Source organism: Dendropsophus ebraccatus, chromosome 8 (genome assembly GCF_027789765.1).
Source record: "Dendropsophus ebraccatus isolate aDenEbr1 chromosome 8, aDenEbr1.pat, whole genome shotgun sequence".
Taxonomy (NCBI): domain Eukaryota; kingdom Metazoa; phylum Chordata; class Amphibia; order Anura; family Hylidae; genus Dendropsophus; species Dendropsophus ebraccatus.
Genome location: NC_091461.1, coordinates 6440437 through 6512525, shown reverse-complemented (window position 1 = coordinate 6512525; position 72089 = coordinate 6440437). Strand labels below are relative to the sequence as shown.

The window sequence follows — 72089 nt, the reverse complement described above, 5'->3', positions numbered from 1 at the left end:
AATGTCTATCCTCCTGATCCTTCACACAGGACTGGACCCCGCGGAGCCGTACTTCCAGGGCACCCCTCCTGAGGTCAGACTGGATCCCTCCGATGCTCTTCTCGTTGATGCCATTCACACAGATACATTGCCAACTATACTTAAACTAGGTAAGAGAACAACACAGTGACTCCACCAGCAGAATAGTGAGCACAGCTCTGGAGTATAAGGGGTCACTATTAGTAGTGAGGTACCGCAAGGATCAGTTTTGGTGTGTAACTGTTACTATTAGGATACCACAGGAGGCAGTATTTAACTGTTCTTATGGTCACATGACCTTCAGAGGAGTGGTTTCATAACCAATCATAGAGCCAGCCCACAGAGAGCCGACTGGTGGGTGTGTCCTGACACTATTTGCTTGTATCTCCATGGGCTCAGTGATCTGTCATTGGTGGAGGGGCTTTTATCATCATCATGTTTGTTTATGTGTCACTAAAGGAACATCCCACAGGTTCCTTTCCTTTACGACACCACCACCTACACACACTAGCAGACGACCGGTGTAGAGAGTGAGCCCAGCTCTTCCTAAACAGTAATTACAATGTTCATTGTACTCAGGTACCGGAGGATACGGGATAAGTCAGACGGTCGGTCATCTGGATTTCTTTCCAAATGGAGGGAAAAAAATGCCGGGATGTAAGAAGAGTCAGGTCATCAGTCATGTGAAACCTGATGACATCATACCAAGTAATTATAGAAATCAATATATTGTCTATAGATGATGTAAGATGACATGGAGGATGGGGGGCAACATGGAGGATAAGGGGGGGGGGGGGATGGAGACCATCAGATGGGAGGACATGGGATAATATAAAGGATGTTTGGTGATGAGGAGGATTTGGCATGATATTGAGGACGTGGGATTGTATGAAGAACGTTGGGTCATATGGAGGATGTGGGATAACATGGAGGACATGGGGTGACAGGGGGCCGGGACTAACATGAAGGATTTAGGGTGACATACTGATAAGTAGTATATAGGAGGACATGGAAGATATAGTATAAAATGTAGATCAGGGGATGATATGGTGGACATGGGATGACATGGAGGACATGGGATAATATGGAAGACATGGGATGATATGGAGATCATGGGATGATATGGAGGACATGGGATGATATGGAGGACATGGGATGATATGGAGGACATGGGATGATATGGTGGACATGGGATGATATGGAGGACATGGGATGATATGGTGGATATGGAATGATATGGAGGACATGGGATGATATGGAGGACATGGGATGATATGGAGGACATGGGATGATATGGAGGACATGGGATAATATGGAAGACATGGGATGATATGGAGATCATGGGATGATATGGAGGACATGGGATGATATGGAGGACATGGGATGATATGGAGGACATGGGATGATATGGTGGACATGGGATGATATGGAGGACATGGGATATGGTGGATATGGAATGATATGGAGGACATGGGATGATATGGAGGACATGGGATGATATGGTGGACATGGGATGATATGGAGGACATGGGATGATATGGTGGATATGGGATGATATGGAGGACATGGGATTATATGGAGGACATGGGATGATATGGTGGACATGGGATGATATGGAGGACATGGGATGATATGGCGGACATGGGATAATATGGAAGACATGGAATGATATGGTGGATATGGGAGGATATGGTGGACATGGGATGATATGGAGGACATGAGATGATATGGTGGATATGAGATGAGAAAGAACTTGGAAAGTGGAGGACATCTGATGATATGGAGGACATGGAACATGGAAGTATGTGGGATGATATAGAGTTTCCTACATGGATAACATCTGCAGTATACAGTATGTACAAATCATTTTATCTTTTTCTTAGCAATCGATGACTTAGCCGCCTGCAATCACTTGCGGAGCTACATGTATTACACTGAGAGTATCCTCACCCCCGATGGCTTCATTGGATTCCCGAGCTCTTCCTATGAGGCCTTTACAGCAGTAAGTTAGAGAATATGTACGGCCCATATCATTCCCCATCAGATATAACACAGAGCGCCCACTGGGGTGGTGGAGCTGGATTACTACAGATGATATAATGATGGTGGGTTACCTCTTGTATACAGTAAATGTCTTCTTTTCCTCAGGGTGTGGGGTTCCCGTGTCCCAATGGCGGCTGCCCAAGGATGGGACACTACGCTGATAAATACAAAGGAATCACCCCCAAAGGGCAGATATTTTACCTAAACACGGGAGATCAGAAAACATTTTCTCGTAAGATATTTTGTGGTTTTTACTTGAAATATGATATACGGCTCTTTCCTTCCCATTGTTGACATCTTGTTGTCTAGGTTACCAACCACCACTCTGCTCTTAAAGCAGTGGTCAGGCTGTTCAGCTCACTCAGCAGTGAACAGGACTCCGCCCGGATTAACCCCCTAATGTATCTGCTGACAACGTTTTCCAACACTGATGACTCTGTGATTCCTGTTTGTCTCTTAGGCTGGAGATACAAGGTGACCGTCCGGGTTGCTGGGAGCATCGTTATTTGGGGAAACCTTGCTGTGTCTATACAGGGATCTAATGGAACCATCCCGGACTACACCGTATACAGGTACATAATCACTGCACCGTACGACCAACACCACCGCACCCAACTATCCTGACCAGAGGGGTCTTACTGTGATGGGCAGAATGTGGTGGTCATGCTCTATTACTACCTGGACTCTCACAGGGCCCCCGGCCAATCATAATATTCTGTATGTATCAATACGTAACATAAGGGGGGTTATGCTCCAGGGTCCTGATCCATCTCTATAAAGGCCCCCATATTGTTTACATCCCAGTATGGGGGGGCTATGTCTCATCTCCAGTGATATATTAACCCCTTATTTTCTCCCACAGCGGTCTCATTACATCAGACAGAAAGTACTCAGCTTTTATAGACGCAAAGGTCAATATGGGATCCATCTCTAGGGTGACATTCATCTGGCGCAGTAAGACGTTCAATGTTTTGCAGAAGAAACTGGGTGCCTCCACCGTGACCGTACAGTTCGGGAAGGACGGCGCAGTGTAAGTGTGGGGGGCTATATACACATTGTGGAGCTGACCAGTCACCCTGGATCCCCCCTCACACACCATGAGTTAGGCCATAGTCAGAGGTCCCCGGCTTACCCCTTGCCTCCCGACAGAGAACACAGAAACGCGAGGCGGTATCATACATGTTTCTGTGTACGGGGAGGACGGGAGAGATAACCGACAGCTCATCCATCAATCTTAAGTATCACTCCTGGCACCATGACTAGAGAGATGACATCTCCAATTATACATACACCATATACAGCCAAGGGTTGTCCCCTGACGCTCAATATACTCATATACTGAAGGATCCTGGTAGCAATATACATTACCCAAAATTAAAAGCTGCCAAGAGACCACCACCGATTAAGGAGTTAGCCTCAACGTGTTTCCCCAAATAATGGGGGTTCATCAGGGGACTAACCCTGGACAATATATAGAATAATTCTCAGGTGATATATTATTATGGTGCTGTATAGAACAGAATTCTGAGGCCTGAAATAAGAACCTGTCTAAAAGTGACATGTCAGGCGCTGTACTGTGCTGGTTGCCTGGTGTTTCACTGCTGCAGCTTGTCCGGTCTATGGCGGCTGTACTTTGCACCAGGTCTGTGATCAGGCGGCTCCGCAGCTTCTACCACACACATCACCTCTCTGTTCTCTCTCTACAGGAGATCATTCTGCGACAAAGCGACCGTGTCGGACAGAACTCGCCAGGTCCTCAGCCCCTGCTCCTCTCCACTGCGCGTATAATGATACTTAGATGCAGCAGAGCTGAGTTAGTCACTGGACATAACCTATAGCGATATCTGATGTGTTACATAGGACTGCAGGTGACAAAATGCTGATGCTATTAGATCCGGGATAAGGAGACACCTGGTACCGTTCATATGTCCAGCTGTGCTTCCCGGAGGAGGCAAAATGCTGCTCTGGAATTAAGTGCGCTTTATAAATAAATAATAATAATAATATAATAATAATAATAATAATAATTAATAATAATAATTCTCTGGTACAAGGAGTCACAGAGGCTTTTCCAAGCTATCAAACAGTTGCTTGATTGACACCTGGAAGCGGAGTCCCAAGCAGGCTCAGGTATAGGAGGGGGAGGGAGGAGGTGTTACAGCAGGATCAGGGATGGGAGGAGGAGGAGGGAGGAGGTGTTACAGAAGGATCAGGGATGGGAGGGGGAGGGAGGAGATGTTACAGCAGGATCAGTGATGGGAGGGGGAGAGAGGCGGTGTTATAGCAGGATCAGGGACGGGAGGGGGAGAGAGGAGGTGTTACAGCAGGATCAGGGATGAGAGGGGGAGGGAGGAGATGTTACAGCAGGATCAGGGATGGGAGGAGGAGGTGTTACAGCAGGATCAGCTATAGGGGGGGGGAGGTGTTACAGAGGATCAAGGATGGGAGGGAGGAGGTGTTACAGAAGGATCAGGGATGGGAGGGGGAGGAAGGAGGTGTTACAGCAGGATCAGCTATAGGGGGGGGAGGTGTTACAGAGGATCAAGGATGGGAGGGAGGAGGTGTTACAGAAGGATCAGGGATGGGAGGGGGAGGGAGGAGGTGTTACAGTAGGATCAGGGATGGGAGGGGGAGGGAGGAGGTGTTACAGTAGGATCAGGGATGGGAGGGGGAGGCAGGAGGTGTTACAGAAGGATCAGGGATGGGAGGGGGAGGGAGGAGGTGTTACAGTAGGATCAGGGATGGGAGGGGGAGGAGGTATTACAGCTTGCTGCAGGTCAGGAGCTTGGGAAAGCCTCTGACTCTTCTTACTATATAATAAAAGCATGTTCCTATGTTCTGGAAGCACAGACTGATATATGACAGGTACCATGTGTCTCCTTGTCCTTGCAGTATCTAACACTGTCAGTGGGTCGGAACTTCAATTGAAATAAAGGGATTCCATTTAAGTATATAAAATGTCTTCTATTTTCAGGGGAAAGGGTGGGATTGGAAAAAAGCAATTTTGCAATGTTTTTCTTTTTGCCTATATGTGATTGTTTGTTTTTTACCCTTAATAAAATTAATTTTTATAAAAATTTCAAATATTAGTTTCATAATTGTATTAATTTCTTATATTTAGTTACCAAAGCAGCATTGTTGGCTGCCAGTATTATTCTCCATCCAGCAGTCAGTAGCAACATGTACGGGGATTACTGCCAGGGACTGACTCCTCTACCGGGTGTGCGGCATGTACGGGGATTACTGCCAGGGACTGACTCCTCTAGCGGCTGTGCGGCATGTACGGGGATTACTGCCAAGGACTGACTCCTCTAGCGGCTGTGCGGCATGTACGGGGATTACTGCCAGGAACTGACTCCTCTAGCGGCTGTGCGGCATGTACGGGGATTACTGCCAGGGGCTGACTCACACATTATAACCCAATACTAACCCCCCCCCCCCGCCCCCCGCCCCAATGCTGTTCCCAATAAACACTGCCTGCCTCTCCTCCCTGCTGGCCCCAATAAACATAATGTTTGGTCCCTTGCTGCACAGAGGATGTCAGGAGAGGAGGGGGCTGATCTTATAGGGGAGGTCACAGCAGCACAGAGGATGTCAGGAGAGGAGGGGGCTGATCTTATAGGGGAGGTCACAGCAGCACAGAGGATGTCAGGAGAGGAGGGTGCTGATCTTATAGGGGAAGTCACAGCAGCACAGAGGATGTCAGGAGAGGAGGGTGCTAATCTTATAGGAGAGGTCCGAGCAGCATAGAGGATGTCAGGAGGGGAGGGTGCTGATCTTATAGGGGAGGTCACAGCAGCACAGAGGATGTCAGGAGAGGAGGGTGCTGATCTTATAGGGGAGGTCACAGCAGCACAGAGGATGTCAGGAAAGGAGGGTGCTGATCTATAGGAGAGGTCCGAGCAGCACAGAGGATGTCAGGAGAGGAGGGCGCTGATCTAATAGGGAAGGGTCACAGCAGCACAGAGGATGTCAGGAGAGGAGGGTGCTAATCCTATAGGAGATGGTCCCCCTCTTCCCCCCTTATAGATGGTCCCCCTCTTCCCCCCTTATAGATGGTCACCCTCTTCCCCCCTTATAGATGGTCCCCCTCTTCCCTCCTTATAGATGGTCCCCCTCTTCCCCCCTTATAGATGGTCCCCCTCTTCCCCCCTTATAGATGGTCCCCCTCTTCCCCCCCTTATAGATGGTCCCCCTCTCCCCCCCTTATAGATGGTCCCCCTCTTCCCTCCTTATAGATGGTCCCCTTCTTCCCTCTTCCCCCCCTTATAGATGGTCCCCCTCTTCCCTCCATATAGCTGGTCCCCCTCTTCCCCCCTTATAGATGGTCCCCCTCTTCCCCCCTTATAGATGGTCCCCCCTCTTCCCTCACTTATAGATGGTCCCCCTTCCCCCTCCCCTTATAGCTGGTCCCCCTTCCCCTCCGCTTATAGCTGGTCCCCCCTCTATAGCTGGTCCCCACTCTTCCCCCCCCCCTTATAGCTGGTCCCCCTCTTCCCCCCTTATAGCTGGCCCCCTCTCCCCCCCTTATAGCTGGTCCCCCTTCCCCCCCTTATAGCTGGTCCCCCTCTCCCCCCCCCCTTATAGCTGGCCCCCTCTTCCCACCTTATAGATGGTCCCCCTCTTCCCCCCCTTATAGATGGTCCCCCCTCTTCCCCCCCTTATAGATGGCCCCCCTCTTCCCCCCCTTATAGATGGTCCCCCCTCTTCCCCCCTTATAGATGGTCCCCCTCTTCCCCCCTTATAGATGGTCCCCCCTCTTCCCCCCATTATAGATGGTGCCCCTCTCCCCCCCTTATAGCTGGTCCCCCCTCTTCCCCCCTTATAGCTGGTCCCCCCTCTTCCCCCCCCTTATAGCTGGTCCCCCCTCTTTCCCCCCTTATAGCTGGTCCCCCCTCTTCCCCCCCTTATAGCTGGTCCCCCCTCTTCCCCCCCCCCTTATAGCTGGTCCCCCCTCTTCCCCCCCCCTTATAGCTGGTCTCCCCTCTTCCCCCTACTTATAGATGGTCCCCCTTTCCCCTCCCCTTATAGCTGGTCCCCCTTCCCCTCCCCTTATAGTCGCCCTTCCCCTCCCCTTATAGTCGCCCTTCCCCCCTCCCCTTATAGCTGGTCCCCCCTCTCCCCCCCCCTATAGCTGGTCCCCACTCTTCCCCCCCCCTCCCCCCCCTTATAGATGATCCCCCATCCCCGCTATAGATGGTCCCCCCTCTGCCCCTCTCCCCCCCCCATAGATGGTCCCCCTCTTACCAGCAGATAACTAAAAAAAAAACAACAAAAACTCACCTGCCGTCCGTTCCCCCGTCTAACCTCTCTCCTTCTGCAGCCTCTGGCTGATGTGCGGCTGCCGGGGTTGTCCCGTCCTGTCCCCGGCAGCGCACGCATCAGAGAGCTCACCGTGCGCCGGAAGTCACAGCCAAAGGCGCACGGGGAGCTCTCTGATGCGCGCGCTGCCAGGGATAGGACGGGACACCCCCGGCAGCCGTGCATCAGCCGGGGGACAGTACAGTGGCGGATTATAATGTGGGCGGCGTGGCGTGGGCCCCCCCGGAGCCTCGGGCCCTGGGCGGCCGCCCAAACCACCCATATTATAATCTGCCACTGCAGGGACGGACTCCTCTAGTGGCTGTGCGGCATGTACGGGGATTACTGCCAGGGACGGACTCCTCTAGTGGCTGTGTGACATGTGCGGGGATTACTGCCAGGAACAGACTCCTCTGTCTCTCCTCTCGGCGGTAGCAGTAGTGTCCCAGCTGTTCCTTTAACTAACAAAGCAGCACGGGCAGTAGCAGCGGGAGCCCCTCCCTCCCTGTCATTCCCTTTTCTTTTTGGGAATACATTAATGCATCACCTTGTAACATAACATTATAAAATAAACGTGTCGTTTTTTAGCTCCCATTAGAGCAGTTCTCTGCTGCTGCTGCCACCAACTTTTGTAGTGTTTCTGCAGAGCTGTCTAAGTCCTAAGCATTGTGTATAACATGTGATGTTGTCTGGGTCGGTAACCTAGACGACAACGAGGTGTCAACATTGCTCAAGGAAAGAGCAGCCTATCAGGAGACGGTGACAAGTTCGGTAAATTAATGTATTTGCAACAATATATAACTTGATGAGTCCTACGTATAAGTATATTAGTTGAGACGGGAATACCCCCTTCAAGTCACCATTTGGGGTATTTTTGTCCTTCCTATTGGCTATAAAGAGGGCTCACCAAGTGACATAGCATCCACTACTGCCAGACCGTACACCACAAGGAGGCTTGGCCTGATTCAACATGACTTACACCCGCTTGCAAGCACCAGGCGCAGGGCCGGCCGGCTTTACGGGCTGGGCTTTATATAAGACTGGCGTACGAGTCTGCCAGTCCTGATAAATGTCCCTCGAGGTGTTATACAAAATGGGAAGCAGAATTTGGTGTCAAACAAATGAGCAGACACAGGACACGTCAGCAGATATAGGACACGTGACCAGGGCCGTCTTACCCATTGGGCATGGTAGGCGGCTGCCCGGGGGCCCTTGCGTCCCAGGGGGCCCCTGCCCGCTGTGACAGCGGGCAGAGGCCCCCTAGGACGCAAGGGTCCCCGGGCACTTTCTTGCTTGCGGTTGCAAGAGGAAATCCGGCCCCGGCTGATGTTTTCGCTCCCCGGGGGATTCTCCGGGAGCGCACGCATCAGGAACCTCAGTGCGCTTCGCTGGGGCTTCCTGTACCGGAAGTCCCGGCCTGGGCGCACACTGAGCTTCCGGATGTGTGCGCTCCCGAAGAATCCCCCGGGGAGCGACGCATCAGCCGGGGGCAGAAGAAGAGAGGAAGCAGCAACGGGGGAGCGCTGGTAGGTGAGTTGGGTGTTTGTTTTTCTTTATCTGCTGTGCAGGGGGCCATCTATAAGGGGGGAATACGGGGGAGCCATCTATAAGGGGGGATACAGGGGGAGCCATCTATAAGGGGGGAATACGGGGGAGCCATCTATAGGGGGGAATATGGGGGAGCCATCTATACGGGGGGGGGATAGAGGGGGGAGCCATCTATAAGAGGGGAATATGGGGGAGCCATCTATACGGGGGGGGATAGAGGGGGGAGCCATCTATAAGGGGGGAATACAGGGGAGCCATCTATAGGGGGGGGGGGTACAGGGGGGAGCCATCTATAGGGGGGGATACAGGGGGGAGCCATCTATAGGGGGGATACAGGGGGGAGCCATCTATACGAGGGGGGAGATACAGGGGGAGCCATCTATAGGGGGGGATACAGGGGGGAGCCATCTATACGAGAGGGGGGGGATACAGGGGGGAGCCATCTATAGGGGGGGATACAGGGGGGAGCCATCTATACGAGGGGGGGGGATACAGGGGGGAGCCATCTATAAGGGGGGATACAGGTGGGAGCCATCTATATGAGGGGGGGGGGATACAGGGGGGAGCCATCTATACGAGGGGGGTACAGGGGGGAGCCATCTATAGGGGGGGATACAGGGGGGAGCCATCTATACGAGGGGGGGGATACAGGGGGGAGCCATCTATAAGGGGGGAATACGGGGGAGCCATCTATACGGGGGGGGGGATACAGGGGGGAGCCATCTATAAGTGGGTAATACAGGGGGGAGCCATCTATAAGGGGGTAATACAGGGGGAGCCATCTATAAGGGGGTAATACAGGGGGGAGCCATCTATAAGGGGGTAATACAGGGGGAGCCATCTATAAGGGGGTAATACAGGGGGAGCCATCTTTACGGGGGGGATACAGGGGGAGCCATCTATAAGGGGGGGATACAGGGGGGAGCCATCTATAAGGGGGGGATACAGGGGGAGCCATCTATAAGGGGGTAATACAGGGGGAGCCATCTATAAGGGGGTAATACAGGGGGGAGCCATCTATAAGGGGGTAATACAGGGGGAGCCATCTATAAGGGGGTAATACAGGGGGAGCCATCTATAAGGGGGTAATACAGGGGGGAGCCATCTATAAGGGGGTAATACAGTGGGAGATATCTATAAGGGGCCAATACAGATGTGCAGTGTGTAGAGAGATGAGGATGGTGACAGAGTGTGGAGCCTAATATGTCTGTCTGGCAGATTCTGTGGATTCGTGGCTCGGAGAAGTTCTCATAACGGCACAGGGCAAATGGAAAAGAAGATGAAAAGGGAAGAACTCTGATCAGAGAAGACGTCCCCTGTGAGTCACTTGATGTATCTGCACTGTAATGTATATGGTGTACAGAACCTGTGTGGAGCTGGGTACCTCTATATGACTGGATGAGGTGATAGTGATCTGTGTACAGTGGATTAGTCAGTAGCAGCGGTGGTAATATTTGTTGCTTGTTATCTGGCATATATATAGAGAAGGGCAAAACAACATGTCTCATATAGTCAGAGGAGCAACAACATGACTATTATATTATATATGAACCATGTTGTTTCCCTGTATTCTGTATACAGGGAAACAACATGGTTCATATATAATATAATAGTCATGTTGTTGCCCCTCTGTATATATGAGACATGTTGTTTTGCCCTTCTCTATATATAAGCCATGTTGTTTCCCTGTATATTGTATTATACAGTATACATACAGGGAGACAACATGGTTCCCATATATAATAGTCATGTTGTTGCCCCTCTGTATATATGAGACATGTTGCACTGGTGTGACAATAAACCCTGCAGATTGCTGTTGGAAGTGCTGTCTCCATTGCATTTTTTGGATACTTTGAAGCCAACCTGGTCTGGTTTGGTGAGGCGGCACGCACGGTTATTTTTTGTTTTTGCGCTGCTGAAAGACTGTGTTGTGAATTAAAGTTTATGTTAACAATAATTTGTATTTTTTATTGTACGTACTTGTACTGGCTAGGGGCAGGGTTGCAAAGATAGGGGGTTTTGATGGCGGCGGCCGAGGGGGGTGGGGCCCAATTCGCACCTCTGCCCAGGGGCCCATACTGCTGTTAAGACGGCCCTGGACACGTCAGCAGATATAGGACACGTCAGCAGATATAGGACACGTCAGCAGATATAGGACACATGAGCAGATATAGGACACGTTTTGGGACTGTAGGAAAATTAAAAAAAAGTCTTGCTCTCTTCTCTTGCTCTCTTCTCTCGCTCCCTTCTTTCGCGCTCTTCTCTCGCTCTCTTCTCTCGCGCTCTTCTCTCGCTCCCTTCTTTCGCGCTCTTCTCTCGCTCTCTTCTCTCGCTCCCTTCTTTCGCGCTCTTCTCTCGCGCTCTTCTCTCGCTCTCTTCTCTCACTCTCTTCCTGATGGTGTTTGGGATTGTTTTCTCAGAAGTTCCTGGAAATGATTTCGGAGAGCTCTTGTAAGGATCTTCTTTCCCTCCTCCAGTTGTTTAGCAGCTTTTATCCAGGTATTTACTACTTCCAGTAACGTCTCATCCTGTGTCCATTCCTGGTCTCTCTTCTCTGCATCTCATCACACCAGGGGGTCCAGGACGCCCTGAGGAGACAATCTTTTTGAGCCTGCTTATGTCTTTCAGGGTCCCATGCTTCTTCGAGTGAGTCTATCACACCCCATCATGCAGAGAGATTCTTCCTAATGTATCCTGTAACCCAGCCGCAAACAATCCACTTACATAGAATAGTCCTTCTACAGTGGGACTTGGCATGACGAGGTCCGGGAGGTCTGACATGTTGCCTATCCAAACATTTTGCCTCTTTGTAATTATCTTTCTGATTGGACTGAAATAAAATTTGTTACCATAATAAAACTTCACTTTAATCACAAATCTGGTGAGTGCCGGGGTCTTCCTATTCTGTCTACCGGGGATGAGGAACCTATTTATCACTGAGCACCTTTCCCCCACATTTTTCCCCGAAAGAGATCCTCAAGAAACTCAGCCCATCAAAAAGTGCCCAGGACCTCCAATACCGGAAGGAAGGAGAGACAGATGAGAGATAGACGTATGAAAAATACTCACAGGTGGATTTTCTGCCCCCTGTTCCTGAGGCAAAGGAATACTCAGGGGTCATTCACACGTCTGTAGAATTCCATCTGTAAACGCTCAGTGTTCTGCGGACTGGACCTGGGAGCTCCCAGCATCATGATTGATTATGTCATCGGGAGCTCCGATACTGCTTGAAAGTTTGCGCTACTGTACTGACACAGCCTTGCAGTTGTGTCAGTACACTAGCGCAAAGACAGGGAGTGATATATACAACCCCTATATGGCATGATAAACATTTAGGCCTACAGAAACCGAAGAGCCAACTGAAATCAGGGAAGTGTCCGATATTGCTGAGCACCTGGAAGAGGTTGAAAGAGGAGTATGGGATACCAGATAGATACCGGCGAGAACACAAAGTCTTAAAGCATTCAGGGATTACTAAAGATGATTCCAATAACCAACCCAATAGAGGTAGTAAGGCAAAGAAACACACAGAAAAAAGAATGATCAGTCATCTATTGTATACTGAGGGCGCTTCCCAAGATGATGTTCTAGGAGCTGTAAGAAATGGGAAGCAGAATTTGGTGTCATAGAGAAGGGTGGTCGGGAAGAGATTCACGGTAATATGAATCAAGTCTCCAGACCTAACGACTAAATAACACAATTTACCATTGTGTTACAGATTAGATTAGTCCCCAAAATACATAAAAATAAAAAAGTGCAAAATCTAGGAAGGTGGAAATCTAGGAAAGTAGCTGCAGACATAGTACAATGTGTTCAGAGACCAAGGAAACAAAAAGTATTGGTCAAATATTTTTAAATCCCATTGATTATTGGGACAATTCTCCCTGATACGACCTTTCTCACCACATACAATCTCATGCTACCTCTGGATCCACTCTCTTCTCTCGCTCTCTTCTCTCGCTCTCTTCCTGGTGGTCTCTGGGATTGTTTTCTCAGAAGTTCCTGGAAACCATTTTGGAGAGCATTAACTACTTCCAGTAACGTCTCATCCTGTGTCCATTCCTGGTCTCTCTTCTCTGTGTCTCACCACACCAGGGGGTCCAAGGCGCCCTGAGGAGACAATCTTTCCCTTTGGAACAAAAACTCTTTTACCTTTGGAATCTGACACTGATTCCCACAATTCACCATGCACAATGCCATAGCGCATTACTGATAGTGGGGACATAATGTTCCTTAGGGCCTATGGTTGGGTAAGAGTTCACACAATCACCATGGCAGATCTCGTCCTAGTTTCTCTACTTTTTGAACCCCATGTGTCTTCCAGAGACTCTGCTACACCCCATCATGCAGAGATCTAAACTGAACCGAAAACATATATTCTTCCTAACTTATCTAGTATCCAAAACTGAATCTTTAAATCCTCTGTTCAATACATTTACTATAACCCATCTGCTAACAGTCCATTTACATAGAATAGTCCTTCTGCACTGCGACAACCAAATTCAGTGCAAGCCAATAGATAGCAACAATTTAGTCTAAACACTTGCAATACGTCTCCCCCAGAGCTGGCGATCTGCATACATCTCACTTGGGCTGGATGAAGGTCTGGGAGGACCAAAATGTTGCCCATACCCATGGTTTACAACCTCCACACCTGGACCTGGAGAGTGTGTGACTGGGGAAATTTACCATACAGTACATACAAAGTTTATTTTTCACACTCCATCTCTAGTAGAGACCCTTCTGGGAGACCCGGAGCCCGAAGACAACATCAGCCTTGAATCTGCTGCATCGGCTGTTTCTATATCCTTATACCACAATTTATTGCAGATCGATGTCTCCCCTCGTCACAGCGCCACCTAGAGGAAGGGTATACATGATCCAACAGAGTGTCCTAGAGTACTAGAGATTATGTAGAAAAATGTACAGTATCCAGTATTTACCAGTTTGTAAACATTGACCGGATACAAGAAGAATAATCCCTTCTATAATGATTGACTTATGACACCCTAATTATTGGGAAACTGCCCAGACAGGACGCCCCTCCCCATGTGAGGACTAGATGAGGGCGACTACCCCCGAGATCGCAGCACTTTGCCGGTCCTCAGGTGGTGTCCACTACAAGGTGAGTCCTGACCAGGAGCCATATAAGTTATAATGTTATAGTCAGAGCTCATTGCCATTAACCCTTTACAATACGCTGAGTACATGGATGCACTGACTACAGAGCATCTCTGGGTGCGGATCTGTATAGTCTGTGATCTCATCTGTATCTGCTGTACGGGTCTCGTGTAATGATGTATATAGGAGTATGATATACAGTGACTGGTAGAGATCATACACAGGATGTGTGGTGACTGAGGGGTCTGTAAGGTGTTGTAGTGCAGGAGCTAGTAGGTGGTGCGGTACTACTGTGGCACTTGTCAATGGACATGGACAAGGGTACCAACAAAAACTCCAACGATGAAAACAATTAACCCCTTCCTATCAGGTGTTGGCGGGTGACATTAAGCACCAAGAAGCATAGAAAAAGTCAACAACTTTAACTTTACTTGCAAGTTCTTTATAATAATAGACAGAAATAAAGGTGACAGTTTACAGTCTCTGTTCACAAGGCGAGGTTAGCTTGGAGGCAGGGCTGCCACTTACTTCCCCTTTAAGAGATAGGACTTCTGAGGAATGCATTTTGATTGAGAATTTAGAGGACTCTTATAAATGTGCGCTTTTCTTTTTATCGCGGCTTATTTCACATTTCTCCATTTCCCGGGATGTCATTTGTTTTTTTTTTCACGTTTCGGCTCGGTGCAGAGGTGCAGTCTATGATAACTGTGACCCTATGACTTTAGGAAGTCTCTGACCCTGGGGCTTAGAAGACGACGTGTGACAGGTGTAGTGGGGCGGCTACTTGTCCTGTAACCCACCTGACGGAATATGGAAGGTGGGTGCTGACTGTATGCGGCACTGTTCCCCCTCCCTTCCTTTCCCTTTAAAATTAGCCGGCGCCGGGAAGGGGTTAAAGTAAATCCTCCCCCCTCCCCTGTCATAGTGGGCCGAATCCTCCCAGCCCTGTGGGGCAGGCCAATGGCTAGTATTCCCGGGCTTTAGAGCCAATGATGTTATTGCAGGGGCGGCACCTAAGCATACCTTAAAGCAGGCGCTTCCGATTCCCCATTCAGTCCACAAGAGCATCCAAGCCGTTTTCCGAGGGTCGGTTGGTGGTTTGACATATGTGGTTGGTTAGTTGCAAATAACTGGAGAGATTTGTATTTCAGACGTGGTTGTCAACAGCGAAGTCACAGCTGCGGAAAATTACATGTTGGTTAGCTGTACGGACGCACACGGTGGGAGTCCGGCACATAGTGCCCGTTGGTTAAGAAAAGTTAAAGAGAAAAATAAAAGCTGTGGCTGATCTCCACCCAGCAAAGTTACAACTGAGTCTCCTGAGTCTTATTTCCCGGCGGTGGGGGCGCTAGTTAACAGGTTGAGTGTTGGCGCTGGTGGCTGTATGCAGTCTGTACGTTTTGGGCTCTGTTTACGAGGGTCTTTACAGCTTTGTGGGGGCTGCAGTGTGAAGTATTGAAAACCAGTACTCACAGAGAATCCAACCTCAGTGTCATACGACATATACTGAGCGCATCCAGGAGATCCTGGCACCAACCTGGAAGCTGGTTGGAGTATACTGTACTACTACATGGCCCTCTCCAACCTATGTAAAGACTCAAGGGTTATTCCCTATTGGTGGAGAGAAACTTGAGGTGACATATACAGTGATTGGTTGAGGGGACCAACCAGCTCCAGAACACAGAGTTTATGGTAAGAGTGTACAAGTTACGATAAGACACTTCCAGATCAGCCGAGAGATTCTCTGTTAATCCAAAAGTTCTGGTCTCCATGATACAGAGATGCAATGAGAACATAATAGGAGTGAACCCCATTGGATCCAATGGGGGTGTTGCATGCATCATGATTTCATTACGTCTCCATATCATGGAAACCTAAACTTTCAGATTAAGGATATGTTCACACTGAGAAATAGGCGAGGAATTTAAAGTTGAATCCACACTTAATTTTATGCATTTTCTGCTTAAAATTCCCCCCGTAAAATATGCACAGAGCAATGTCCCTTCGTGTTCAATGGGATTTCTGCTCTGTTGTTCACATGGTTAATGCTGCATTGATCATTCGGAGGCCATCAGGTTAGTTACATTTCAATGGCTCCTGAAAACATGAGGACCCCCCATTCAGGTGCTGGAGGAAATCTCCCTGTGGTGTTACCTATTAACATGTGTAAATAAGGGGCAGTCAGGGCGTTAACAATCGGAGGAGACAGCGGCCTGATCACTTTGCACATTTGTCCCTTTCATTAAGGACAATGGGAAAGTTCACAGTGGGATCCCAAAGCTAATAACATATAACATAGTCAGGTGTTATATAAGTAGGGTGGTCTTCTGGGTTGGAGAGTGTGGAAGCTCTGAGGGGGCTGAGATCTCTGGAGGTGACGTCTCTGCCAGATCACTGGAAGGAGAGAAGGAAGAAAGAAGGTCTGGAGGAGTTCGGAGGTGAGTACTGTGGCACTGTGGCTCTTCATGGTTATATTATTGGGTTCCTATTCCTGGTTTGGTGTCTCTGCTGTAGTTGAGGTTGTTTTTATGGTTGCTGATTATTTCTCACTTTGTGCACTGTTCTGGGTTGGGTTCTATCCTTGTAAGATTCATTCCTAGTGCGTTCCTTCTTCCTTCTTGCACCGTCCCATTGTCTTTTGCCTATTTATATGTAGTTGTTGGTGCTTTCTTTGCCGATCATGCCCTAGAACTTAGGTGGAGATCTTATTGTTGTACAATGTTATTAGCACTTAATATTAATATTGCCAATATTCATATACCAGACACCTGTACCGTAGAGACATCACAGGCAGGACTGCAGGATGATGGGAGTTTTAGTTGTAATCACACATAACACATAACTCGGCGTAGGAGCTGGAGACACAAGACAGGAGGACGTTATAAATCACAATTATTTGCATTAAATTATTTCCTTTTAGAAACATCTGAAATAAAGTAAAGATGGTTGGTGAAGTGTTAGTACCCTGTAATGCCCAGCTCCTCCTCTGGGGGGCCTCACTGAGGGTACTGGGCTGTAATGTGTTATTAGATAGTAACTGACAGCAGAGTCCAGCAGTGTTGTGTTTCTTCTCTACCTTTGGTCGTGGTCATCCTCATGTCTAATAGTTGGCTCTTCCCTTGCAGATAATGGCCGCCATCCCCTTTCTCAGCGTTCTCTCCATGATAACTCCAGGTAAGGGGTTATATATTATAGATGTATAATACACAGCAGAATACTGACAGCCCCCTCCCAATATCAGGGCTCCAGTAGCCTCTTGGTTGTCGGCCTCTTACATAGACCTTTCCATCTACTAATCTAATACATAAGAAGAAGAAAATAATAATAACACTTTTCTGGATTCTCCTCAGTCTTCTCTGATGTCCTCTTCCATTATTCTTTTTTTCTGTTTCATCCTCCTCTTCTCCATCTTTCTCTTCTCCTTTACCTTTCATTTCTCCTTCTTGTAGATCTTCCTCTCCTCCTCATTCTTCCACTTGTCTTTCTTCTTTTACTCCATTTTCTTTGCTTTTTCTGCTTCCTTTTCCTCCTTTCCTTCACCTTCCACTTCTTATTCTCCTCGTATAGCTTCTTAATCTTCTCCCTTTCCCACCATCTATCTTTTTACTGCTTTTTCCACTTCTCCTAAACGCTCTTCTACTTTACTGCTTTCTTTTTCCTCTTTTCCTTCATCTGCCTTTTCTCATTCTTTTTCTCCTCCATCTTCTACTTATTTTGCTTCTTCTGTATTTTCATCATCTTCTTCTCTGTCTTCTCCTGACCTGTGTATGGGCCTTCTCCATTAGGTCTTTTTGGGGTCTCAGTGCTTCTTTGTTCTTCCTGTTTTCTTTCTCTTTCTATAGTTATTTGGCTCATCTCATCCACGCTCAGATGAAGCTTTTCTTTAGTATTCCCCAGCACTGGGATCCCATCCCACCATCTTTATAGTGCACAGAGCAAACCACATGCATGGTTCCTAAGCAGTATTCAGTATCCTGTACTATGGACCTGAAACTTCTGAATTTAACATTTTGTGACCCATTTTGTGACCCAATATTTGAGCACCATTGAGGCATAGCACCATGGTACATAGTGTCATACAATGGATACATAGATAGATGATAAAGTGGCTAATGTATGTTTCCTGTATTAGCGGAGGTGTGCTACGACCGGCTGGGGTGCTTCACAAACCATTACCCATGGGCTGGGACCATGCAGAGGCCACTAAGCCGCTTACCCTGGGCTCCGGAGAAGATTAACACCCGATTCCTGCTCTACACCAAGGACAATCTGAACTCCCATCAGGTCAGTTCACTCTATTCATATTGTAACTAATCTGCACACTGCAGAAGATTCTCCATAGAAATCCAACCAAAATCTGGACACAAATTCCCCCATCTCATGTGGATATAACCTAATGCAATATATCTCCTAGTCCAAGTCCACCGTGTAGCTTCATGCTTCGTAACCTCTGTGGATTATGGAGGGTGAGAATAAGCCCTAAAGCTGCAGTGTAATCCACCCAAAACTTTACCTGTTCCTTTTTTCTTTTTATCTCTGCACCGTCTGAACAGAGACTTAGACTTCCTAATAGTGGGCAGATTGAGTATTTTATGACTTTTAAGAGGAATTTTATGTTTCTTAAACATTTGATGTTGACTTTGTCTCCATTGTCTCCTTGCAGGAACTCAGCGCCAAGAATACCCATTCAATCTCTAAATCTAATTTTCGACCAAATCGGAAAACTCACATCATTATCCATGGATTTTTAGACGATGGGCAGAAGAGCTGGATGGTGGGCATGTGCCAGGTGGGTGCAAGACCGGGGAATTATGAGTTTTAAAGCTTACCTATCACTAAAAATAATGTTTGACACATTACAGAGACGTGAAAAGCTTTTATCGGTTTGGGCCTGAGTGTTCAGATGGTGACTGATTAGAAGAACGATCCTCTCCACACTCAGGCCCCATAGCCTTACATTGCGAGGCCATCTTGGTTACGTGTTGGGACCAGGTGGGAGGACGCACAGACTTCTCCCACCTGGTTCACCTAATTAGTCACAGACTAAACACTCAGACTCTGACCAAAAAACCTTTGGAACTCTACCCATGTAAGGACTGGTAATGTGTTTGGAGGATCTCCCCTTAATGGTCCCCACTGCAATCATTCATTAGTAGAGACAGTAAAGATGAGTGATCCTCGAACATGCTCAGGTTCCTCCAAGCACAATCGTGTGGCTTTCCAGAACTTCCTAGGGCAGCATCCAACTTCTTCAGCAACTGATAATCAAATGCCGAACGTTCGGGTGCAGATGAACCAAAAGTGTGCTCGAGGTTCACTCAGAAAATAATCCACCATTGACAATAGGTGTAGGACAAAACTCATCACCTCCCCTCCCTCTGCATGGTCATCTACACGCAGATCACATTTTCCCATAGAATAGGGGGTAGGGAAAGTTCCCCTCCTCCCCCTCCCTGCACAATGACTGGTGCTCAGACCATAGAGCATGCCCACAACACATCTCATTGAAGCTTTATTCCCATAAAACTTGAACTCCACATTTTTTATTTGTTTCGCAAAAACTGTTATGGCTCTTACAATGCAAGGAAGAAAAAGAGAAAATGGGTGGGAATAGGTTAAGCGGGATAACAAGTATCAACGAGAAACAATGACTAATAAGTGATAAAGGTTCTGAGCAAAGTCCCGTCCTCCCCGCGACAACAACCTCCTATATCATCTGGACTCTGGAGCCAAAGACCAAACATAGAGCCGGACACGTCACAAGCTTCAGTACACATTACAGGGGAACCCAGAGCCAAATATAGGGCCCCATTACAGGGGACCCCACAGCCACATATAGGGCCACATTACAGGGAATCCCACAGCCACATATAGGGCCACATTACAGGGAATCCCACAGCCACATATAGGGCCACATTACAGGGGAACCCAGAGCCAAATATAGGGCCCCATTACAGGGGACCCCACAGCCACATATAGGGCCACATTACAGGGAATCCCACAGCCACATATAGGGCCACATTACAGGGGACCCCACAGCCACATATAGGGCCACATTACAGGGGACCCCACAGCCACATATAGGGCCACATTACAGGGAATCCCACAGCCACATATAGGGCCACATTACAGGGACCCAACAACCACATATAGGGCCCCATTACAGGGGACCCCACAGCCACATATAGGGCCACATTACAGGGACCCAACAACCACATATAGGGCCCCATTACAGGGGACCCCACAGCCACATATAGGGCCACATTACAGGGACCCAACAACCACATATAGGGCCACATTACAGGGGACCCCAGAGCCACATATAGGGCCACATTACAGGGGACCCCACAGCCACATATAGGGCCACATTACAGGGGACCCCACAGCCACATATAGGGCCACATTACAGGGGACCCAACAGCCACATATAGGGCCACATTACAGGGGACCCCACAGCCACATATAGGGCCACATTACAGGGACCCAACAACCACATATAGGGCCACATTACAGGGGACCCCAAAACCACATATAGGGCCACATTTCTCTCACGTCTCACCATGTTCTCTGCTATTTCCAGGCCATGTTACAGGTGGAGGACGTCAATTGTATCTGTGTTGACTGGAGCGGCGGCTCGCGGACTCTTTACACCCAGGCGGCCAATAACATCCGTGTGGTGGGGGCAGAAGTCGCCTATTTTGTTAACACTCTTAAGGTAAGACCCCTGGCTGACGCCACATATAATCTGATGGATTTACCGGATTCTCTTTCTGATTGATATTTTGTATTATAGAAAATATATAACTACCCTCCGTCTAATGTTCACCTCATCGGGCACAGTCTGGGGGCGCACGCTGCTGGCGAGGCTGGGAAACGACAACCGGGAATCGGAAGGATAACTGGTGGGTGTGGCCAAACAAGTCACAGGTTCTTGGCGGACTCCATGAGGGGAGATTTATCAAACCTTATGCAGAGGGGCGGATACTATACCAGCCAATCAGATTGTTGCTTCCACTTTTCAGAGGCCTTATTATACATGAGAGCTGGAATCTGATTGGTTGCTATGGTAACTGCACAAGGTTTGATAAATCTCCCCTTAGATCCATAGAAAGACAGATACCGTGAAGGAACGGTCGTCATGAGGATCATATTAATCTACTAATGTCTATCCTGATCCTTCACACAGGACTGGACCCCGCGGAGCCGTACTTCCAGCACACCCCTCACCAGGTCAGACTAGATCCCTCCGATGCTCTTCTTGTTGATGCCATTCACACCGATACCAGATCAACTATACATAAACTAGGTAAGAGGACAACATAGTGACCCCAGCAGCAGAATAGTGAGTGCAGCTCTGGGGTATAATACAGGATGTAGCTCAGCATCAGTAATATAATGAATGTACACAGTGACCCCACCAGCAGAATAGTGAGTGCAGCTCTGGGGTATAATACAGGATGTAACTCAGGATTAGTACAGGATAAGTAATGTAATGTATGTACACAGTGACCCCACCAGCAGAATAGTGAGTGCAGCTCTGGGGTATAATACAGGATGTAACTCCGGATTAGTACAGGATCAGTAATGTAATGCATGTACACAGTGACCCCACCAGCAGAATAGTGAGCGCAGCTCTGGGGTATAATACAGGATGTAACTCAGGATTAGTACAGGATAAGTAATGTAATGTATGTACACAGTGACCTCACCAGCAGAATAGTGAGTGCAGCTCTGGGGTATAATATAAGATGTAACTCCGGATCTGTATAGGAAATATTCTTCTACCCACACACACTAATTGATCGGGGTCTCTGGAGAGCAGAGCACCGGTGTAGAGAGTGAGTCCAGCTTTTCATTCACAATTATAATGTTCATTGTACTCAGGTACCGGAGGATACGGGATGAGCCAGACGGTCGGTCATCTGGATTTCTTTCCAAATGGAGGAAAAAGGATGCCGGGGTGTAAGAAGAATGAAGTCATCGATTATATGAATCCTGATGACATCACACCAAGTAATTATAGAAATCCTCACTGTATTGTCTGTAGGGGATGAAACATGATACAGAGGAGGTGGCAAACATGGAGGATGGGGGATAACACGGAGGACATCAGATGGGATGACATGAAGGGTGGATGTTATATGGAGGATGAGGAGGGGGGACGTGGACATCAGACGGGATGACATGAAGGGTGTATGTTATATGGAGGATGAGGAGGGGGGACATGGACATCACATGGGATGACATGAAGGGTGTATGTTATATGGAGGATGAGGAGGGACATGGACATCAGATGGGATGACATGAAGGGTGTATGTTATATGGAGGATGAGGAGGGATGTGGACATCAGATGGGATGACATGAAGGGTGGATGTTATATGGAGGACGAGGAGGGGGGACGTGGACATCAGATGGGATGACATGGAGGGTGTATGTTATATGGGGGATGAGGAGGGGGGGACGTGGACATCAGATGGGATGACATGGAGGGTGTATGTTATATGGAGGATGAGGATGGGGGTTAACACAGAGGACATCAGACGGGATGACATGAAGGGTGTATGTTATATGGAGGATGAGGAGGGGACGTGGACATCAGATGGGATGACATGAAGGGTGTATGTTATATGGAGGATGAGGGGGGACATGGACATCACATGGGATGACATGAAGGGTGTATGTTATATGGAGGATGAGGAGGGACATGGACATCAGACGGGATGACATGAAGGGTGTATGTTATATGGAGGATGAGGAGGGATGTGGACATCAGATGGGATGACATGAAGGGTGTATGTTATATGGAGGATGAGGGGGGACATGGACATCAGATGGGATGACATGAAGGGTGTATGTTATATGGAGGATGAGGAGGGACATGGACATCAGATGGGATGACATGGAGGGTGTATGTTATATGGAGGATGAGGAGGGGGGGACGTGGACATCAGATGGGATGACATGAAGGGTGTATGTTATATGGAGGATGAGGATGGGGGTTAACACGGAGGACATCAGATGGGATGACATGAAGGGTGGATGTTATATGGAGGATGAGGAAGGACATGGACATCAGATGGGATGACATGAAGGGTGGATGTTATATGGAGGATGAGGAGGGACATGGACATCAGATGGGATGACATGAAGGGTGTATGTTATATGGAGGATGAGGAGGGGAGGACGTGGACATCAGACGGGATGACATGAAGGGTGTATGTTATATGGAGGATGAGGAGGGATGTGGACATCAGATAGGATGACATGAAGGGTGTATGTTATATGGAGGATGAGGAGGGAGGGACATGGACATCAGATTGGATGACATGAAGGGTGTATGTTATATGGAGGATGAGGAGGGACGTGGACATCACATGGGATGACATGGAGGGTGTATGTTATATGGAGGATGAGGAGGGACATGGACATCAGATGGGATGACATGAAGGGTGGATGTTATATGGAGGATGAGGAGGGACATGGACATCAGATGGGATGACATGAAGGGTGGATGTTATATGGAGGATGAGGAGGGACATGGACATCAGATTGGATGACATGAAGGGTGTATGTTATATGGAGGATGAGGAGGGGGGGACGTGGACATCAGATGGGATGACATGAAGGGTGTATGTTATATGGAGGATGAGGAGGGACATGGACATCAGATGGGATGACATGAAGGGTGGATGTTATATGGAGGATGAGGAGGGACATGGACATCAGATGGGATGACATGAAGGGTGGATGTTATATGGAGGACGAGGAGGGACATGGACATCAGATTGGATGACATGAAGGGTGTATGTTATATGGAGGATGTGGGATGATATAACGGACGCGGGATCCCATGGAGGACGTTGGACATGAAGGATGTGGGATGGCTTGGAGTTTCCTACATGGAGGACATCTGCAGTACATGTTTATTTATTTTTTACTTTTATATAATATTACTGTTTGTATTTTTAGCAATTAATGAATTAGCCGCCTGTAATCACTTGCGGAGCTACATGTATTACACCGAGAGCATCCTCACCCCCGATGGCTTCATTGGATTCCCAAGTTCTTCCTATGAGGCCTTTACAGCAGTAAGTTAGAGAAATGTTCTGTATATCATCAGACCCCCGCCCCCCCAGCAGATATAACACCGAGCGCCTACTGAGTGTCACCTGTCCCAGCATCCTGAGTGCACACACAGCGGATATAACACCGAGACCCTACTGAGTGTCACTAGTCCCTGAGCGCACACACAGCAGATATAACACCAAGCGCCTACTGAGTGTCACTAGTCCCTGAGCGCACACACAGCAGATATAACACCGAGCGCCTACTGAGTGTCACCTGTCCCAGCATCCTGAGTGCACACACAGCGGATATAACACCGAGTGCTTACTGAGTGTCACCTGTCCCAGCATCCTGAGTGCACACACAGCGGACATAACACCAAGTGCTTACTGAGTGTCACCTGTCCCAGCATCCTGTGCGCACACACAGCGGATATAACACCGAGCGCCTACTGAGTGTCACTAGTCCCTGAGCGCACACACAGCAGATATAACACCGAGCGCCTACTGAGTGTCACTAGTCCCTGAGCGCACACACAGCGGATATAACACTGAGCGCCTAATGAGTGTCACCTGTCCCAGCATCCTGAGTGCACACACAGCGGACATAACACCAAGTGCTTACTGATTGTCACCTGTCCCAGCATCCTGTGCGCACACACAGCGGATATAACACCGAGCACCTACTTGTGTCACCTGTCCCAGCATCCTGTGCGCACACACAGCGGATATAACACCGAGCGCCTACTGGGTGTCACTGGTTCCTGAGCGCACACACAGCAGGTATAACACCGAGCTCCTACTGGGTGTCACCGGTTCCTGAGCGCACACACAGCGGGTGGTGGAGCCGGATTACTACAGATGATATAATGATGGTGGGTTACCTCTTGTATACAGTAAATGTCTCATTTTCCTCAGGGTGAAGGATTCCCGTGCCCCAATGGCGGCTGCCCAAGGATGGGACACTACGCTGATCAATACCGAGGAATCACCCCCAACACCCAGATATTTTTCCTCAACACAGGAGACATATTGAGCTTTTCCCGTAAGTCATTTTGCCATTTTTGCTCAAAATCTGTAATTTTACTGTTAAATTTTTAACATTTCCCACCTGCTGCATTTCCTGCCATCAACAAGTGTTACACGGGCCGATTGGGAGGAGCAAGCGAGCGCCAACCTGTCAGATCAGCGCTCGCTTGCTACTCATTCCCCCGCGGGGAGCTGCGGGTTGGGGTCTTGTATTTTTTACCTACCAATGACTGATTGGTTCCTGTCTCTTAGGCTGGAGATACAAGGTGACCGTCCGCACTGCCGGGACCGCCACGCTTCTGGGAAACATTGCTGTGTCTGTACAGGGGTCTAATGGAAACATCCCCGACTACACTGTATACAGGTACATAATCGTTGTGACCAGTGTGGTCATCCTGGGATGAGCAGAGTGTGGTGGTCATGCTCTATAAGTAACTGAACTGACCCACCAGGGCCCCCGTCCTCTGATAATGTTTTGTATGTATAGATATGTAACATGAGGGGTAATGCTCCAAATCTCTGACCCATATCTATTAGGCAGGGCCGACCTAGCATAGATAACCCCTGTGCGGAATTTGCCATGACCCCATGACCCCTATCACTACAAACCTCCAGTAACATCCAGTGACTCACAGGGGGCATCTTCTTTGATCATCATTCCCTTTTCTTTTTTCCCTCCCTCCAGCCCCGACCCTGTTGAAGTTTTCTCTTGGCCGTGAATACTGTCTCTAGAATCTGCCAGAGAAACTATTTCGGCTGCTTTCTCCAGCACTTACAGTAGTTAGGTCACCTGTGCCCCCACATAATAGTTAGGTATTCTTTGTGCCCCTATATAGTAGTAAGGTCCTTATAGAGTGGGCCGCTTTGTCCAGTCCCCATATAGTACCAGGCATCTTTGTGCATCCCAATATAGACCCCTCTATACAGCCCCCAAATAGTATTGACCTCCTGTGCAGCCCCTATATAGTATCAGGCTCCCCAGTGTATCCCTTACATGGTGTCATCCCCCTTGAAGCCTCTATTTAGTATCAGCAACCCTCATTTAATATCCCCCCCTCTGCAGCCCCATATGGTATCAGTTCCCCCAGTCCCCATTTGATCAGCCCCCCTGCAGTCTCCATTTAGTGTTAGTCCCCCACCCACCTGCAGACCCATATAATAATAATTTGGCGCTGTCTAGATAACCTAAGCACCCTCGGGGGGTGCGCTGGGTGGTGGTGCTTACCCCTAAGGCCCCTCTATTAGGGCCCCTATACTGTTTACACTGTATTATAGTGCGGGGGTGGGGGTGAGGGGGCAGGGTTCTGTCTCATCTCTAGTCATATATTGACCCCTCTCCTTCTATTTCCCTCCACAGGGGTCACATTAGACCGGATACAACGTACACGGCTTTCATAGACGCTGAGGTCAACCTCGGATCCATCTCTAGGGCGACATTCGTCTGGCGCAGCGATAAACCCAATATTTTTAGCTCCAGGCTGGGCGCCTCCTCCATGAGCGTACAGTTCGGGAAGGACAGCACAGTGTAAGTGTGGGGGGTACACACATTGTGGGGGTGAATGAGGAGCAAACTAACACCCCTGCTGTGTATGATGGGGTAATGGACAGCAGCACTGTGTGGGAACCAGATGATAGTATTAACTGCATACGATATGGCAGTAATATGTGGACTTTATGTGACAGTATTATCTCAGCACTATATGGTAGTGTTATATGGGCTGTATATGACAGTATTATCTCAGCACTATATGGTAGTGTTATATGGGCTGTATGTGACAGCATCATCTCAGTACTATATGGTAGTGTTATATGGGCTGTATGTGGCAGTATTATCTCAGCACTCTATGGTAGTATTATATGGGCTGTATGTGGCAGTATTACCTCAGTACTATACAGTTGTATTATATGGGCTGTATGTGGCAATATTACGTCAGTACTATACAGTTGTATTATATGGGCTGTATGTGACAGTATTATCTCAGCACTCTATGGTAGTATTATATGGGCTGTATGTGGCATTATTATCTCAGTACTATTCAGTTGTATTATATGGGCTGTATGTGACAGTATTATCTCAGTACTATACAGTTGTATTATATGGGCTGTATGTGACAGTATTATCTCACCACTATAAGGTAGTATTATGTGGGCTGTATTTGGCAGTATTACCTCAGCACTCTATGGTAGTATTATATGGGCTGTATGTGGCAGTATTATCTCAGTACTATACAGTTGTATTATATGGGCTGTATGTGGCAGTATTACCTCAGCACTCTATGGTAGTATATGGGCTGTATGCGGCAGTATTATCTCAGTACTATACAGTTGTATTATATGGGCTGTATGTGACAGTATTATCTCACCACTATAAGGTAGTATTATGTGGGCTGTATATGACAATATTATCTCAGCACTCTATGGTAGTATTATATGGGCTGTATGTGACAGCATTATCTCAGTACTATACAGTTGTATTATATGGGCTGTATGTGGCAGGATTACCTCATTATATCTAGTATAAGGCAGTACTATGAAGGTTGTGAGTGACAGTAATAAATAAACACTATATGGTAGTATTATGTGAGCTGTATGTGGCGGCATTATTTTGGGATTATGTGGACGCTATATGACAGTGTTATCTTGGTTTATGTGGCGCTGTTATGTGGCTGTATATAGCAGAATTATCAGCACTAGTTGGATCTATTCTGAGGACTTAAATGTTCAGTAAAGCAGGTTGTATCTGGATGTCGCCTCTATGGCGGCTTTATCAGTTATCAGACGGCTTCTCAGCTTGTACATCACATCTCTGTTCTCTCTCTACAGGAGATCGTTCTGTGACAGTGCGACCGTGTTGGATAGCGTTCCCCAGGTCCTCAGCCCCTGCTCCTCCCCGCTGCCTGTGTAATAATACCCGGATGTAGCAGAGCTGGGACAGTCACTCAACACAACTAATAGACATCTAATGTGTTATACTGTACAGGTCGCACTCGGTGGCACAGCCTTTACATGGCACAACTAATCTAGCGGCCGGGCCACACAAACAATCTCTGTATCATTCATGCGGCCATTTAAATGTATCATTATTAGCTGCACAGCTCCTGTTTGTACAGGGAGATGTGCCGCTAATAAACAAGGATTTATAGGGCTGCTCAAGAGATACTGCCACCCGACAAGCATTGTTTTCCTGCCCCTCGGCTGATCGCTGACACACTTACACCGGAAGATTATTGGGCAAATGAACATTTCTAGCAACCTCGCTGCCAATAATCAGCCGGTGTAAAAAGGCTTATGTCATAGGATTCAAGAAAATAACTACTGCTATCTGTATCCATGCAGATATCACTGTGTTATCTGTGTGTTACATAGGACTGCAGGTGACATCTACTACATTATCTGTACTCAGAGATATCACTGTGTTATCTGTGGTGTTACATAGGACTGCAGGTGACACCTACTACATTATCTGTACTCAGAGATATCACTGTGTTATCTGTGCTGTTACATAGGACTGCAGGTGACATCTACTACATTATCTGTACTCAGAGATATCACTGTGTTATCTGTGGTGTTACATAGGACTGCAGGTGACAGCTACTACATTATCTGTACTCAGAGATATCACTGTGTTATCTGTGCTGTTACATAGGACTGCAGGTGACATCTACTACATTATCTGTACTCAGAGATATCACTGTGTTATCTGTGGTGTTACATAGGACTGCAGGTGACACCTACTACATTATCTGTACTCAGAGATATCACTGTGTTATCTGTGGTGTTACATAGGACTGCAGGTGACAGCTACTACATTATCTGTACTCAGAGATATCACTGTGTTATCTGTGCTGTTACATAGGACTGCAGGTGACATCTACTACATTATCTGTACTCAGAGATATCACTGTGTTATCTGTGGTGTTACATAGGACTGCAGGTGACAGCTACTACATTATCTGTACTCAGAGATGTCACTGTGTTATCTGTGGTGTTACATAGGACTGCCAGTTACATCTACTACATTATCTGTTCTCAGAGAGATATCACTGTGTTATCTGTGCTGTTACATAGGACTGCAGGTGACATCTACTACATTATCTGTACTCAGAGGGATATCACTGTGTTATCTGTGGTGTTACATAGGACTGCAGGTGACAGCTACTACATTATCTGTACTCAGAGATATCACTGTGTTATCTGTGCTGTTACATGGGACTGCAGGTGACAACTACATGATCTATACTCAGATATATCACTGTTTTATCTGTGCTGTTACATGGGACTGCAGGTGACATCTACTACATTATCTGTACTCAGAGATATCACTGTGTTATCCGTGCTGTTACATAGGACTGCAGGTGACATCTACTACATTATCTGTACTCAGAGATATCACTGTGTTATCTGTGGTGTTACATAGGACTGCAGGTGACAGCTACTACATTATCTGTACTCAGAGATGTCACTGTGTTATCTGTGGTGTTACATAGGACTGCCAGTTACATCTACTACATTATCTGTTCTCAGAGAGATATCACTGTGTTATCTGTGCTGTTACATAGGACTGCAGGTGACATCTACTACATTATCTGTACTCAGAGATATCACTGTGTTATCTGTGCTGTTACATAGGACTGCAGGTGACATCTACTACATTATCTGTACTCAGAGGGATATCACTGTGTTATCTGTGGTGTTACATAGGACTGCAGGTGACAGCTACTACATTATCTGTACTCAGAGATATCACTGTGTTATCTGTGCTGTTACATGGGACTGCAGGTGACAACTACATGATCTATACTCAGATATATCACTGTTTTATCTGTGCTGTTACATGGGACTGCAGGTGACATCTACTACATTATCTGTACTCAGAGATATCACTGTGTTATCCGTGCTGTTACATAGGACTGCAGGTGACATCTACTACATTATCTGTACTCAGAGATATCACTGTGTTATCTGTGGTGTTACATAGGACTGCAGGTGACATCTAATAACTTATCTGTGTCTCATCTTGTATATACTGTAAATCGTCTTCCATTACATAGAATATACAGTAAATACTGTGTCGCCATTGTGTGATATAAGGAGTCATCAGTACAACATGCAGTCTATCTGCTACGTACCAGGAAGAGACCTCAGTCATAGTGTCGGTGCTGGCACCATGTACAGTAGCTGTACAGATGAGCTGTAGTCTTTAATGGGGGTCTCTGTGAAGTAATGTTTTGGGGGGTTTTGGCCTTGTTTTGTTACCATCGATCACAATGTGGAATATGTTTACTGTTCTGCTTTAGACATTTTGATGGCGACGCCAAATATGTGATTGTAAGTTTTTTATAATTATTAAAACCAATTTTTATTTTAAAAACATTTTTGGTTTTATTTTATTACTTTATTTCTTATTTTTATATTTTTTTTAATTTTATTTATGTTTTGAGAGTACTGAAGCATCATTGTTAGCTTACAGTGTTTAACTCCATCCAGCAGTCAATAGCGACTGGCCAGGAACGGACACCTCTCTATTACTGACAGTAGCAGTAGTGTCCTAGCTCTGATCCCCTTCCTCTAACTTTAACCCTCCAGCTCTTGCAAAACTAAGATTTCCATTATGCCTGGACAGCCGAAGCTAAAGATCAGGACAGCTGGAGGGCAGAAGGTTCCCCATCCCTGCTCTAACTGTAAAGCAGCACAGACAGCAGCAGACGAAGCTCCCTCCTTCCTTGTCTATCATGGTACAACATGTAAAGGGTTAAACTGCTGCCGCTCCTCCCCAGTCCCCAGCAGTAGCAGCAGGGTACTGGATGTGTATTACAGATGGGTTCCTGCTGCATCATCGCAGAGGAAGACATTTGATTTGCAACTGATTTTCTTTTTTTCTTTAATATTTAAAAAAAAAAATCTTTTATTTTTATAACTGGTGAGATATTAAAGCAAGCAGCAGCCTGATCTTTAGTCACTGCGGTGTGGCCTATGGCATCTGTGCCCTCAGCCTGCTACGCCTCTCCTTCCTTACCTGCCCTCCTTCTCTCTGTCATGCCCCGGCAGGTAGGTTGGGTCATTGTAGTTTTTGATCAGCAGATCGCTCTGGACGCTACAGCGCATGCACTCGGTGCTCTGGATCAGCAATAGGCCGACCTTTATAGCTGAGGACACAGGTACTTTCAAGTTTATGGCCACTGATTTACGGTGGTTAGAGTCCCTACAGCTGAGAACCAAGGGTCTGGATAGGTCCCCCTTAAGGTAGCCCCACTGTCTGTCAAGTCTTATTCCAGAGTATTCAGAGACTGTGTCAGAACTACAAGCTGTATCTTCCAGTGTATCTGCTAGGAGCAGTGATGATTCTCCAGTCAGATACAGTATATAATACAGAGCACCTGCTAGGAGCAGTGACGTCTCAAAGTGTATTTCAAGTCTAATGTATTACAAGGGATCTCAGCCAGCAAACTTTTAAGATGATTGTATTTATTCACCTCTATTGAAAGAACTGTTTATATTGTGTACTACACCTTTAAGAAGCTTACAGTTCCTGCTGTTTAAGTCACCCTGTGGTTCCTGTGCACCTACACTACTGTAACGGGGGGGGGGGGGGGGGGGGGGGGGGTCTGGGACCCATGGAGGGCACCTACCACTGAGGCCCTGTTACAGGAGCTGAAGAGGTACGCTATCACCTGCCCCACCTAATACCACCTGATATCATCAGGAAGAGCTGTCAGCAGGTATACATGTAGGGGAGAGGCCGACCTGTCATGTATTGTGGGGGAGGGAGAGGTCAGCAGGCCCGACAGGGGTCAGTAGGCCCGGTAGAGGTCAGTAGGCCCAGAAGAGATCAGCAGGCCCGGTAGAGGTCAGTAGGCCCAGCAGAGATCAGCAGGCCCGGTAGAGGTCAGCAGGCCCGGTAGAGATCAGCAGGCCCGGTAGAGGTCAGCAGGCCCGGTAGAGGTCAGCAGGCCCGGTAGAGATCAGCAGGCCCGGTAGAGGTCAGCAGGCCCGGTAGAGGTCAGCAGGCCCGGTAGAGATCAGCAGGCCCGGTAGAGGTCAGCAGGCCTGGCAAAGGTCAGTAGGCCAGGGAGAGGTCAGCAGGCCAGATGGCAGTACAGATTACAGTCTGCCGGCCCTGTCATTCATTCACACTTACTTACTAAAATGGCAGGACAGACGTTGCTGGGCCCTCAGGGACCCGAGAATCTGCCTCCTGAAGCGGAATCCTCATTCATGGCAGAAGCCGTTCTGCAAGAGGATTCAAGAAAAGAGAGAAAAGGGTTATTTTCCGCATTAACATCACAAGTATATATACATAAGTATGTATATACAGTATATATATATATAATTATTTTTCTTACTGCGCAAGAGTTGTCCCAAGTGAGAGATAGATAGATAGATAGATAGGAGATAGATAGATAGATAGATAGATAGATAGATAGATAGATAGATAGATAGGAGATAGATAGGAGATAGATAGGAGATAGATAGATAGATAGATAGATAGATAGATAGGAGATAGATAGATAAATAGGAGATAGATAGATAGATAGATAGATAGATAGATAGATAGATAGGAGATAGATAGATAAATAGAAGATAGATAGATAGATAGATAGATAGATAGATAGATAGGAGATAGATAGATAGATAGATAGATAGGAAATAGATAGATAGATAGATAGATAGGAGATAGATAGGAGATAGATAGATAGATAGATAGATAGATAGATAGATAGATAGATAGGAGATAGATAGATAGATAGATAGATAGATAGATAGGAGATAGATAGATAGATAGATAGATAGATAGATAGATAGATAGATAGATAGGAGATAGATAGGAGATAGATAGATAGATAGGAGATAGATAGATAGATAGGAGATAGATAGATAGATAGATAGGAGATAGATAGATAGATAGATACAGCACAGGAAGCATATTCAGTCGGCAACGTTTCTGTGGCCTCTCGCCACCATTTTCAGGCCGAAAAGGCTTAAAAATGGTGGCAAGAGGCCACAGAAACGTTGCCGACTGAATATGCTTGCTGTGCTGTATACTCACTGAATAAATCAAAGTGTTTTTTTTTTCACCTAATCTGGAGTGCCGGTGGAATACTTTACATATATATGCACCTCGTGGTTGGAGGATACATCTGGCACCCTGAGTTCTTGTGATCTGCTGCTGATTATACTAAAGAATAGATAGATAGATAGATAGATAGATAGATAGATAGATAGATAGATAGATAGGAGATAGATAGATAGATAGATAGATAGATAGATAGATAGATAGATAGGAGATAGATAGATAGATAGATAGATAGATAGATAGATAGATAGATAGATAGATAGATAAGAGATAGGAGATAGATAGGAGATAGATAGATAGATAGATAGATAGATAGATAGATAGATAGATAGATAGATAGATAGATAGATAAGAGATAGGAGATAGGACCCCCATAACTATGCAGTTCACGTCGCTGTCCTGCTTAGACCAGGACCGACACAGGGGGCAGGTGAGATGGGGGAGCGGGACAAATGGCCGTCCCAGGACGGCGGGACATTATCCCAGAATCGTGCCTGTCCCGCCGGATCAGGACAGTTGGTAGGTATGCCCTGACATGGTGCTTATATCCCCTGTGCTGGGAGTCACCGATCAATGATTGTTTTATTTTTACAGCCGCCAACCTCTGTCCTCTGGTTTCCACAATCTATAAATGTTTATTACAGGTGACTCATCTGATATATCTCTACAGGAAGAACAAGCAATGGCGCTCTCTAATACTAAGATTCCCATAGTTGTCTATAGCAACCAATCACAGCTCCCATAGCAACCAATCACAGCTCCCATAGCAACCAATCACAGCTCCCAGAGCAACCGATCACAGCTCCCATAGCAACCGATCACAGCTCCCATAGCAACCAATCACAGTTTCAATAGCAACCAATTACAGCTCCCATAGCAACCAATCACAGCTCCCATAGCAACCGATCACAGTTTCAATAGCAACCAATCACAGCTCCCACAGCAACTGATCACAGCTCCCATAGCAACCAATCACAGATCTCATAGCAACCAATCACAGCTCAGCTTTCATCCCTCACATTGCTCTGGTAAAATGGAAGCTGAGCTGTGATTGGTTGCTATGGGCAACAGAGAAGATCTTACTGGAAGACAGCGCCATAACTCTCCCTCAATGTCTTCTGCTCCAAAGAGAGGGGAAATGAAAACAAATATACTTCTAATGTCATCTATATGTGAGGGATAAATGCTGCAAACTATTTACTTTGGGGGCAAACTACTAGGGGGCTAAAAACAGAGGAAATAGCTACATGGGTGATGCTACCTACTGGCGGTCTACCTGCACAGAGAGGCTAGCTACTACATGAGGGCACAGAGGGGCTGAGTACAATATTGTGACACAGACATGTAGGGGCATGGAGGGGGGCTAATTACCATATGGGGCACGGGGTGTCATTTTTATATGGAGGCACAGAGGGGTTCTCATATTATTTGTGGACACAGAGGGACCAAAGTATTATATTGGGGCACAAAGAGTGCATATTCACTATGGAGCACAGGAGGGCATAACCACTATAAGGGGGACAGAGGGGGACCTTATTATATGGGGACACAGGATAGCATAACCACTATAAGGGGGACAGAGGGGACCTAACTATTATATGGGGACACAGGAGGGCATAACCACTATAAGGGGGACAGAGGGGACCTAACTATTATATGGGGACACAGGAGGGCATAACCACTATAAGGGGGACAGAGGGGACCTAACTATTATATGGGGACACAGGAGGGCATAACCACTATAAGGGGGACAGAGGGGTCCTAACTATTATATGGGGACACAGGAGGGCATAACCACTATAAGGGGGACAGAGGGGACCTAACTATTATATGGGGACACAGGAGGGCATAACCACTATAAGGGGGACAGAGGGGGACATTATTATATGGGGACACAGGATGGCATAACCACTATAAGGGGGACAGGGGGGTCCTAACTATTATATGGGAACACAGGATGGCATAACCACTATAAGGGGGGCAGAGGGGTCCTAACTATTATATGGGGACACAGGAGGGCATAACCACTATAAGGGGGACAGAGGGGACCTAACTATTATATGGGGACACAGGAGGGCATAACCACTATAAAGGGGACAGAGGGGACCTAACTATTATATGGGGACACAGGAGGGCATAACCACTATAAGGGGGACAGAGGGGACCTAACTATTATATGGGGACACAGGAGGGCATAACCACTATAAGGGGGACAGAGGGGACCTAACTATTATATGGGGACACAGGAGGGCATAACCACTATAAGGGGGACAGAGGGGTCCTAACTATTATATGGGGACACAGGAGGGCATAACCACTATAAGGGGGACAGAGGGGTCCTAACTATTATATGGGGCGCAGGAATAATTAACTACTAGATAGGTACACAGGGGAAATTAACTAATCTATGGGGGTATAGAGGAGGTTTAATATTATATCTGCTGGAGTAAGGAACCTAAAATGTGAACCTAGTCAGCAGATTCTGCTGGAAAAAAATGTGGATAAGGTGAGGTGGAATCCATTCAAAAAAGATGCCCCCTGTGAGTCTCTGGATATAGCTGCACTGTCATAATTTGTATAGTCTAGTACTTCAGTTACATCTTAAGTCCAAAAGTCTTTCTGGTATAAGTGCAGTGCATGGTGGGAAATTAATTCATTTTAACATTTTTGCCAAAGATTTTTCAGAAGGAAACAATTGTAGAAAATGTGCAGAGCGGCGGGAGTTACGGACATCTCTGCCGGTGACCGATTCCCAGTAAGTAGCAGAGCCCTCACCTTACAGTAGTGCGGCTTCTTTATATCACATGATGGCGACACATGGTTATTTACTGTCCAGTCTACACAATGGATGCAGATGTAGAGAATATACAAGAAGAGACAAACAGCCCAAGTTTATTGTCTTCTCACAGTAAAGAGTTAACCAAGATGGCTGCAGCGAAAAGAGTCCGTGGCATAGGTGGTGGGGGTCACTAGTCTAATATATAAGGATTATAAGAGATCAATGCAATGGGTAGTGTATTACAGATAGTAGAGAGGATTCCGGTTCACACGGTACAAGAGTAGCAGTAGTCCTATGTAAGAGTAGCAGCAGTCCTATGTAACACCACCAATAGCAGAGTGATAGCCGTTTGGATACAGACAAGCAATAGTTGTTTTCTAGAGTCCTATAACATACAGTGTATCTTAGCTCTGCTACATCTATGTAATATTACACAGGCAGCGGCGAGGAGCAGGGGCTGAGGACCTGGTGAATGCCATCTGACACGGTCGCACTGTCACAGAATGAGGTCCTGTAGAGAGAGAACAGAGATGTGATGTGTGGTAGAACGAGCCGGGAAGCCGCCTGATAACTCATCTGATAGTGAAGTAATGCCGCCACATACAGAATGACCTGCTGCGGATGTAGACACAGGGCCAGTCTTACAGAATATGAGGCTTATCATAATTTCAGGTCTCAGAATATCGCCCTATAGTGCAGAGATATTGATGATACAGCCCACATGTTAGCACTTTCTAATAACAAAATTAATAAAATAATATAATGCTGCCATATAGTCTTCATTAAATATTGCCTACCTATTATTGCCATACTGTATATACAGTCATGGGCAAAAGAAATATAATTGCAATCATATTATGAGTAACAGAAGCTTATACTGACAGTTAGAATGAGTTACTGCAGCAAGTCTATAATATTTGCAGTGTTGCGGCTTCTTCAGGACCTCTGCAATTCTCCCCGGCTGCTCTCACCCAACTTCTGGACCAAATCCTGACTGATCCGTCCATTCTTGCACAATCAATGCTTGCATTTTGTCAGAATTTGTTGGTTTTTGTTTGTCCACCCGTCTCTTGATGATTGACCACAAGTTCTCAATGGGATTAAGATCTGGGGAGTTTCCAGGCCATGGACCCAAAATCTCTATGTTTTGTTTCCTGAGCCATTTTTTTATCACCTTTGCTTTATGGCAAGGTGCTCCATCATGCTGGAAAAGGCATTGGTGATGGCCAAACTGCTCTTGGACGGTTGGGAGAAGTTGCTCTTGGAGGACATTCTGGTCCCATTCTTTATTCATGGGACCAGTATTTAGGCAAGACTGTGAGAGAACCGATTCCCTTGGCTGAGAAGCAACCCCACACATGAATGGTTTCAGGATGCTTTACAGTTGGCATGAGACAAGACTGGTGGTAGCGCTTACCTCGTCTTCTCCCAATAAGCTGTTTTCCAGATGTCCCAAACAATCGGAAAGGGGATTCATCAGAGACAATGACTTTCCCCCAGTCCTCAGCAGTCCACTCCCTGGACCTGTTGCAGAATATCAGTCTGTCCCTGATGTTTTTTCTGGAGAGAAGTGGCTTCTTTGCTGCCCTCCCTGAGACCAGGCCTTGCTCCAAGAGTCTCCGCAGTCTCACAGTGCACAGTGCAGATGCCCTCACACCTGCCTGCTGCCATTCCTGACCAAGCTCTGCACTGCTGGTAGCCCCATCCCCCAGCAGACCACACTTTTAAGAGATGGTCCTGGCGCTTGCTGGTCTTTCTTGGGCGCCCTGGAGCCTTTTTGGCAACAACGGAACCTCTCTCCTTGAAGTTCTTGATAATGCGATAGATTGGTGACTGAGGTGCAATCTTTCTAGCTGCGATACTCTTCCCTGTTAGGCCATTTTTGTGCAGTGCAATGATGACTGCAGGTGTTTCTTTAGAGATAACCATGGTTAACAGAAGAGAAACAATGATGCCAAGCACCAGCCTCCTTTTAAAGTGTCCAGTGGTGTCATTCTTACTTAATCAGCCCTGTCCTCATCAACACCCACACCTGTGTTAATGGAGCAATCACTGAAACAATGTTAGCTGCTCCTTGCCAGCAAGGCTGCAATGATGATGAAATGTGTTTTGTGGGATAAAGTTCATTTTCTAGGCAAATATTGACTGTATTTGACAAGTAATTGCTGTTAAGCTGATCCCTCTTTATAACATTCTGGAGTATATGCAAATTGCCATTTTAAAAACTGAAGCAGTAGACTTTGTAAAAATTAATATTTGTATCATTCTCAAAACTTTTGGCCATGACTGTATAATACTGCTGTATAGTGCTAAGATAATACTGTCATATACAGCCCATATAATACCACTGTATAGTGCTAAGATAATACTGTCATATACAGCCCATATAATACAGCCGTATAGTGCTGAGATAATACTGTCAGATACAGCCCATATAATACAGCCATATAGTGCTAAGATAATACTGTCATAAGTAGCCCATATAATGCAGCTGTAAAGTGGACCCCCCCACACTTACACTGATGCGTCCTTCCCAAACTGTACGGTCACAGTGGAGGCGCCAAGTTTGCGTTTGAAAACATTGGGTAAGTCACTGCGCCAGACAAATGTCACCTTAGAGATGGATCTAACGCTGACCTCTGTGTCCATGAAAGCCGTGTACGTTGTGTCTGGTCTAATGAGACCCCTGTGGAGTGAAATAGAAGGAGAGGGGTCAATATATAACTGGAGATGAGGCATAGGAGCCCCCCTCTCCTACAATACAGTGTGAACAATATGGGGGGCCCTATATAGATGGATCTCGGCCCTGAAGTATTAACCTCCCTTCATATGGGCCATGCAGGAATCTATGCATGGCATATGTGTGCGTGTGTGTGTATATATATATATATATATATATATATATACAGTATGTAGCATTTTTTTCTGCACACCTAGTTTAATACCATGGTTGTGTAACAAAACTATTCTTACAGCACTCAGGAGAAAAAAAAAAACCCTGTGGAGGAAACCTCTAGGAAACCATGGTGGAAGAATTGCCCTTTCCTTGGGCCTAGATGGTTAATGCCAAACTGTAACTCATCAAATGAAAATAAAATTGATATTGTTTGTGCATATCTGGTACCACACACAAACAGATAAGATTTACAAAAGTGACGGAATTCACATATATATATACCCCACCCTCCTCATAGCAATACACTAGGCACACATGTACCACCTATGCTAATAGTGTATACTGTACCATTCAACAGGCAGGACTGCAGGGGCAATAAGTCCACCCTCCCAAAGTCATGACCCCCTTTTGCTTAGGGCTCAGTGGGAGTCTAGATAGTTAGATGATGCGGTGTTGGTCATGCGGTGCAGTGATTATATACCTGTATACGGTGTAGTCTGGGATATTTCCATTAGACCCCTGTACAGACACAGCAATGTTTCCCAGAAGAGTTGCGGTCCCGGCAGTGTGGACGGTCACCTTGTATCTCCAGGCTAAGAGACAATTGTATTGGTCTACAAAGCTTATCCGGACAAAATCCTGTACACAGCTGAGGGTTTGTTATATTGTTTTGAAAAGGCAAAACTGAGGAAAATCCAGAAAGGCCAAACTGATGTAGATGGACCCCAAACCCCCAGCTAGACAACTCCAAGAGCCTCCAATCTTCCATACAGTGCAGTGGTCTCCCGCTCATTGGCTCAGAACTGAGAAGTGGCCGCACAGTAGGGATAGATCAGTGCGATACCGGTGACAGCAAGAGAGCCAGGGAGGTGAGTATGCCCCCTACCCAGGGCATATAACTAATAACTCCCCCTGCCCGGGCATATAACTAATAGCTCCCCCTCCACAGGCATATAACCAGTAACTCCCCCTGCTGGGGCATATAACTAATAACTCCCCCTGCCCGGGCATATAACTAATAGCTACCCCTCCACAGGCATATAACCAGTAACTCCCCCTGCCGGGACATATAACTGATACCTCCCCCTCCACAGGCATATAACTAATACCTCCCCCTGCCGGGGCATATAACCAGTAACTCCCCCTGCCGGGGCATATAACCAGTAACTCCCCCTGCCCGGGCATATAACCAATACCTTCCCTTTCCACAGGCATATAACTAATACCTCCCCCTCCACAGACATATAACCAATACCTCCCCCTCCACAGGCATATAACTAATACCTCCCCCTCCACAGACATATAACCAATACCTCCCCCTCCACAGGCATATAACTAATACCTCCCCCTTCCGGGGCATATAACCAATACCTCCTGCTCCACAGGCATATAACTAATACCTCCCCCTCCACAGGCATATAACCAATACCTCCCCCTGCCGGGGCATATAACTAATACCTCCCCCTGCCGGGGCATATAACTAATACCTCCCCCTGCCGGGGCATATAACCAATACTTCCCCCTCCACAGGCATATAATCAATACCTCCCCCTGCCGGGGCATATAACTAATACCTCCCCCTGCCGGGGCATATAACTAATACCTCCCCCTGCCGGGGCATATAACTAATACCTCCCCCTCCACAGGCATATAACTAATACCTCCCCCTCCACAGGCATATAACTAATATCTCCCCCTGCCGGGGCATATAACTAATACCTCCCCCTGCCGGGGCATATAACTAATACCTCCCCCTCCACAGGCATATAACCAATAACTCCCCCTGCCGGGACATATAACTAATACCTCCCCCTGCCGGGGCATATAACTAATACCTCCCCCTGCCGGGGCATATAACTAATACCTCCCCCTCCACAGGCATATAACCAATAACTCCCCCTGCCGGGACATATAACTAATACCTCCCCCTGCCGGGGCATATAACAAATACCTCCCCCTGCCGGGGCATATAACTAATACCTCCCCCTCCACAGGCATATAACCAATAACTCCCCCTGCCGGGACATATAACTAATACCTCCCCCTGCCGGGGCATATAACTAATAACTCCCCCTCCACAGGCATATAACCAATAACTCCCCCTGCCGGGACATATAACTAATACCTCCCCCTGCCGGGGCATATAACTAATAACTCCCCCTCCACAGGCATATAACTAATAACTCCCCCTGCCCGGTGTAGCAGGCCAGTTTAACCCCCATCCAGATTATACCCGGGTATAAAATAGCCAAGGCCATAGTATACCCCGGGGTCAGGCCCGCTTCTGCCATGAGGCAGGCTGAGGCTTCCGCCTCAGGCGGCAGCTCTTGGGGTCCTGCAGGGGGCGGCAGAACCTTCCCTGACACTAGTGGCGTCTGCGTCTGGCATTTGCACTCCGGGGCTGGGTCCAGCTCCCCCCAGCTCAGCCCCTTTACAATCACATCCATTTAGCAGACGTGCCATGCGCAGGCACGTCTGTTACAGCACACTTCTGATGGCTGACGTCACTTTTCCGACGCACCTCAGAGGAGCCGGAAGGGGAAGGAGAAGGAGATGAGGGAAGCCAGGCCCCAGAAGAAGGAAGACACAGCTGAGGAGAAGAGTAAGTGTTCTTTCATTTATTATTGTGTCCACTTGGAGGCTGCACAGTGAGCGGGTGGGCAGGGGGGATGCTGCAGAGTGAGTGGCAATGGCGCCCCCCCCCCCCACCCAAGCACAGCATGGCCTGGTGGACAGCGATCTGCTTAAGTGAGGTGTACAGGGACTGCCAGGGGTTAATTTGTTTGGGTAGTGAGGAGTTAACAGTCCCGTGCCTGTGTTCCCTCCCCTCTCAGTTCTATTGGAGGTTTGGTTGTTAAGGGGTGGTAGTTAAGCCCTGGTCCAATCAGCAGAGGCTTCTGCTCGTTTAGCTCCTTCCTGCCAGTGAGCTTTCTCTTTCGGTTCAGACAAGCGAGGAAGAGGACGTCTGCTAGTAGATAAAACCTGCCGTAAGTATGTCGGATGAGGCGGCTCTGATTGCAGCCCTACGCTCACAAATACAGGGAGATGCTGGCTTTCTGTCCAGGCTGGTGTCTGGGCTGGGTGATGCTGTCAGTGCAGATCACCCAGCGTTAGCTGCGGTAGGTGGCAGGCGGTCCGCACGGCGCATCCGCCCACCGGTCCGCTTAAGTCCCAGTCCCCCCACCCAAAGACATGTAAGGAGAGCAAGGGGAGTTGTAGCTAGGCAGCCTGATCTGTGTCCCACTTCATCAGGTAGCAGCGTGCTTCTGCCCCCTCCCTCCTCCTCCCTTCCCCCCTCCTCCTCCCTTCCCCCTCCCCCTCCTCCTCACCTCTTCGCGCCCAATCTTCCCTGCACTTCCGGTCAAGCCACACGTCCAGCAGCACGCTGTGCTCCTCCTGCCCCTGCTTCCATTGCACTGCAGTTGCTCCCTCCAGTCTGTGACATGGGGAATCGCCCAGGATCCTCCAGCTCCACTTCCCAAAACCAGGCAGACAGTGCAGTTACCACAGTTCAGGAGAATAATGTGCAGTCAGCACAGGTGGCTGCAGAGGAACAGGATCAGATTAACCCCTCACTGCCTGCTCCTGCACCTAGCATCAGTAACCCTCCAGTCATTGCTTTGCCTGCTGCCAGCAATTCTGCCACAGCCAACTTAGCTCAGCAGAACACCAGCACCACAGCCTCACCTCCTGTGATGGTCCCAGCAGTTAACCCTTCAGGGACAATGGCGTCCATGCCGCCTCAAATGATTATGTTAACCAGCATGGACCAGGCCTCCTCTATGGAGCGGCTGCCTGTTGCATATGCCACTCATGTTGAGAGCATCCCCCTTAGAAGACGAAGTCGCAGCCGCTCGTCTTCATGCTCATCACATGGTTCTTACAGGCGAAGACGCCACAGAACATCTGATTATCACCGCCACCGCTCCCACCGATATTCTAGGGAGCCTAGTAAGAGTCACCGGTCCCGGAGGTCACGCTCCTCTAGGTGGCGTTCCCCCTCTCTTTCCAACTCATCTTCCCGCAGCCCATCGTCGGACAGAGAGTTACACAACCGCAGCAAGAGGCAGGAGCCTAGGAGTTCGGCCAGTAGGTCGCTTCGCGGGGCCAGTCGGGCCAGCGCGGTCGGAATTCCATCACCTCAGCCCCCTCCCCCCGTGGTTCCAGTTCCAGTTCCAGTTCCTGAAACTCCCAGTACCCCATCGATGGGAGTAGAAGTTGCGGGTTCATCTACTGGTGCTTCAGCGAGATCCGGTGAGTTTGATTTTACCAAAGCATGGTCAGCGGAGAACAGGGAGGAAATTGTACCAGCCCTTAAGGCCTTGCTTGAGAAATTAGAACATAGTGACAATCCAAAAGATATAGTAACACCTCTTGACAAACCTAATAAAGCCGGTATTTATAAGGAGGCCTTTTTCTGTGCTATCAGCCCATTAGGGGCTCATCTTGCGCAAGACGTTAAAGAAAAAATATGGGACAACCAGTACATAGATATCTGGTCACTGGTAACCGTTGATCAGAATACAGTGGACAGGGAGAGGCGTATGCCTACTGAAAGGTCATCCTTTGAACGCAGACCCCGGGTAGCCAAGACTATTAACAACTGGCTGCAGGCATTCGCAGTTTTAGGCTGCGTAATGGGTGAGAAACACCCGGAGCGTTGCTCCGAGCTCTTTATTTATCAGGATTCAGTATACACCGCATTTAAATCATACGGCGGCAGTGCTTGGTGGAAATATGACGAGGAGTTTCGTCGCCGCCTAGCACTGCAGCCTGATATTGGATGGGGGGTCAAAGCAACGGATGTATGGATAAGGCTCATGATGTCTCAAAGATACCCCCCCTTTCAGACAGGTGCCGCTGCCTCACATAACACTCCAGGGGCAGTGGCCATCAGGAGACCGGGTACATGCTGGCTATATAACGAAGGGCATTGCAGATTCTTCGGTCTCTGTAAGTTCAAGCATGAGTGCTCCACATGTGGGGGCCCTCATGCCGCAGCTAGATGCCAGAGAATCACAAAGTCAGGCAGGGTGGTCCCGCCAGCCGAAGGACAGAACCCCGGTGAACGTGGACGAGATGCGTCCCTGGCTAAACAGGTATCACAATAGACAAGCAGCTAAAATGTTATTGGATGGTTTTACAGATGGTTTCTTTATCCCCTTTACCTTATCATCATCACCCACATGGTCTGACAACTTAAAGTCGGCTAAGCAGTATCCACAAGTTTTGACTGAGAAAATCAATCAGGAGGTAACATTGGGTAGGATGGAAGGCCCCTTCAGTTATCTTCCAATTCCTAACCTCAGGATATCCCCATTAGGTGTTGTCCCTAAAAAGGAGTTGGGTAAATATAGATTAATTCACCATCTATCCCATCCCAAGGGCAGCTCGGTCAATGATGGGATATCAAAAGAGGATGCTACCGTATCATACGTTTCATTTGACAGGGCGGTTACACTGTTGAGGGCAGCTGGCCCAGGAGCTCTCTTAGCCAAGTCAGATATCCAATCTGCTTTCAGACTCCTCCCGGTTCACCCCGAATGTTACCATTTGCTAGGCCTGCAGCTGGACGGGTCAATCTATTTTGACACTTGCTTGCCTATGGGCTGCTCCATATCATGCCACTATTTTGAGCTTTTTAGTTCGTTCCTCGAATGGGTGGTAAGATATGAAGCTGGCAGCAACGCAATCATTCATTACTTAGACGACTTCCTTTTTGTGGCCCCTGGCGATGGTAACATTTGTCAATTTATGCTTTCTACCTTCTTGTTTTTTATGAAGAAGTTTGGGGTGCCCATTGCTGATGAGAAAACAGAAGGCCCGACCACATCACTTTCATTTCTAGGCATAGAATTGGACTCCGTCCTCATGGTTTTTAAGCTTCCAGAAGAAAAATTGACCAAACTAAATTCACTGGTAAAAGGGTTCTTATCTGTAAGAAAGGTCACCCTCCAACAGCTGCAGTCCTTGTTAGGCCTTCTGGTATTTGCATGCAGAATAATGCCTATGGGCCGAGTTTTTTCCAGGCGCCTATCGTTGGCAACAAAAGGGGCTCGCCACCCTGGGCACTACATACGCCTCACTAAGCCATTAAAGGCTGACCTTGGAGTCTGGAAAAAATTCCTAGCCACCTATAATGGTCGCACCTGTGTACAGGTTAAAGAAGCCACGAATAAAGAACTTTTCCTATTCACGGATGCAGCGGGATCCTGCGGTTTCGGGGCCATTCTGGGCTCTTGTTGGTGTTCAGCCTCCTGGCCTACGGAATGGCAGGAATCAGGCCTCTGCCGTAATTTAACACTTTTAGAACTGTTCCCGATAATTGTGGCTATAGAACTCTGGGGCGACCAGTTAGCCAACCGCCAAGTCTGTTTTTGGACAGACAACTTGAGCGTAGTTCATTGCATCAATAGGTTGTCTTCTTCCTCTCTCCCGGTATTATCATTATTACGTTATCTGGTTTTAAAATGTTTGCAACATAACATTTCCTTTCGGGCTCAGCATGTCCCAGGCACATCGAACTGTATAGCTGACGCTTTATCTCGTTTCAATTGGCAGGAGTTCCGTGCCCTCTGTCCAGATGCGGCGCAGGAGGGTGCTGTCTGCCCACACCATCTGTGGGACTTACCGATGCCAGACTCCTTCCCCTGATACAGGCTTCGGTGTCTACAGCCACGTGGGACGGTTATGGTAAGGCGTGGAGTGAATGGCTGTCAATGGTAGGACATCTTCCAGTAGACACTGACGAGCAGGCCAGGTTATCAGTCACCATATCTTATTTGTTGGGGCTCCGACAAAGGGGCTGTTCTAACGCTATGGCCAAGCGCAAATTAGCGGGCATAAGTTTCCATTTTAAATTAAGGGGATGGTCAAATGTAGCCAACACTTTCATGGTTAGACAAGCACTTAAAGGTTGGCGCAAAGAACACATTAGTACGGATACAAGACGTCCTATTTCCCACTCACTATTGGGTAAAATGGTGTCCCAACTCCCTCTAGTTTGTTCATCAGAACACGAGTCTTCCCTTTTTTCAGCGGCATTCTGCTTGGCATTCTTTGGTGCCCTTCGTATTGGTGAGTTGGTGGCCCCCTCAGCCTCCCGCCCTGGAGGATTACAGGCGGAAGATGTGGTGATAGCTAATAATTCACTGCGAGTAAGAGTACGACACTCAAAAACTGATATCTTTGGCAGAGGCGCATGGTTGCCCATACGGGAGGTCCCCGGCCCCTTATGTCCAGTCAGTATAATTACAAATTATGCCTCCGCCCGCCCGGTAAGTGTTAATTTTCTGTCTCATCAAGACTGTTCCCCCCTAACTCGGTATCAGTTTCAGTCCATAATGAAAAAAGTTTTGGGGGGAGTGGGGGTGAACCCTAATCACTACGGTACACATTCCTTTCGGATAGGGGCAGCCACGGAGGCTGCTAGGGCTGGCCTATCAGAGGATCAAGTTAAGCGAATTGGCAGGTGGAAGTCAGCATGTTATTCTTCTTATGTTAGACCTGAACTGTTGGACTGATTTTTTGCAGATGCCAGACGTCCGGCCGTTTGGTTTATCGGCCATTCCTACATCCACCATGCGGCACGCAGAGCAGCCAGCAGGCCGGGCGGAAGAACCCTGGGTTTCCATACGGTGGACGCCTATTGGAGGGGAATCAAGGGTCTTCGGTGGTCGGATGTCCTTAAACACGTTATGGAAATTGGTCAATCCGCTCTGACGCCAGTTGTCCTGGTCATACACGCCGGAGGTAATGACCTCTGTTTTCTAAGACTAGCAGATTTGCTTTCCATCATTAGGGCAGACATAGAAAGAATACCAGGCTTCTTCAGGAACGTAGTGGTAGTGTGGTCCGAGATAGTCCCTCGAGTATCATGGCAAGGAGCCAGAGACGCAGGGGCAGTCGAAAAAGCTAGGAGGACAGTTAATGCCCGAACGTCACGTTTTGTACGTTCCAGGTCAGGGGTGGTGGTGAGGCACAGGCAGCTGGAAGGGGACAACAGGAGGTTGACGCGCCCCGATGGGGTCCATTTAAATGAAATTGGGCTCGATATATTTCTTTCAGGCTTACAAGATGGGGTGGAGCAGGCCCTCTTTTTGTTGGGTGGGGGTCGCAGCTCAGTGTAGTGATACATGAGCTACTCCTTGGCGGTTATGAGAAGCTAAGCCACGAGGTGAAGGTGGTAGTGCCCGCCGGGAGCGGCGGCTGGCATACCCTGAGTGGAGACCTCCGTTTTCTGGCACTTATAAATGGTTAAAAGAAAAGGTTATAAGAGAAATAAAAGCTGTGGCCCGAGACCGCCCAACAAAAGTTATTATGTCTGTGTTTTATTATGGGTTATATCACGGGACTAGGGGATTGTAGGGTTAAGTGTTATCCTGGCAGTCTGGTGGACAGCGATCTGCTTAAGTGAGGTGTACAGGGACTGCCAGGGGTTAATTTGTTTGGGTAGTGAGGAGTTAACAGTCCCGTGCCTGTGTTCCCTCCCCTCTCAGTTCTATTGGAGGTTTGGTTGTTAAGGGGTGGTAGTTAAGCCCTGGTCCAATCAGCAGAGGCTTCTGCTCGTGTAGCTCCTTCCTGTCAGTGAGCTTTCTCTTTCGGTTCAGACAAGCGAGGAAGAGGACGTCCCTCCCTCCCACCCTGTTATGGTTGGAATTCTAACATATGTTTTCTGTTACTAGATTTGAAGTTAAGTCACAGCTGTTGGCGGTTATGAGAAGCTAAGCCACGAGGTGAAGGTGGTAGTGCCCGCCGGGAGCGGCGGCTGGCATACCCTGAGTGGAGACCTCCGTTTTCTGGCACTTATAAATGGTTAAAAGAAAAGGTTATAAGAGAAATAAAAGCTGTGGCCCGAGACCGCCCAACAAAAGTTATTATGTCTGTGTTTTATTATGGGTTATATCACGGGACTAGGGGATTGTAGGGTTAAGTGTTATCCTGGCAGTCTAGCTCCGCTCACCCCTCCTGCCCCACAGAGACAGTGTCTCACTGTGGCCTCTCAGACCAGCACGATCTGTACCCCTCCTTCACCCCCTGCCTCTCTGCCTTACCTCACAGACAGGGTCTCAGTACGGCTGCAGCGTTTCCTGGACCCTGTGCTGGAGCGACCATGCCAGAGCCTGTCAGAGTACTTAACCCCTTCATGTACTGCAGTGTGTAAGTCACACAGACTTCACTTACAGGCTGCAGCACAAAGGGTTAAAGAGCTTCAGAGAATTAGAGGTCTGCTTCTTCACTTCTTGTACAGTGATAACCCCTGACCTCCGATCTCCAGCTGCCAGTAGGTAGAAAAATGTGCGGGCTCCGTGCAGAGGTCAGGGGTCACCAGTGCAGCGCAGTGAAGAAGACCTCTCCTTCTCTTATGCCCTTTAATTATATTTGTGCTGCAGCCTGTAAGTGAAGTTTTTGTCACTTACACCCTGCAGTACATAAGAGGTTCATACACTGGTTCTTTATAAAGTAGGAGGCTTATGTGGTTCTGCAGCAGCTGAGGTGTATGATGAGGTTCTGCAGCAGCTGAGGTGTATGATGAGGTTCTGCAGCAGCTGAGGTGCATGATGAGGTTCTGCAGCAGCTGGGGTGTATTATGAGGTTCTGCAGCAGCTGAGGTGTATGATGAGGTTCTGCAGCAGCTGAGGTGTATTATGAGGTTCTGCAGAACATCATAATACACAATGAGAAAATAAGTTTACTTATAGCTGAGGTATCGACGTGTGAATAGTTGCTACACAATTGATTCTAGCATGGGGGGGGGGGCGCCATTTTAATTTTCGCCTCAGGCAGCAGAAAAGCTAGAATCGGCCCTGCCCGGGGTATAAAATAGCCTAGGCCAAACTATACCCCTCCAGGCCAGAATATACCCCGGGGTATAAAATAGCCTAGGCCAAACTATACCCTGGGGTGTAACATAGCCTAGACCAGAGTATACCCATCCAGGCCAGAATATATCCATCTAATGTCGAACCAGGCCACAGTATACCCCGGGGGATAAACGCTACACCTGGGGGTGTAAAACAGCCTAGGCCATGCTATATCTCTCAGGGCCATAGTATTATTACTTCACTGGTTTTCTCACCCCTGGCCCAGGCAACAGTATACAGTATACATGAGGTGATATATTCTATACCAGGGGGTGTAAAATAGCCTAAGCCAGACTATATCCCTCCAGGTCATAATGTTAACTCTTCACAGTTTTTTTCACTTTATGGGTGCCTTCACACCTACCGTATCGCAGTAGAAAATCCGCTGCGGATCCGCAGCAGATTTAACTAAATGAATGAACACAGCATTAAATACGCACAGTCAAATCCGCTGCGGATCCGCAGCAGATTTGTAAGTGCGGATTTAATGCTGTGTTCATTCATTTAGTTAAATCCGCTGCGGATCTGCTGCGGATCCGCAGCGGATTTTCTACTGCGATACGGTAGGTGTGAAGGCACCCTAACTCTAATTTGTTGAAAAGTGCGCAGTTTTTTTTTTTATTTATTATACTCGGACACACAGCTGCTTCCTCTTGTTAAGTTTTTTATGGGCTGTGCAAAAAGTGCCCTGATACATCTTGCAAAATTTATTGCACTATTTACGCGTTTTTTGCAGTCCGTTTTTTTTTTCATCCTTTTTTGCAACAAAAAAGAATGGATTGAAAAACGGAGCAAAACAAATTTTTTTAGTGTACACAAAAATGCGGTCAACCACAGTATTTGTATACGCTAAAAAAAGGATGCATTTTTAATCCGTTTTTTTTTTTAATTATGGAATGGAAAAACTGATTAATGGAAAAACTGATCAAAATGGAGGCACACAAACGCTTCCATTTTTCTTATCCATTTTGAAAAAAACTAATGGAAAAAAAAATAGACTGCAATAACACAGTGTGAACCCAGTCTAAAACAGCTTAGCTACAAAGCTACGCTAGTGTAGGATTTTGCGCAAAAAAATAAAAATTTGCACTTGACAAATCTAATGAAAACTAATTAATAGAACAACCCCCCCTCCCCCTAGCATACATTGAAAAAAGGTGCAGGCAATGAAAACGGAGGTAAAATAGCGCAAAACCCTTAATAACTCTTGGACAGGTATTTATGAAGTGCACAAAATCTCCCTATTAGCCCAAAAAAACCCATAATAATAAATGTCCCCTATGGCCTCATTCACACTGAGCAAAAATGTTGGAAGCTCCGCCGCGGAATCCCGCCGTGCTCAGTGTGCTGCTTTGAGTGGAGGAGAGTGTGCGCGCTCCTCCGCTGTCGCCGCTCTCTGCTCAAAGAACTAACATGTCAGGACAATGACAGAAGAAAGCGGACGCCTTCACTCCTTCACTCACAGTGAGACACTGAGCACGGCGGGATTCTGCTGCTCAGTGTGAATGGGGCATATGGGGGAGGCAACCAATCAGATTCCACCTTTCATTCCTCACAGACTCTTTGGAAAATGAAAGGTGAACTGGTTGCTAGGGGCAACTGAGCCAGTTTCACTTTACACCATGGGGAGATTTATCAAACATGGTGTAAAGTGAAACTGGCTCATTTGCCCCCGGCAACCAATCAGATTACACCTTTCATTTTCCAAAGAGTCTGTGAGGAATGAGAGGAGGAATCTGATTGGTTGTTAGGGGCGACTGAGCCAGTTTCACTTTACACCATGGTTGATAAATCTCCCCCCATGTTTGATAAATCTCCTCCTATGTGTTTAGATTTTTAAGATTTACATCAGTAGCTTCTCACTTAACTCAGCAGCCAAAGCCGAATACCCAATAAAATGTAAAAAAAAATTAAGTATTTCTTGTGTATATCACTCAATGCTACTGATTTCATGGGGGTATAAAATGGCCTGAGGGGGTATAAATTGGCCTAGGCCGAAATATACCCCTGGGTATAAAATAGCCTAGGCCAAAATATACCCGGGGTATAATCTAGCCTTGGCCATTTTAACCCCGGGTATAGTCTGGGCTGGGGGTATACTCTGGCCTGTTACACCGGGCATATAACGAATACCTCCCCCTCCACAGGTATATAACCAGTAACTCCCCCTGCCGGGGCATATAACTAATAATTCCCCCTGCCGGGGCATGTGACTAGTACCTCCCCCCCCCCCACAGGCATATAACTAATACCTCCCCCTCCACAGGCATATAACCAATACCTCCCCCTCCACAGGCATATAACCAGTAACTACCCCTGCTGGGGTATATAACTAATAACTCCCCCGGGGGCATACAACTAATACCTCCCCCTGCTCAGACATATAAATAATAACTCCCCCCTCCCCCAGGGGCGTATAACTAATAATTCCCCCTGCCCAGACATATAAATAATAATCCCCCCTTCCACGGCATATAACTGATAACTCCCCGTCCCCCAAGGGCATATAACATAACTCCCCCTGCCCAGACATATAACTAATACCTTCCCCCCTCCCCCAGGGGCATATAACTAATAACTCCCTCTGCTCGAACAACCCAACTTACTGGAAAAGGGTTTTGTGTCTCCTGTGTTTAGGTAAAATGTCTGCCCATCGGGGGTGACTCCTCGGTATTGATCAGCGTAGTGTCCCATGCTTGGGCAGCCGCCATAGGGGCACGGGAATCCTTCACCCTGAGGAAAAGAAGACATTTACTGTATACAAGAGGTAACCCACCATCATTATATCATCTGTAGTAATCCGGCTCCACAACCCGCTGTGTGTGCGCTCAGGAACCGGTGACACGCAGTAGGCGCTCAGTGTTATACCCGCTGTGTGTGCGCTCAGGATGCTGGGACAGGTGACACAAGTAGGTGCTCGGTGTTATATCCGCTGTGTGTGCACTCAGGATGCTGGGACAGGTGACACAAGTAGGTGCTCGGTGTTATATCCGCTGTGTGTGCACTCAGGATGCTGGGACAGGTGACACAAGTAGGTGCTCGGTGTTATACCCGCTGTGTGTGCGCTCAGGAACCGGTGACACAAGTAGGTGCTCGGTGTTATATCCGCTGTGTGTGCGCTCAGGATGCTGGGACAGGTGACACAAATAGGTGCTCGGTGTTATACCCGCTGTGTGTGCGCTCAGGATGCTGGGACAGGTGACACAAGTAGGCGCTCAGTGTTATACCCGCTGTGTGTGCGCTCAGGATGCTGGGACAGGTGACACAAGTAGGTGCTCGGTGTTATATCCGCTGTGTGTGCGCTCAGGATGCTGGGACAGGTGACACAAATAGGTGCTCGGTGTTATACCCGCTGTGTGTGCGCTCAGGATGCTGGGACAGGTGACACAAGTAGGCGCTCAGTGTTATACCCGCTGTGTGTGCGCTCAGGATGCTGGGACAGGTGACACAAGTAGGCGCTCAGTGTTATACCCGCTGTGTGTGCGCTCAGGATGCTGGGACAGGTGACACAAGTAGGTGCTCAGTGTTATATCCGCTGTGTGTGCGCTCAGGATGCTGGGACAGGTGACACAAGTAGGCGCTCTGTGTTATATACGCTGTGCGCTCAGGATGCTGGGACAGGTGACACAAGTAGGCGCTCTGTGTTATATACGCTGTGCGCTCAGGATGCTGGGCAGGTGACACAAGTAGGCGCTCTGTGTTATATACGCTGTGCGCTCAGGATGCTGGGACAGGTGACACAAGTAGGCGCTCTGTGTTATATACGCTGTGCGCTCAGGATGCTGGGACAGGTGACACAAGTAGGCGCTCGGTGTTATATACGCTGTGCGCTCAGGATGCTGGGGCAGGTGACACAAGTAGGCGCTCTGTGTTATATACGCTGTGCGCTCAGGATGCTGGGGCAGGTGACACAAGTAGGCGCTCTGTGTTATACCCGCTGGGGGATGATATGGGCCGAACATTTCTCTAACTTACTGCTGTAAAGGCGTCATAGGAAATGCTCGGGAATCCAATGAATCCATCGGGGGTGAGGATACTCTCAGTGTAATACATGTAGCTCCGCAAGTGATTGCAGGCAGCTAATTCATCAATTGCTAGGAAAGAGATAAAAATAAACAGTAAATTATATAGAAAAACTTTAAAAAAAATTATACATCCACTGCCAATGTCATCCATGTAGGAAACTCCAAGTCATTCCACATCTTTCATGTCCCATGTCCTCCATGTTATCACACCTCCTCCTTGTCATCCAATGTCCTACTCATCATGTAATGTCACCATATCAATCCACAACTGTAATGTCCCACATCCTCCACGTCACCCCTCCATCATCTACAGGTTTCTACAGACAAAAAAGTGAGGATTTCTATAATTACTTGGTGCAATGTCATCGGGGTTCACATGACTGATGACTTCATTCTTCTTACATCCCGGCATTCTTTTTCCTCCATTTGGAAAGAAATCCAGATGACCGACCGTCTGACTCATCCCATATCCTCCGGTACCTGAGTACAATGAACATTATAATTGCTGTGAGTATAGAGCTGGGGTCACTCTCTATGCTGGTCCTCTACTCTCCAGAGACCCCAATTAATTAGGTGGGAAGGGGTAGAAGAATTTTCCCTGTTGGCTTAATAATGTAAAGATTATATTGTTATACTTAATATCCCAGCAAAATCCATCAGAGGTGACAGGAGTACCTACTTTCTCTGCAAAACCCATCACAGGTGGCGGGCCTACCTAATATCCTTGCAAAACCCTTCAAAAGTGGTAGCACAACCTAATATACCAGCCAAAAACATCAGAGGTGGCAGAACTTTGTAATATCTCTGCAAAGCCCATAAGAGGTGGCGGCACTACCTAATATGCCAGTGAAACCCATCAGAGGTGGTGGGACTACATAATTTACGCAAAAAAAGAGGTCCGTGGAATCTTAGTTGCGAGTCTCAAAACACAGGAATAGCCAGATATCCCTCCAGGGAAGGAAAGACTGTTGCCAAGGGGGGAGATCACCAAACCACCGTGATACATAGCCCCTCATCAGAGGTGGCAACACTACCCAATATCCCAATGAAACCCTACAGAGGTGGCGGCACTACCTAATATGATAGAGAAACCCATCTGAGGTGGTGATACTACCTAATATTCCAGCAAAACCCATCAGAGGTGGCGGCACCACCTTATATTTCTGCAAAATCCATCAGGGGTGGTGGCACTACCTAATATCTCTGCAAAACCCTTTATAGGTGGTGGCACTAACTAATATTCCAGCGAAACCCATTAGGGGTGGCAGCACTACCTAATATCCCAGCAAAACCCATTAGAGGTGGTGGCACTACCTAATATCCCAGGGAAACCCATCAGAGGTGGTAGCACAACCTATTATCCCAGCAAAACCCATCAGAGGTGGTAGCACAACCTATTATCCCAGCAAAACCCATCAGAGGTGGCGGGACTACCTAATATCCCAACAAAACACTTTAGAGGTGGCGGAACAGCCTAATATCCTTGAAAAACCCCTCAAAAGTGGTAGCACAACCTAATATACCAGCCAAAAACATCAGAAGTGGTGCCACAATCTAATATCCTACCAAAACCCATCAGAGTTGGTGGCACAACCTAATATGCCAGCAAAACCCATCAGAGGTGGCAGAAGTTCGTAATATCTCTGCAAAGCCCATCAGAGCTGGCGGCTCTACCTAATATCCCAGAAAAAACCATCAGAGGTAGCAGGACTAAATATCCCAACAAAACCCATCACAGGAGGCCGGACTACCAAATATCCTAGCAAAACCCATCAGAGGTGGCGGGACTACCTAATATCTCTGCAAAACCCATCAGAGGTGGTGGGACTACCTAATATCTCTGCAAAACCCATCAGAGGTGGCTGGACTACATAATTTAAGCAAAAAAGTGGTTATGGAATCTCAGTTGCGAGTCTCAAAACACAGGAATAGCCAGATATCCCTCCAGGGAAGGAAAGACTGTTGCCAAGGGGGGAGATCACCAAACCACCGTGATACATAGCCCCTTAAGTCCCACTCTGATGTGAGTATTGGAACATATACTCGCAAACGAGTGGGACTTAAGGGGCAAGACCACCTACTATACCTCATATCCCAGAAAAAACCATCAGGGGTGGCAGCACTATGTAAAATCTCAGCAAAAACCATCAGAGGTGGCAAGACTAACTAACATCCCTGAAAAAAAACATCAGAGGTGGCAGCACTACCTAATATCCCAAAGAAACCAATCAGGAGTGGTGGGACTACCTAATATCCCAGCAAAATCCTTCAGAGGTGGCCACACTAACCAATATCCCAACAAAACCCTTCAGAGGTGGCAGCACTACCTAATATGATAGCAAAACCCATCTGAGGTGGTGATACTACCCAATATCCCAGCTAAACCCATCAGAGTTGGCGGACTCACCTAATATCTCTGCAAAACCCTTTAGAGGTGGTGGCACTACCTAATATCCCAACAAACCCATTAGGGGTGTGGCACTACCTAATATCCCAACGAATCCAATCAGAGGTGGCGGCACTACCTATTATCCAAGCAAAACGCATTAGAGTTGGCGTCGCTACCTAATATACCAGGAAAACTCATCAGAGGTGGCGGCGCTACCTAATATCTCAGCATAACCCATCAGAAGTGGCAACAATACTTAATATCTATGCAAAACCCATCAGAGGTGGTGGGGCTACATAATATCCCAGTAACTCTATCTAATATATATTACATTACCAATCCTGAGTTACATCCTGTATTCTACTCCAGAGCTGCACTCACTATTCGGCTGGTGGGGTCTCTATGGACATATTATGTCCCTTGCTTCTTTCCCACAGAAGTATACATAATTATTGCCCCCTACACACACTATTTTCCCTGTTACCCAGGTTAAGTATAGTTGGTGTTGTATCGGTGTGAATGGCATCAACAAGTATAGCATCGGAAGGATCCAATCTGACCTCTGGAGGGGCGTCCTGGAAGTACGGCTGAGCGGGGTCCAGTCCTGTGTGAAGGATCAGGTTAGATATTGGTGTGTTAATATGACTCTCATGAGAACACTTTCTAAAGGCCCTAATACATATGCCGCTTATCGGCCTTAGCAACCAATCAGATTTCATCTTTCATGTACAAAAAGTCCTTTGAAAAGCAGAAGCAGCGATCTGATTGGTTGCTATATATCCTCCCCACTGCCCAAGGTTTGATAAATCTCCCCTCATGGAGTCCACCAGGAACCTATCACTTCTTTGGTCACACCCACCAGTTATCCTTCCGATTCCCGGTTGTCGTTTCCCAGCCTCGCCAGCAGCGTGCGCCCCCAGACTGTGCCCGATAAGGTGAACATTAGACGAGGGGTAGTTATATATTTTCTATAATCCAAAAGATCAATCAGAAGGTGAAACATGACTGATAGGTGACTCCATCAGCTCCATGGCGTCAGCATTAGGCCTTACCCCGAGAGCGCTCACAAAATAGGCGACTTCTGCCCCCACCACACGGATGTTATTGGCAGACTGAGTGTAAAGAGTCCGCGAGCCGCCGCTCCAGTCAACAGAGAAACAATTGACGTCCTCCGCCTGTAACATGGCCTGGAAATAATGGAGAACATGGTGAGACATGAAAGAAGAGATGCTCCTAGGGCCTATATGTCTTATGTTTATGCCTTATGACAGTGTTCTTTATTCACTAGCTCTGGGGCCCCTATAATGACGCCTTATATCTGGTTCTGGGGTCCTCTGTAATGTGGCCCTTGGGTCCCTTTAATATAGCCCGCTATGTGACTGTGGGGTCCCTTGTAATGTGGCCCTACACGTAAGCCTACACAGAGGGAGCCTACTACATAATGGCTGCTGCACAAAAGGGGACTGCACTATACTGGGCCGGCACAGAGGGGACCTATACTATACAGGGACACAGAGAAAACCTATACTATATGGAGACACTGAGGGGGTCTATACTATATGGGGGCCGCACAGAGTGGAGCTATACTATATGGGGTCCCAGAGAAAGCACATGGTGGCACAAAGGGAGTAAAATTACTATAGGGGAGAACAGATGTGGGCACATCTACTATATGGGGAACAGAGGAGGGGCCTACAACTATATGGGTGCACAAAGGTGGCTTAGAATTATATGGTGCTATACAGAGGGCCTAATATTATAAGGGGGCACAAGAGACCCTGACTACTATCTTGTGGCAAAAATTGGGCTTAACTGCTTATAAGCTTGATAAAGACCCTGTGTGGTAGAAACGTGGTGCAGCAACCTGGTATGGAGGAAAGTGAGGGGGTATTGGTAATGGTGGCAGTTATAGATGGCTAGGCCTCTTGGGTGAGAGCAATATTGTTACCTGCAGGCTGCCATGGTCTTGTGGCGCACCACAGCCGGTTACACTGACTTATCACAGTCATTGCTGGGCATGAGGGCTATGATAGGGGCAGACCACTCTCTAACGCTTCCTGCTTCCTCTCGTGGGGCCACTGCAGAGGTTTTATAAGGGGCTGTAGCGATGTTGGTACTGGTATCGATGACATGGACTCTTTTCCCCCATGCCAGTCCTGGTGCTGAATCTGGTTGGTGTTAAGATGGCGGAGACCCCCTTGATGTAGTGAGTTTTTTTGTGGGACGGGTATTTTTTTTTTTTTAAATCAAAAACCCATAGTTTTGGGGTCTTGCACCCACCTGGCACATGTCCAGCATCCAACTAGTCTGCCCATCATTTAAAAATCCATGGATAATGATGTGAGTTTTCCGATATGTCCGAAAATTGGACTTGGAGATTGTATTGTTATTGAGGGCGCTGAGTTCCTGTAGGGAGACAATGGAAATGGAGCATAATAAACGTCATCCTGAGAATCATAAAACACTCCAATCATTTACTAATAACTGAGAATTAAAGTCTCTGCCAGACAGAGGCGGTCTTATCTCTGGGGGAATCTGATATCCACATCACTGAAAGAAAAGAAAAACTAACAGGGCAACAGATATATAATAGAATGATGGGTAATGCAGGAAGGTACCAGCTCCTCCAGGGTGAGAGACCATCCTCGCAGCCACTTTGCAGAAACAATGAGGATTATTATTCACAATAAGGGCCGTATTACACGGGATACTTTTTCGGCAATTAACGATGAATATTCTTAAACGACCACTATGACAACAATCTTAAATCGTTTACCCTATTACACAGAACGATGATTGTTACGCATCCTTTCCTGGCTGGTCGTTGGTTTCAGAGCTGTTACACCTAGCGATCAGCAAGAGATCATCCTTCTAGTAGGTGAAGCAAGTTACATTTTTGAATGTTTTTGTTCTGTGCACAGTATACACATAGAAATATTGGCAACTGAAATTTGCCAATGGAATTGGAGGTATTAAATGTTGAAAAACATTCGCAGGTTGTGCATGTAATGTTTCAGAAAGTTCACTTGCTAATATGTTGCGTTCATTTAAATGTGGTCAATGTCCAGCCTTTTGTCCCCTACTTATGTGTTCAGCCAATAGAATTTGCCCTAGGACGTTGTTGAACCCTCCCTTTTTCTTTAACGAACGGCTAGGGAACGACGTGTTAAAAGATTTGTGAATGCTCTATGTCTCCAGCCCTGTGGTTTCCATCCCTGCGATACTCCGGGAATTCGATCTCTATGGCCAGGTTAGCAACTTTAAAGTTAACTATTCCAAAACGAAAGCCTTACACATCTCCCTCCCAGGCGGTCTGGTACGGCAGCTACGTGATTCATTTGCCTTTAAGTGGCAGCCCCAGGCGTTGAAGTACCTGGGGGTCTGGGTTCCCTCCGATCTGACCTCCCTTTTCTCGTTGAACCTCCCCCCCCTGCTGACTCGCACAAAAACTGATCTTTCTAATTATAATCGCTCCTACCTCCGTTGGTTTGGCAGGATAAACGTTATCAAAATGGATATCCTTCCAAGGTTCTTTTATTTCTTCCAGGCCCTCCCGGTTCGTATTCCGAGCCCGTTCCTCAAACAGCTCCAAACTCTCCTCTGTAAGTTTGTCTGGGGTTCAGTGCGCCCACGCATAAAGTTCAAAACGCTCACACGCCCGAAACAATCTGGTGGTGCGGGCCTTCCCGATTTCTCTTTGTATAGCAAGGCATGTATATTGCTACATCTGATTGATTGGTTCCACAGAGCCTCAGACAAACAATGGGTTAAAATTGAGGAAGCGCTATCCCCAATCCCTCTTAGGTCTTTGCCATGGGTGCTTCCTGTTAACCGCCCGCCAGCTTCTTCTTTCACTCCCCTAACTAGACATTTCCTACAGACTTGGGATCAGCTTCTTCCCCTCTACAGTTTATCGCACCGCCCTGGTCACATGAGCCCCTTATTCGGGGATCCGGCCTTCCCGCCAGCATGTACTAAGCCTACTTTTCTCATTTGGTCGGCCTCAGAGGGTGCCAGGATTGGCCAGATACTAGGGTCCAGTGCCACTATCCCGACACTACAGGCGCTACAAGAGCTCTGCCCGGGGAGGAGATTGGCATGGTTGGAGTACCTGCAGCTGACAGCATACCTGTCTCAGCACTTCCCTGGGGGCATCCGTATACCTGAGCTGACTGACTTGGAATCCCTGCTCTTGCAACCTTCTCCTCCGGAGAAAACTATCTCCCAACTGTATCGCCTCCTGCTAGCTAAAGACGCTGACCAGACCTTGTCGTACATCTCAGCTTGGGAGCAGGATCTTGGTGTAACACTCTCTGACTCAGATTTGCTGAAAATCTTCACCCTTACGCATAAATGGCCCCTAGCGTGTTATGCACAGGAGAAAAATTTCAAAATCCTAACGCGCTGGTACCGGTGCCCCTCGTTACTTCACCTGATCTACCCTGACGTTCTGGACACTTGCTGGCGCTGCATGACAGAGGTGGGTTCAATGATACATATCTGGTGGGATTGCCCAGTCCTGCGACCTTTTTGGGAGGCTGTGTTTGAAATTTACACGGCGGTCACAGGCAGGGACGTAACTCCCTCCCCTGGCCTGGCTCTGCCCTTTTTGGTTCCCGGTTCTCCCTCTGCTGCCAAGAAGGGGCTTCTGCGCCACTTTCTTACATCGGCCAGGACAGTTATCCCCAGGCATTGGAAATCCACGGCGATGCCGTCCGTTGCAGAGTGGTCCGTCGAGATGGATTACATATACAGGATGGAATCCTTGACGGCAGAGGAGCAGGGTCGGAGTAAGAAGGTAGAGTACGCCTGGTTACCATGGCTTACTTTCAAAGAGAGTCCCTCTTTGGCGAGATGGCTAGAGTAATGGCCCCTTCCCAAGATTTGGCTGATGCAGTTAGTCTTTGACTGGGTTGGGCAGCTAGGGCTCCCCCTTCCTCACAGGTCCCCCCTTCCTGTCCCCGTCTCCTCCTTTCTCCTTCCCCTCCTCCCCTTTCTTACTCTTTCCCTTTCCTTCTTCTGGTACTCTTCTTCTCTCTCCTTTAGCTCAGCTTATCTATGAGGTGATCTTGTATTGCTTTTATTTTCTTGAGGTTGTTCGGTGTCCTCGTGAATCGCTATATGTGGAGTAGCTATGTTGCCAGGATATGCCTAAGTGATGGCCTCCATTCTCCACATACCTTCCGCAGCTGACCCCGGCAGCCAGTTTATTTTCTAGCGGTGATCCACTCAACCCCGTGGACTCGCTGCTACCTTTGTAATGTACATTTGTTCATGCTTTACTCTACTGAAACTATACTGTTTTCTACTTACTGAAAATAAAATCTTGAATTACAAAAAAAAAAAAAAAGATTTGTGAATGATCAACGACGTTACTGTAGGTCCAGAGTCAATCAAACAATCAACGATTTCTCGTTGGTCGTTTAACTGTTGCCTGCTATTACACAAAACAATTATTGTTTAAATCCAACAATCTATCGATTTTTTTGAATGATAATCGTCCCGTGTAATACGGCTCCAAGTTTTAATATAATGGGCTTCTATACACCTGACCTCTTCCTGACATTTTCTGTACGGTGCAGAGGATCGATAGCTGATTCACAATCAATAGTATGGAAGACCTGAATCATAAATGCTTACCTTATTTTGTAAGTCTCAAGGAACAGTGCGTTTCAGGGTGCCAGGATCCCTTTCTCAAGTATATGAGACACAGGTTGATCGTGATTCCGCTATCGATCCTCTGTACCGAACAGAATGCTTTGCTTCCCGGCATCCTGAGGCTACGGGTCCCATTAGATGGTGTTCTCTCAATATCGATAGGTGAGAGAACCCCAACACCTACCACCTATTACACCGACACCTACCACCTATTGCTATTACCCCGACACCTACCATGTTAACCTTTTTTTTCCAGCAGTTTTGTTATACACTCGTATTCCTGGAGGCGTAACAATTCTTAGATCTCTGCATTGTGCCTTTCCTCTGTTATTCCTTCATGAAATGTATGAATACATTGACAACTGGGCATTACCAGTCTGGGTTGTGTCCCAGTCACTGACACCGTCCAATCACACAACCCACTGACAAGATGAACAGTAATGGAGATTGTTAAGTTATTCATATTTTTTTAAGGAGGATCGAGAGGGCAGCTGGATGATTTAGAATCCATGGGAACTTCATGGGAACTTCTAGAGTGGTAGGTGGCAATATCTGCTGTAGCATTACGGTACATCCACATGTAATGGAGATTTTGGGGCAGGTTCTGTCCAGATTTTGTTGGATTTCTGAGAAGAATCTTTTGCAGTGTGAAGATTAAAAACTGAATAGTGTGAACTGACCTGATAGGAGTTCACATTGTCCCTGGTGTAGAGCAGGAAGCGGGTGTTGATCTTCTCTGGAGCCCAGGGTAAGCGGCTTACCGGCCTCTGTAGGGTCCCAGCCCATGGGTAATGGTTTGTGAAGCATCCCAGCCGGTCGTAGCACACCTCCGCTAATACAGGAAACATATGTTAGGCTATCTATCTCCTATATATTTACACATCTCCTATCTATCTATCTATCTATTGTTTTACAATATTTAGCCATTGTATGAATTTGTTGTGCCACAAAATGTCATGAAAAAGTTTCAGGTTTATGGGCACCATTGGGTAGAGACTAGGCTCATGGTTTGTGCATGGAAGCTTTATACAAGAGCAGTACTGTAAGGATATGGGATGGGACCCTGGTGCTGGGTAGGACCCAGAATGACAGGAATAAAAAAAAAAGTAGATCTTTGATTACAACAAGCCAAAGCTTCAATGTGAAGAACAAATGACTGACAGCTTCATCTGACTCTGGACATGATGAGATGAGCCAAATAAGTGAAAAAGTGAAGGACAATCACAGCCATCGTGAGCACTGAGAAGCCTGAAGAGCCAACAACTTCAACCACAACAAACAGACTATGAAATGAAGGCACAAAACACACTTTTTGGTGTTAAAATGGGCACAGCTTTATTTAAATCACAGGGCTAAAACAATTACAGGAATCAGGTGAAGTGCTTGGCCACTGGGATACACAGCACTCGGCCAGACAGCAATAAAGAAGGGGGGGGGGGGACACTTTATGGCTGGCATTCCATCAGAACCAGCCTACTAGTGATGAGCGAATATTCGATATTCGTACAGATATCCCGTGAATATTCAAAAATTTGATCGAATATTCAATCCCATTAAAGTCTATGGGAACAAGTATTCGATTAGTGAAAAACATCTATTTGACCATTTGAAGGGTGAAACCGGAAGCTGGGGGACTTGAACGCTTATCGAATATTTATCGAATATTCGCGGGATATTCGTTCGAATATTCGAATATCTCACTATTCGATCGAATATCTATTCGATCGAACAGTATTTGCTCATCACTACAGCCTACCTTGAGGGCACCAATGACCCTACTGAAGATCCTCACTCCTGTGCTTAACCACTGTGCCCACCCCGGATGATGTTATTATTACAACATCCATAAGGCTAAGGCTGAACACTTCCAAGACTCTGCTTGTTCACCAATGTGAGGTTTAACTTCCTTTAAAATTAAAATCAGTCCACCATAACTTGCCTGCAATTTATAATTGACTATATATCTTTTAATTTAATAATATACAGTTAACCTCTTAAGGACATAGGACGTATGCGTACGTCATATGTCCTCACTTGCACTTCAAAGCGGGGCCGCGCGGTGGCCCCGCTTTGAAGTGCCGCGATCCCGGGTGCCGCGAGTAGCCCGGGACCGCTGCTATTAGCGGGCACGGTCTGATCGCCGTGCCCGCTAATTAGCTAATCGGAGGCAGCTGTCAAAGTTGACAGCTGCCTCCGATTACCGGAGGCAACGTTTCCCTGGGGTCTAGTGGGGGAGATCGCTCCTCCGGGACCTTGTCCCGGAGGAGCGATCTCCGTTACTGATGCCGGCCGGGGACGCGTCCAAGATGGCGCCGTCCTCGGCTCGGCACTCGTTCGTTTTCGGCTGCAGCAGCCGAAAGCAAACGAGTGCCGATCTCATGGATCTCTGCAGCATATCTATGCTGCAGAGATCTCAATGAGAGATCCAAGTGTATATACTAGAAGTCCCCCAGGGGGGCTTCTAGTATATGTGTAAAAAAAAAAAAAAAAAGTGTTGTTAATAGTAAAAAGCCCCCTCCCCTAATAAAAGTCTGAATCACCCCCCTTTTCCCAGGTTTTAAATAAAAGTAAACAAATAAATAAATAAATAAACATGTTTGCTATCGCCGCGTGCGTAATCACCCGAACTATTAATTAATCACATTCCTGATCTCGTACGGTAAACGGCGTCAGCGCAAAAAAATCCCAAAGTGCAAAATTGCGCATTTTTGGTCGCATCAAATCCAGAAAAAATGTAATATAAAGCGATCAAAAAGTCGTATATGCGCAATCAAGGTACCGATAGAAAGATCACATCATGGCGCAAAAAATGACACCTCGCACAGCCCCATAGACCAAAGGATAAAAGTGCTATAAGCCTGGGAATGGAGCGATTTTAAGGAACGTATATTGGTTAACAACGGTTTGAATTTTTTACAGGCCATCAGATACAATATAAGTTATACATGTTATATATCGTTTTAATCGTAACGACTTGAGGAACATGCATAACAAGTCAGTTTTACCCCAGGGCGAATGGCGTAAAAAACACATTTCCCCCAAATAAAAGAAATGCGTTTTTTTTTTCAATTTCACCACACTTTGAATTTTTTTCTGGTTTCGCAGTGTACTTTATGCAAAAATTCAGCCTGTAATTGCAAAGTACAATTAGTGACGCAAAAAATAAGGGGTCATGTGGGTTTCTAGGTGGAAAAATGCAAGTGCTATGACCTTTTAAACACAAGGAGGAAAAACCGAAAACGTAAAAACGAAAATGGGCCATGTCCTTGAAGGGTTAATTCAAAGCCTTAAGCGTATAACTTGGAACTACAAGTTTAGGCAAAAATTATAAAAACTGTGCTAAACAAAGCTAGTCTTCAACTCAACAAAAAGTTATCCTGCGGCACCTAGGAAAAACCCACTGTGGAGGAAACCACTAGGAAAACCATGGCTTAAGGATTGCCCTTCCTTTGGGCTTAGAGGGTAAATGCCAAACTGTAACTCATAAAATGAATAATAAAATTGATATTGTCATTGCATATCTGGAACCATGCTTAGATAAGATTAACAACTGTACATGCTTTATTACATGTGCAGAAGAGAATCAGTTGTAAAATAAAAAATAAAAAAATGGAGGGCAGGAGGGAAATGTTTTTCTCTAGATCTTCTTGTGATAAATAGTGGAAGGGAAAGATAAGACAGGAGGTTATATCTGTTCATAAACCGCATGCTCCTCATAGCAATATACAAGACATATATTTATTTCCCCCTTTTAAAGGGGAATTAGCAGTTCGACTAATCTAACTGCTGATAGTCCCCTATAGTGCCAGGGATGCTGAGGAGGAAGGTACTCATCATCTGGCCCGACCCCTCCATTAATTATCATTAGAAGAGGCAGGCTGGATGATGTGGCAGTGGTTCTAAGGGTGCTCCAGAGGGCTAGAGGAAACTTCTTTCAAAGTCATGGCCTCTTTGCTTAGGGCTATGGTGTATTCTAGCTAGAGAAAGGTCAGAAGATAACACAATAATAATAATAATAATAATAATAATAATAATAATAATAATAAGGCAAAGAAAACAGAAAGAAAAAGATAAAGAAGACAACAAGAATGATGAAGAAGGAAAGATGGAAAGATGAACCTAACAGGAAATAAAGTGGAAGATAACAAAGAAGAGAGAAATGAAGAAATAGGAAACGCAGAAGTAAAAGCAAGAAAGAGAAAGAAAAAAAGAACAGAAGAAAGAGGAAGAAAGGAAAAGAATGAGAAGTGGAAGATGAAGAAAAAGGGGAGGAAAAGGCAGAAAGGAAGAAATTAAGAAGATCATAACAATATAATCATTCACCTTTAATAATGGAGAGCACGCTGAGGATGGGGAGGATGGCCATTATCTGTAAGACATGAGGACAACCGGAAGCAGAAACATTATATCTCAAGGGAAACCAAACATAACCAGGACCGCAACGTGACCCCAACCGAATATAAAGAAGCAGAAGCATTATGTCTCCAGGGGAGCCAAATGTAACCGGGACCGCAACGTGACCTCAACCGAATATAAAGAAGCAGAAGCATTATATCTCCAGGGGAGCCAAACATAAACGGGACCGCAACGTGACCCCAACCAAATATAAAGAAGCATTATATCTCCAGGGGAGCCAAACATAAACGGGACTGCAACGTGACCCCAGACGAATATAAAGAAGCAGAAGCATTATATCTCCAGGGGAGCCAAATGTAACCGGGACCGCAACGTGACCCCAACCGAATATAAAGAAGCAGAAGCATTATATCTCCAGGGGAGCCAAACATAAACGGGACCTCAACGTGACCCCAACCGAATATAAAGAAGCAGAAGCATTATATCTCCAGGGGAGCCAAACATAACTGGAACCGCAACGTGACCCCGATCAAACACAAAGAAGCAGAAGCATTATATCTCCAGGGGAGCCAAATGTAACCGGGACCGCAACGTGACCCCAACCGAATATAAAGAAGCAGAAACATTATATGTCAAGGGGAGCCAAACATAACTGGGACCGCAACATGACCCCAACCAAATGTAAAGAAGAAGAAGCATTATATCTCCAGGGGAGCCAAACATAACTGGGACCGCAACATGACCCCAACCAAATGTAAAGAAGAAGAAGCATTATATCACCAGGGGAGCCACATGTAACCGGGACCGCAACGTGACCCCGACCAAATATAAAGAAGCAGAAACATTATATCTCAAGGGGAGCCAGACGTAACCGGGACCGCAACATGACCCCAACCGAATATAAAGAAGCATATCTCAAGGGGAGCCATGGCTAATTCCTCCTAGTCTACTGCCTGCACTGTCCCCAGTGATGTCTCTGCTGTATAGGTGCCTGGTAGTGATCACCGATAGATCCATCCCTACATACATCATCACACGAGACCCGTACAGCAGATCTAGAGGAGATCACTGTACTGTACAGATACACAATCAGACAAGCTCTTAACATAAAGGGTTAATGACAATGACTTAGCTGGTGGAGCTCTGACTATTACATTATAACTAAATATTATTAACTTACTTATTATTATCGCTCCTCGTCAGGACTCACCTTGTAGTGGACACCACCTTGGGTCCGGGGAACTGCTGGGAGCTGGGGGGGGGGGGGGTAGTCACCCTCATATAGTCCTCACATGGGGAGGGGCATCATGTCTGGAGAGGCTCCCGATGATAACTGTGTCACAGATCAGTTATAGAAAATATTCTTCATGAATCCAGTCAATGTTCGCAAACCAGTAAAACCAGCCCTGGAGATTTACAGCTGTCGGTATTGCATACTGTACATTCATCACTTTTACTTTTATTAGACACAATGTAACACAATCTACGTGACGGACTGACGGACGTTGAATTCGCTCTTCTCTCCCATGGTGTGGGTGACAGCTGCCATATAATGTGGTGTAAGCAGAAGACGGAGCAGAGAGAAGATAATGGGTCTCCCGAAATCTTCTCTATATTACAGGTCACGGTAAGGCTCTGGTCACACACAATATTTCCGTCAGATATTTGGTCAACCAAAACCAGGAGTGGAAGTGACCCGCAAAATTATAATGGAAAGATTTGCACAGAATCTGTGTTTTCAACCGACTGACCAAACACTGACTAAAAGACTGATGGAAAATACTATGTGTGAACATAGCCTAAAATAATAAAACAAGTAAAATAATAAAAACTTTGGATGGTCTCATATATGGCGCTTAAATAAATTGCATTTTGTTTATGATGTATCCGTATATTTGCTGAAAGGCGTCTTGTTTGCAGTGTTTTTCTTCACTTTTCTGGTTGTTCTTAGTGTCCAGTGGTTTCCAATAGAATTCTCTATTAGATCTGAAAGGTCAATGAAAAAAACACAGATAAAACAATGTAATATATCTAAGGGGGGGGGGGGGGGAGGGCATGAAAGTCATGATATTCAAACCTCAAAGAACTAGGAGGGGAGAATAAAACTATAGTGCAGTTTGTACGAAAAGCTGACACACCTGTACGAAAAGCTGACACACCTGTACGAAAAGCTGACACACCTGTACGAAAAGCTGACACACCTGTACGAAAAGCTGACACACCTGTACGAAAAGCTGACACACCTGTACGAAAAGCTGACACACCTGTACGAAAAGCTGACACACCTGTACGAAAAGCTGACACACCTGTACGAAAAGCTGACACACCCATAAGAAAAGCTGACACACCTGTACGAAAAGCTGACACACCGGGCTTCCACCACATTTTCAGGCTATGTTCCCACTATGGGAACGTGCCGTTCTTTATCGGAGAAAGGTGGACGTCCATTGCTAACCATGATCATGAATGTTATTAGCAGCTGTCATTATCTATAGACGTCCACCTTTCCCCAATATAACCGGCACGTTCGCGTAAAAGGGGGGGGGGCATTTATCAAGGGCGCCGCGTCTAGTTTCTTGTAAATATTTGGGTTTTGTGCCCATTTGGACTAAGTTCTATAAACCAGTATTCGGCAGCAAATATATTGTAGATGCAGCTTTTTAAAATCTGCTTGTTTTGAATGTTTGCCAATTATTGCCAATGGTAAAAAAACAAACAAATATTCTGTAAAAAAAAAAAAAAACGCACGTAATAGGCTCAGTAGTAAATGTCCCCCATAGCCTCACTGTGTTTTAGACACTAAGCACTGGATCTATGAACCCGCCGGAGCCGATGTAGTACATCAGGTACATCCGGTGCGCTCAGACTGTCTAGTCTATGTTTACACTGTGTAAGAATTATGGCAAAAATGTATCAAGCAGTGTTAGGCCACGCCCCTACACTGCGATCCCCCTGCCGACACCACAAACCCATATGGTTACCGACAGCAATAATCCTGGCAGCAGCTATTGGTGAAGAAGTGGATTCATAGTTTCAACCGTATTTAGATCTTATAGTAACACTGACACTCATAGCAACCAACTACAGCTCATAACAACCAATCACAGCTCATAGCAACCAATCACAGCTCATAGCAACCAATTACAGCTCATAGCAACCAATTACAGCTCATAACAACCAATTACAGCTCATAACAACCAAACACAGCTCATAGCAACCAATTACAGCTCATAACAACCAAACACAGCTCATAGCAACCAATCACAGCTCATAACAACCAAACACAGCTCATAGCAACCAATCACAGCTCATAGCAACCAATTACAGCTCATAGCAACCAATTACAGCTCATAACAACCAAACACAGCTCATAGCAACCAATCACAGCTCATAACAACCAAACACAGCTCATAGCAACCAATCACAGCTCATAGCAACCAATTACAGCTCATAGCAACCAAACACAGCTCATAGCAACCAATCACAGCTCATAACAACCAAACACAGCTCATAGCAACCAATCACAGCTCATAGCAACCAATTACAGCTCATAGCAACCAATCACAGCTCATAGCAACCAATTACAGCTCATAACAACCAATCACAGCTCATAACAACCAATCACAGCTCATAGCAACCAATAACAGCTCACAACAACCAATCACAACTCATAGCAACCAATTACAGCTCATAGCAACCAATCACAGCTCATAGCAACCAATTACAGCTCATAGCAACCAATTACAGCTCATAGCAACCAATCACAGCTCATAGCAACTAAATACAGCTCATCTAGCCTCCAGTAATTTACCTTTAGGGTATAAACCCACACACCGTATATGCAGCGTATTTACTGCTGCGATACGCAGCAAACTCGCAGCAAACTCGCAGCAAAATCGCAGCAGATTAGATCTAAATAACTGAACACAGCATCAAATCTGTACCAACAAATCTGCTGCGTATTTGTTGCATATCTGCTGCATATACGGTGTGTGGGTTTATACCCTTAGGCTAAAAATGTGGCATATTTTTGATGCAATAAGCCCCACCCAATAAAGCCAGCCATGAGGTGGGATCTTTTTAGCATTAGACGGGTATTCCTATGTAATTAGGCTATTCCCTAGCCGCAGTGAGGGTCCGACCACAGCTTGCATATATGCAACTTTTTGATCACTTTTTATTTCAGTTTTCTGGGTGTGATGTGACAAAAATCCTCAATTTTGCAATTTGGCAGGTTTTCACACTTACACCATTTACCGTGCGAGATCAGGAGATCAGGATAATTTAATAGTTTGGGTGATTCCGCATGTGGCGATACCAAATGGGAAAATATGTTCTGCATTGATCTCTGAGATCAGTGCTCGATTACTATGTACTGCTTTAGCCCATAGTAATCGAAAGCTCAGAGTCAGGAGTCAGGATCATTGCAGGGCTGAGGCTCATCCCAACCAGAAGCAGGTATCGCCCCTCACTCTCGGGTCGGCCGGGGGTGGATTGGCACTATGGGGGCGGGGCAGTGCTCCTAACAGTGCCCCAGTGTTCCAAACAGTCTTAACGGACCATGGAGTAAACGGAGTAAAGTGCATAGAAATGGCACCGAGGATGAAGCTAAGAGACAGACCTTCATCTGCTGCTCAATAAAGGACTATCAGAAAGTTAGATTTGTCTAACCTGCTGATAGTTCCCCTTTAAATGGTTAGTCAGGCAGGGTGATTGGACTGTGCAGTCTAATAGCCACACACACATGGTTCAGAGTGGGGTCACAGCGTGCCTTCTCTTTGAACCCAGTACGTACCAGTATGTGATGGGTAGGAAAGGGTTAAATCTCTTCTATGCCCCATACAGTATAAGGCTCCTCTGTGTAGCCCTAATATAGTAATAGGCCCCTCTATTAAGCCCCATATAGTATTAGGCTCCTTTGTGCAGCTCTCATATAGTATTAGGCTCTTCTGTGCGGTTCTCATATAGTATTATGCCCTATTGAGCAGGCCCCATACAGTATTATGCCCCTTTGTGCACCCCCACTAAAGTATTAGGCCCCTCTCTGCAGCCCCATACAGTAAATAACCTGGCCTCTATGTGCAGTAAGCATACAGTAGATGGCCTCCTCTGCAGTCTTTATATAGTAGATAGCCCCCTCTGTGCAGTTCACATATAGTAGGTGGCCCTCCTCTGTTCAGTTTGCATATAGTAGATGGCCCGCATGTGCAGACCCATAAGGTAGATGCTCCCCTTTCTGCTGATCCACCCATAGTAGTTATTGGCCCCAATGAAAAAAAAATGACCTGACTTGGACTTGGACACTGTAGCTGCTCTCCCGGTGCAGCTGTCCTCTGTCTTTGCCAGAGGTTCTGCCCACCTGTGCCTAGTCAACTGCATGTGTATCCTAAAGATGCACACATGATTGAATGTGTCCTGGACTCCTAGGACGGCCTTGCAGCAGTGGTGCACAGCCATCCAGTCTTCCGGCCATTGTTTTTTACCCTTCTCCACATTATCGAGTATAGTTGTGTTGATTTAACAAATGTCACCAGTTCACACGGTACATTTATCAAGAACCTTTCCTAGTATTGTAGATTATATCATTTCTGGGCCTTAAGGCTCATGGGGCGGTTTTAATATGTTTTCTTTATTACAAGTTGAGAAAATGTCAAAGATCTTTCTATGTCATATAATCTAGAGATGAGCGAACTTTTCAAAACTTTGGATCGGCAGGTTCGCCGAACTTTGGTGTAGAGTTTGGGTTCTTCTGAAGCAAACCTTAAACAAACCGCACTAAAAAAGCTAAATGATTGCAGGCATTTAGCTGTGTTAGTGCGGTTCACAAAGTTAGCTTTTTAATACTTACCTGTCTGCGCTTCACCAGTGACTTCTTTCTTCGCCATCCAGGGTCCCCTAAAGCCGCCAAAAGCAAGCTAAGCCAATCACTGACTGAGATGGGACAGTGCCGAGGCCAGTGATTGGCTGAGATGGCTGTTAATGATTGGCCAAGCTGGCTGTCAGTGATTGGCTGAGCTGGCTGTCAGTGATTGGCTGAGGTGGCTGTCAGTGATTGGCTGAGGTGGTTGTCACTCTCATTTTGGGAGTGAAAGTCTGCTCAGCCAAACACAGGCTGCGGTGGTGTCCCGTCTGGGTGGACTGGAGGCAGCTACGAACAGTGGGGAACACTGGAGGAGGAGACTGGGGGTACGCAGACAGGTAGGTATGCCCTTTTTGTTGATCTTATATGTATTAAAGTGTGCGGCTGCCATCTTTACAAACTCATTACAAAACTTACAAAAAAGTTTGGTTCAGAAGGGGACCAATTTTATTGCAAAGTTCAGAATGAATCTCAGTTTGTAAGATTGGGTTCGGCCATCTCTAGTATATTCGCTTCCAGCAATGATATAAATACAAGTTGGTCGACATTTTTTAGCTGAATTTTTCACGTCCCTTTGAGTAAATAGTTAGAAAGTAACCTCCATTACTCCATCCCTTTATAAATGTTATTCTTTACATTCACATATTTTATGGGGAGTTTTTTCTCTTTTTTTCATTTTCTTTTTTAATCAATTTATTAAGTTATTTTGTTCTATTGTTCATGTATATTCCCTTATATACTGCATATATTATTCTATATATCCCCTGAAGGAATCCAACAAGTTTGGCAGGTGCATATAATGTCATCTAGCTTAGAATGGTTCCACACCCTGTAACTAGAATGCGGCACAGGGCCGATCCGGGGCCCCTAAAAGAATGCTGAAGATCTGACTTGGGGATTAAGGGTCCATTTATACAGAAAGATTATCTGCCAAAGACTTTAAGACAAGTGGATTAGAAAAGAGGAGAAATCTCAGTCTTTCTTTTATGACCTGATCTCTGTTTATAGTCTGTTTCTGGCTTTGGCTTCAAATCTTTGGCAGATAATCTTTCTGTGTAAATGGA

At 46.8% G+C, this 72089-nt stretch overlaps 3 protein-coding genes across 3 annotated transcripts in view; 2 read left to right on the top strand and 1 right to left on the bottom strand.

Annotated features, from left to right (window-relative positions):
* The window catches only part of LOC138799949 (pancreatic lipase-related protein 2-like), an 8190-nt gene extending 4341 nt beyond the window's left edge, over window positions 1-3849 (top strand). The window contains exons 5-11 of the mRNA XM_069981753.1: window positions 30-149; window positions 607-726; window positions 1902-2020; window positions 2167-2293; window positions 2522-2633; window positions 2924-3091; window positions 3768-3849. Of these exons, the coding sequence (XP_069837854.1) occupies window positions 30-149; window positions 607-726; window positions 1902-2020; window positions 2167-2293; window positions 2522-2633; window positions 2924-3091; window positions 3768-3849 (848 nt within the window). The remainder of the gene's footprint in view (window positions 1-29; window positions 150-606; window positions 727-1901; window positions 2021-2166; window positions 2294-2521; window positions 2634-2923; window positions 3092-3767) is intronic.
* Window positions 3850-13983: 10134 nt separating this feature from the next.
* Window positions 13984-28657, top strand: LOC138799948 (pancreatic lipase-related protein 2-like). Its single transcript, XM_069981752.1, has 13 exons — window positions 13984-14035; window positions 17157-17205; window positions 18164-18315; window positions 18695-18820; window positions 20612-20746; window positions 20825-20933; window positions 21218-21337; window positions 21916-22044; window positions 24002-24120; window positions 25015-25141; window positions 25378-25489; window positions 26483-26650; window positions 27949-28657. The coding sequence occupies exons 2-13, from the start codon at window positions 17160-17162 to the stop codon at window positions 28028-28030; spliced, it is 1425 nt and encodes a 474-aa protein (XP_069837853.1). The 5' UTR covers window positions 13984-14035; window positions 17157-17159; the 3' UTR covers window positions 28031-28657.
* Window positions 28658-36090: 7433 nt separating this feature from the next.
* LOC138799947 (pancreatic lipase-related protein 2-like) lies at window positions 36091-71050 on the bottom strand. Its single transcript, XM_069981751.1, has 14 exons — window positions 71014-71050; window positions 67099-67151; window positions 62559-62616; window positions 61490-61641; window positions 57432-57557; window positions 56204-56338; window positions 56011-56119; window positions 55636-55755; window positions 53114-53233; window positions 52713-52831; window positions 51344-51470; window positions 39356-39467; window positions 38497-38664; window positions 36091-36489 (listed from the first exon to the last, which is right to left on the bottom strand). The coding sequence occupies exons 1-14, from the start codon at window positions 71048-71050 to the stop codon at window positions 36408-36410; spliced, it is 1518 nt and encodes a 505-aa protein (XP_069837852.1). The 3' UTR covers window positions 36091-36407.
* Window positions 71051-72089: the final 1039 nt, after the last annotated feature.

Excerpts from the sequence above, each read along its gene's own strand:
- LOC138799948 (XM_069981752.1), top strand. The coding sequence starts at position 17,160 with ATGGCCGCCATCCCCTTTCTCAGCGTTCTCTCCATGATAACTCCAG. Across the intron at positions 20,747-20,824 it reads ATTTTGTTAACACTCTTAAG|AAAATATATAACTACCCTCC; the intron begins GTAAGACCCCTG and ends TTTGTATTATAG. Across the intron at positions 22,045-24,001 it reads TCCTGATGACATCACACCAA|CAATTAATGAATTAGCCGCC; the intron begins GTAATTATAGAA and ends TTGTATTTTTAG.
- LOC138799947 (XM_069981751.1), bottom strand. The coding sequence starts at position 71,050 with ATGGCGAAGAAAGAAGTCACTGGTGAAGCGCAGACAG. Across the intron at positions 39,468-51,343 it reads AGACACAAAACCCTTTTCCA|CCTGGAGATACAAGGTGACC; the intron begins GTAAGTTGGGTT and ends ATTGTCTCTTAG. Across the intron at positions 36,490-38,496 it reads TTTGGGAAGGACGCATCAGT|GACCTCATTCTGTGACAGTG; the intron begins GTAAGTGTGGGG and ends CTCTCTCTACAG.